The sequence below is a fragment of the Garra rufa genome, chromosome 21, assembly GCF_049309525.1.
Source record: "Garra rufa chromosome 21, GarRuf1.0, whole genome shotgun sequence".
Taxonomy (NCBI): Eukaryota; Metazoa; Chordata; class Actinopteri; order Cypriniformes; family Cyprinidae; genus Garra; species Garra rufa.
The window spans coordinates 31757514-31829213 of record NC_133381.1 but is presented as its reverse complement, the minus strand read 5'-3'; the positions used below and the strand labels follow the sequence as shown (position 1 = coordinate 31829213).

The 71700-nt window shown below is 36.2% G+C and overlaps 5 protein-coding genes across 6 annotated transcripts in view; 3 read left to right on the top strand and 2 right to left on the bottom strand.

Annotated features, from left to right (window-relative positions):
• Positions 1-62: 62 nt before the first annotated feature.
• Positions 63-7464, top strand: LOC141296172 (uncharacterized). Its single transcript, XM_073827451.1, has 6 exons — positions 63-133; positions 641-1167; positions 1302-1459; positions 2520-2661; positions 3405-3473; positions 5741-7464. Exons 2-6 carry the CDS (start codon positions 952-954, stop codon positions 5861-5863), a joined length of 708 nt encoding a protein of 235 aa, XP_073683552.1. The 5' UTR covers positions 63-133; positions 641-951; the 3' UTR covers positions 5864-7464.
• A 2468-nt stretch (positions 7465-9932) lies between these two features.
• Positions 9933-13145, bottom strand: gpr132a (G protein-coupled receptor 132a). The gene is made up of 2 exons (XM_073827590.1): positions 13009-13145; positions 9933-12115 (listed from the first exon to the last, which is right to left on the bottom strand). The coding sequence occupies exon 2, from the start codon at positions 12100-12102 to the stop codon at positions 11131-11133; it is 972 nt and encodes a 323-aa protein (XP_073683691.1). The 5' UTR covers positions 12103-12115; positions 13009-13145; the 3' UTR covers positions 9933-11130.
• Positions 13146-14482: 1337 nt separating this feature from the next.
• ubr1 (ubiquitin protein ligase E3 component n-recognin 1) lies at positions 14483-52885 on the top strand. Of its 2 annotated transcripts, none has more exons than XM_073826524.1 (47): positions 14483-14708; positions 17101-17366; positions 19305-19383; positions 19624-19734; positions 24420-24547; positions 24643-24781; positions 24862-24924; positions 25043-25166; positions 26153-26260; positions 26366-26454; positions 26572-26670; positions 26755-26909; positions 27006-27105; positions 27183-27311; positions 28179-28359; positions 30374-30435; positions 30527-30637; positions 31020-31085; positions 31173-31274; positions 31366-31429; positions 31613-31737; positions 31928-31980; positions 32107-32209; positions 32299-32347; positions 32734-32888; positions 33104-33203; positions 35234-35337; positions 35413-35493; positions 35574-35755; positions 38024-38226; positions 38389-38479; positions 38593-38745; positions 38833-38930; positions 39019-39115; positions 41127-41275; positions 41456-41511; positions 41590-41686; positions 41767-41834; positions 41917-42064; positions 42161-42248; positions 42336-42469; positions 42778-42886; positions 44860-44916; positions 45012-45089; positions 45178-45348; positions 46066-46167; positions 51545-52885. In XM_073826524.1, exons 1-47 carry the CDS (start codon positions 14673-14675, stop codon positions 51684-51686), a joined length of 5205 nt encoding a protein of 1734 aa, XP_073682625.1. In that variant the 5' UTR covers positions 14483-14672; the 3' UTR covers positions 51687-52885. The 2 variants fall into 2 exon arrangements, with proteins under 2 accessions (XP_073682625.1, XP_073682624.1); XM_073826523.1 differs by having other exon boundaries at positions 38386-38479.
• Positions 52886-55023: 2138 nt separating this feature from the next.
• Positions 55024-60580, bottom strand: prph2la (peripherin 2-like a). The gene is made up of 4 exons (XM_073827131.1): positions 60430-60580; positions 59061-60037; positions 58679-58925; positions 55024-56014 (listed from the first exon to the last, which is right to left on the bottom strand). The coding sequence occupies exons 2-4, from the start codon at positions 59639-59641 to the stop codon at positions 55748-55750; spliced, it is 1095 nt and encodes a 364-aa protein (XP_073683232.1). The 5' UTR covers positions 59642-60037; positions 60430-60580; the 3' UTR covers positions 55024-55747.
• An 11073-nt stretch (positions 60581-71653) lies between these two features.
• Positions 71654-71700, top strand: part of tmem179ab (transmembrane protein 179a, genome duplicate B) — a 7319-nt gene continuing 7272 nt past the window's right edge. The window contains exon 1 of the mRNA XM_073827027.1: positions 71654-71700. This exon is cut by the window's right edge and continues 301 nt beyond it. Coding sequence (XP_073683128.1) covers position 71700 — 1 coding nt within the window. The 5' untranslated portion in view covers positions 71654-71699.

Sequence of the window (71700 nt, the reverse complement as noted above, 5' to 3'; positions counted from 1 at the left end):
GTTGTCAAACGCACAGGTGCGTCGCCTGTTCTTGGGACGTCAGATTTTCTACAGAAAACTGCGGAAGCTATACGTGGAAAAACTATTTTAGGCTATCAGGGTTCAATACACCTGTTGTGGTTTGTTAATGACGGTAAGTGGGATATTGTCCTTACAATATTATTGACTTACAAGCCTGTTTAAACACGACGTTTTTTTGTGGTTCAGAGTATGAAGTAAAAAAAAGGTTTGTTTACATCCAGATTTGTGTTAATATGACCTCTACATCGTTGAAAAGCCAAAGCAACGTACATTTTATCAGATTAACGATACCTGAAAATATGTGTGATATAATATGTAAATTTATTTGTGTCTAGAGACGACGTTTTATAATGTATGATTTTTAGTGGTTCTCATCGTCAGATTTGCTGTACTTCATGTTGCATTTCATTCATCTATCTATCTATCTATCTATCTATCTATCTATCTATCTATCTATCTATCTATCTATCTATCTATCTATCTATCTATCCCTCCTCTGTAACTGCAAGGTACAAATACCTCGTGCCATTTTCTTAATAGGGCTTAATAAAGTCTAAATTAAATATATTGTTTATGTAAATATTTTACACCAGAGACTTTTGTTTCTTCCTCTCTTCAGATCCCTGTGTTCTCGAGGTAATCCAAGTAAAGCAGTTGAGGAAATGTCTTTGGAAGGAAGCATGTGTCATGTAACCTACCTCTGAAACACAATGGGAACTCCCTGCCTCCTGTGGGACACTAGAGAACAAACTGCTCACTGCCAAAAGTGTAGCTGCAAAGACAACGACGACAACAACAGAATTTAGGTCAATAGGGATAAAGGCATGGTAACCCTGCTGATCCCGCTATAGCTTGATAGAACAAATAGATGTACAGTAGACAGAACAACAGTAGACTCTCAGGTATAACTGGATTACGTTGCTGTGCGTAATGGGGGAGTGTATGTTGGACCATTATGGTGAAGATGGTTTTCAGATTTGTGAAGGCTTTGACGACTGGTCTACATTCAGCTCTGTGGACTGGACAGAACCCAAGCAAGATGGCGGTGGGTTTTCAGACTGGGGTGCATTCCAGGACAATACCAGGAAAGAGGAATTATCAAGCGTACCTGTGGCAGAAACAGGAACTTTTGAGTTTCCTGAAAACGTATGACATGAAGCATATTTTTTTTTTTTCTGTGGCTGCATTACTGAATTCATTTACTTTTCTAAAAGTGACCTACTTTCAAATGGTTATGTCTGTGCTAAAGTGTTATTGTGGTATTTAATGCTGTTTCACAGGCTGAAAATGGCGATGAGGGAAATCCCTGGTTCGTTTTTAGTGACTGCTTTCAAGTTGAGGGGGCAGAGAAAGATCCTGTTGTGATGGAAATCCCTACATTGTCTCTGCTGCAGCAGAGCACATTAGACAAGCCCTCTCAGTCTGCAGCAATATCAAGGTAGTATGGTTTTTACTACTGTTCATTATGAAATAATTATTTATTATTTACTTCTAGCAATAGCAATAGTAGGATTCATACAGATGTGTACATTCAAGGTGATTTTAAAGGGATAGTTCACCCAAAAATCAAAATTCTGCCATTAATTACTCACCCTGTGTTGTTCCAAACCCAGAAGACCTTTGTTCATCTTTGGCATACAAATTAAGATATTTTTGATGAAATCCGAGAGCTTTCAGACCCTGCATAGACAGCAACGCATTTTACACGATCAAGGCCTAGAAAGGTAGTAAGAACTTTAATAAAATGGTCCATTTGACATCAGTGGTTCAACTAAAATGTTATGAAGCTACGAGAATATTTTTTCTATGTCAGAATGCCAGCTCCTGCGTCTGGTGAATGGCTTGGTATTCTTGTGAACACGCATTGAAGACTGACACAAAAGAGAAGAAATTGTTGAATAAAGAAGTTGATTTTGTTTTCTTTGTGCACAAAAAGTATTCTTGTAGCTTTGAAAAATTACAGTTGAACCACTGATATCACATAAACTATTTAAATATGTCCTACTACTTTTCTGGGCCTTGAACATGGTGTTCTGAAGATGAATAAAGGTCGTAGGGGTTTGGGACGACATGAGGGTGAGTAATTAATGACAGAATGGTCATTTTTGGGTGAACTATCCTTTTAAGGTGTAGGAAAAATATTTGTTTTTAATAGATAGCAGGATTATTATCCAGCTAAAATCTAATTTTATTACATTAAGCTATGAAATTAAACAAACAATTCTAAGAACACTAGATTAGATGACTAGATTTACCCATTTCTTTTTCTTAGTCACTCTTATTTGTCCTTGAACTTCTAACTGAACAGGGTAAGAATCTCCAGAATGTGTACATTGTCAATATTTTTCCTGACTGCGATGTGCTCAAACAACTTTGCACAGTAAAATGTTGTGGTTTATCATTCAATCTCTGTGCACAAACCTGTTTTAATTGTTGGCGTGTCAATAGAGTGTCCACCATTGTCAAAAGTCTTTTCCTCTTTTCTTTTTTTCCATCAGGGAGGCTGCAAATTTCTGGTGTCATCTACAGTCTGGCTCCAAAATTCTCAGGCTGTCAGGTCCCAAACCCAAACTACACTCACATGAAGGACTGCACAAAACCCTCCAGCTCAGACCACCTGACCCAAGTGCTGACTCACAAGTGAGTACACACCGAGTGTTAAAATTTGGCACATTGGAACACCATTTGAACTACAGCAGGGGTGCTCAAACTTGGTCCTGGAGGGTCAGTGTCCTGCAGAGTTTAGCTCCAACTTGCCTCAACTCACCTGCCTGGAGGTTTCTAACATGCCTAGTAAGAGCTTGATTAGCTGGTTCAGGTGTGTGTAATTGGGATTGTAGCTAAACTCTGCAGGACACCAGCCCTCCTGGACCGAGTCTGGCCACCCCTGAGCTTATGCTGCGTTCCAGGCAGGTTTTTTAACTGGTAAATCACCACGTCAAACCACGACTTACGACTTTGTAGCGTTCCAGGCAAGTCACGCCAAATTGCCTGGGCACATTTATGAATTACTATTATTTTTATATTATTATTAATTTGATTGCAACATTATATTGTCCTAAGCTCTATTTTTCCACCGTGTGCCACTTGCATAAACACCACACGCATTAGGGCTGACTTTGTTGTTTCGCGGGCTATGTTACGTCAGAACTCGTAACTGGGAGTCCATCGATCTAGTACGAGTTCACGAGTGGGAAGTCACGGGTTTGACTGCCGTTTCAGTGCACTTTCACTGGTAGAAGGTCGGAAAAACACGAGTTACGGGTTGTCTGGAACGCGGCATTACCTCATGTGGCTTGTTGAGGAGAAATGTGTGCTGATACACATTCAGACTTGTGGTGCTATTAAAAAAAAAACTTTTTTTTTTCTTTCTTTTTTTTTAGACCACTAGTCTTTTTGATCTTGAGCTAGAAGATCTGGAAGACCCACCTGGAACACTTATTCAAACCAAGGTGAGTGTTATTATGTTTGTGTGTGTTTTCAAACTGTGGTCCATGTAGGATTCCAAGTCTGGCATAAACAAAACATTATATATACAGTTGTGGCCAAAATTATTAGAACACTAGCAATTTCACCAGCTAAAAAATGGGTTTAAGTCAGTTACTTCTATGTTTTGCTGTAGTGTGTCTATCAGTTTTCCAAATATTTGTTTTGCCATTAATTGTAGTCCAGTGAGAACAGCCAGTCCTCCACACAGAGATCTGATCTCATCATAATCCAGTCTGTGTTGAATGACATATAGAAACAGAACAAACTGAGAAAAACTAAATCTAGAAGAACTGTGGCAACGTCTCCAAGATGCTTCACGAAATCTACCGGGAAAGCTACCTGAAAACTATGCGCAAGTGCACCTAGGGCAAAAGCTTCTTTAAACAGAAAGGATGTTCACACCAAATGTTGGTTAACTAAGAAGGAAAATCTATTTATGACTTTATTTTTGACAGCATCCTCATTTTACAGCATTTTTACACAAGTACCTAAAACTGTACTGTACTGTAGCTTTGCAGGTAGGTTTCTTGGAGACGTTGCCACAGTTCTTCTGGATTTAGTCGGTCTCAGTTTCTTCATGTCATTCCAGACAGACTGGATGATGATGAGATCAGATCTCTGTGTGGAGCACTGGCTGTTGTCAGACTCCTTGTGCAAACAAAAATCTTACTGGATTGTAATGTAAACTGATATTTCCTTCTGGCACTTTGTTTCGGAACCTGACGCGTTTCCCCCCTTAGCTCGGTTAGTTTGGGCATATGTGGTAACATGGTAATCACGCTCGGTCCAAGACCGCCTGAACGAGGTGGTCTCGCCAATTGAAAACGATCTCTGGAGCGGTTCAGTTGTAGTGAGAAAGCAATCCGATCCAACGGACCAACGAACCAGGCTATATTACAATGTATATTGGGTAATTACAGTTCTGGGAAAAGAAGTAGCTTTGTTGTTTAGCTGATATCTATTAAAATGAACCTGTGAATATCTGTGTGGGGCACGTCTTTACTATTCAAAATCTAAGCGTGCCTTTTCATTTTAAAATGCCGTTTTATTGCTCTCTTTGTAGTAGGTGCATTTTCTAAAATGTTTTCCCTATGAATCCTGGACACCTGCTCAAAATAATTAATTAATATAACGCCAGCTACAAAAAAATGCAACAATAAAGCCACTTTTTAGAAACTTTGCCATGTGAAAGCGAGTCACACCCAGAATAAAATGCAACATTGTAATAATTTTAATCCCTGTTTCGGAACACAGAAATCGATCTGGGTGTGAAAGCACTCATAGAAATAACTGACTTTGAGTGTGTTCACACTTGTAGTTTGGTTTGTTTGGTTAATTTGGTCCAGACCAAAAAGGAAAATGATACATTTGGTCCTGGTCCGCTTAGTGTTCACACTGGCATTTTTGACAGCAAACCTAAAGATACCGAACCTAAAGGCGTAGTGATACGTTCACAACCTGATTGGTCGGGTTGAATGACGTATATTTCATGACGGAGCTTACCAAACACTCCAAACAAAAGGAAAACGTGTATTCGACTTAAAACGGTGCTGCGGGTGTATTGCATCAAAGTACCCATTCACCATTCATGCTTTATGTTGAATATGCCTAATGCTGTCTGCTGGATTAAGCACGCTCATTGTGTGTATATGATTTTATTTTTACCACCTGCAAACTCATAAAGAGCTCATAAAAGGCACTTTACCTCCTCGTTGCTCCACGTTTGCCTTCATGAAATCATGTCGCATAGCGTCGCATCTTGTCATTACTTACTGTTTTTGGTTCATTTAGAAGTAATTGGTCCATGTCGCGTTCATATTTCAATCGAACCGCACCACTAAAAAGATGGGTCTCGATCCTCTTCTAAATGAACTCTGGTGCGGTTCGATTGAAATATGAATGCGACACGGACCAAATACTTGTAAACGAACCAAAAACAGTAAGTAATGACAAGACGCGACGCTTGTTTGGTGCGCACCAGGGTTTGGATGGCAGCGTTCACACTTACTCAAATAAACCGCACTAACAGAGCAATTGCACCAGAGTTTATTTTAATCAAACCAAACATGACAAGTGTGAACATACCCTTAAAACCATTTGTTTTTTTGCTGGGGAAAAGTGTTCTAAAAAATTTGGCCCCCACTGTATATATCCATTTTTGTTTACTTATTACTACTTCTTTATTTATTCATGTAATCGACACTGACCTTTAAACCTTTTTTTCTCATAGCTGATGCCTTCATCGCAATGTCGGAATGCACCAGGATTCTTTTATCAGATCTCCCGCCAGTGGCTCAGCCAGTACAACATGAACCTGCTGCCCTACCAGAACAAGAAAGATCCTCTGAAATAATCAACATCACATGTACACGCACACACTCTTTAACAAAACTGAATATTTTCTCTTCATTTACTCAACTGGTTGTTCCAAACCCAATGTAAATGCATTGAAACAAGCTACTACTGCATTCTTCAAAATATCTCAGAAAATCATACAGGTTTGGAAATTATGATCAAATTTTCATTTTGCCTCAGTTTAAACACACTACTGCCTGCATTAATTTAATAAGCACAGGTAAGGTTTTCCAAGCACTTTCACATAAATCCAAGCCTGTTACAAAGTGTGCTTGACAAAGTACTCGTATGCACACTAGCTCAGGAAGGAATTCCTAACTTACTTGATGTACACTCGTTGCCACAGATCTAACATAAAATGAAGGCTTTAACATAAGCAATAGAAGAGAACTAATAAGTGCCTAAAAAGAACAAAATCACTGTAAACCTCAATTACAGCCATATACTTATTTATATATTCTACTGTTTGCTGCTGCTGCCTATGCTTATGGCTTACAGTTCTTAAAGCTCCATTATTTCTATTGTGAACTGACCTCTGAAATGTTTATGTATTTGGTATATTTATGTTGGAAATATTTAATATTTTAAACAAGAAAATATAAATATACAGTTCTAGTTTGTGTCCTGCACATTAAAGCAGTTTATCTTGGGGACAAAAAAATTAATAATAAAAAGAGAAGCTCTTCGACAGCATTTATGTATTTGTTTGTTTGTTTATCCCTTATGGCGTCTAGGGGTAAATGCATTTAAATTAAAAAAAATATATATATATACAAATTACTGGAAGATCAGAAATTATTTTTTACAAAAGTATAAAATGATTGTATAACTTCAAGCTAACTTCAGGTCTACACTCTTAAAAATAAATTTGCTTTAAAAGGTTCTTCACAGCGAAGAACCATTTTTGGTTCCACAAGTAATCATTCAGTCAAAGGTTTTTTTCAAGAACCATCTCTTTCTTACCTTTTCATAATCGAAAGAACCTTCCACCACAAAGAACCTTTTGTGAAACAGAAAGGTTCTTCAGATGTTAAAAGGTTCTTTATGGAACCATTTAGACAAAAAAGGTTCTTCTATGGCATAGTGAAGCACCTTTATATTTAAGTGTATTTTTATATCAAGACCATATAAATCCATAAACAATTTGTCACCAAATTAGTCAAGTATAATTTTTATCCATTTAAGCCATTTGCCTGATTTAGTTTGCAGTATGTTTGCAAAATTTAAGGTGGTTTTGACAAACTTCCTGTCATCCGGTGTGCTCATGTTCACACTAAAAACAGAACTGCTCTTCTTTTATTACCACCTAACAGATGGGAAGTTCACACAGTTAAAGGTCAAGGAAAGTACAAGCTACAAACACACATTGACCATCCGTTCTCATGCTCAAAGTCTTTACCACAACAACAAAACATTTCAAGCATCAAGACCTGATTATTCACACTTACCATCTTGTCATTTCCAAAAAAGAAATCTTCAGCATTAATAATGCACTGGGCTTGATCAGACTGTCCACAAGTGCTGATACAAAAAGTCCAGTAGACTTTTTTCTGACAAATAAACAGGGATATCTTGCAGGTTAGACATTGTAACAATACAAACCTGGTTGAAAATCTGTGAACTTCCCCTTTAAACTCTCCAAAAAAGGTTTTATTAAGCACACGTGCTTGATTGTGTAACTACACTCTTAAAAATAAAGCTGCTTTAAAAGGTTCTTCAAGCAGTGCCATAGAAGAACCATTTTTGGTTCCACAAAGAGCCATTCAGTCAAAGGTTCTTTAAAGAACCATTTCTTGCTTATCTTTTTATAATCTGAAGAACCGTATCTGCCACAAAGAACCTTTTGTAAAACAGAAAGGTTCTTCAGATGTTAAAAGCTCTTTATGGAACCATTTAGACAAAAAGGTTCTTCTATGGCATCGTGAAGCATTTTTTTTTTTTAAGAAAGTACGTGTCTTAATGCAGGCACACAGTTGTACATGTCTAGACTGTCACCTGCAAGAAGAAAGACATTCTCTTTTTTTGCACATCAGCACCTTTCTCTCTAACCTCTAACCATTTCCTTGTTACATGTCTGTGGCTTCATGCATTAATTTCCCACGAAACTCAAAAACATCTTCTGATTTCACAATTTGGCTTTGCAAAGATAGAATAGAAAATGGTAAATAGTACTGTTCTTTTAAAAATTAGGTAGATGTTTCATGTTTTCATGAAGTTCTCTTTTTGTTATGACAGTTTCATATGATTTAAATTTCCTGTCAAATGAATGTCTCTAAAAATGTTATGGTGTAACCAGTAAAAACCAATAACTTATTTTCCTTTTGCTGACTTGTGTACTTTCATTATCCCAAACGTTTCGAAGAATGTTTAAATCCAGAGAAATATAGGCAATTTTAACTAGTGTAACGGACCTTGCCATTGCGTCGCCATGCCAATGATGTCATGCATCCTCGAGTTTACAGTTTTATTTTGTAGAAAACATGGAAACCTCAAAGACACTTAAATATGTTATTAAAAAAATTAAATTTTTAACACACTTAAGTGTATCTAGTATGATAGAGCAGCGCAGCTTTTTCCTACATAAGCATGACCGGAAAAAATAGAAGCTCTGATTTCGATTTGTGTATCGTGCTCGCCCTTCATTAGCAATTGCTCCAGCGTTTCTCGTTTCTGGGACTTTCAGCCCCACCCTGCTTTATACTGTACTACAGTGGCGTTAATAAAACTTCACTATATTAGCTCATCCATGAACACGATGAATCCTTGCTGAGTCCCGTCAGATTGCATCGGCTATGGGGATGAAGAACTCCCATGATTCCACACTCAATCTCGGCATCATCAAACTAAGCCTTTGTTTCTTTATTTGTTTTGAATATGTGCCCTCTAGCGGCGAAAACTTACATATTGTGCCTTTAAGTCATAAATATTATGTTTACGTTGCACCACATGACAGTTTACACTTCAATAAAAAGGTCAAACTACCTTACATTTCAAGAGATATTAACACATCATGAGGGTTTTTTTTTTCTGTTATATAATTTCCTGCTTTATGTTAACCACACCACTTGACCTTGGCAGAAAAGAAAATCTCAAATAATAACTACTTAGTTAATTTTACTGTAGGTAGAGGTTCAGGCATTTACTGTTCTATGTATTTTTGCATGCAAATTCATTTAGTCATTTCAGAAGGAATCCATGCAATCTAGAGTTTTGCATGAGGGTGAAAAATTTCTAAATGCAGATTTCACACAGAACAACCAACAGAAAGCTGTGTGGTTTGAGGGTGACCTGGTTTGCACTGAGCTTCATACAGTACATCCACACTACTACTACTGACAACAGAAAATGGACATTATTTTGTAGGCCTGGGTAATATGACCAAAATCTTTTATCATGATACAAGTAATTTTATTTCAAGGTAACAATACACATAACAATATAATTATTTTTGCTTTAAAAAAGCAAACATGGTTTAGTTAAGAGCAGTGAGAGATTTTCTCTCTTTTGTTGTTTGAATGACAGACAGCAGAACTACTAGACTGCTGTCACTTTAAGAGCTGCCTGGTTGCAATCTACTGTTACAAATCATAAAGAAATTATGTTTTTTGAGGAAAACATTTCAGGAATTTTCTCCATAGAGTGGACTTCAACGGTGCCTGTGAGTTTGAACTTCCGAAATGCAGTTTAAATGCAACTTCAAAGGGTTCTAAATGATCCCAGCCAAGAAATAATGGTCTTATCTAGCTAAATAATCAGTCGTTTTCTTAGATAAATTAATATTTATACACATTTTAACCACAAATGCTCGTCTTGTCTAGCTCTTCTTGTCTTGTCTAGTGATGACCATACATACTTTGTGCGCTCCAGTTCAAGACAGTTCCCTGATAGCACACGTACATCTTGGAGACGTCTATTTGACGTCTGCATTTACATCTGCAAGACATCTGCAAGACATCTGAAAGACGTAGTTTGCTCATCTGCAATACATCTATTGGACGTTTCCTATCAGATGTCAAATAGACGTCTATTAGATAGCTTTAAGATGTTCTTGAATCAGAATGTAGGTAAAACTGACATCTTACAGACATCTGCCAGACGTTTGAACACAGCAGATGCTTTCCAGATCAAGAGATCTTTAACAGACATCTTGCAGATGTACGTGTGCTATCTGGGTTAGAGTATGTTGAAAAACTCCCATCTCATGTTCTCCAACTTCAAAATCATCCTACATTGCTGTTTTACCTTGTTTAGTAAAGGGCATTTGATCTTCTTTGCACATTAACTTTGTAAACACTTGGTCAGTACTTTTGCAGCGATGTAGGATGATTTTAAAGTTGGAGGAGAAAATGAGATGATAGTCTTTCAACATACACCGTCTTGAACCGGAGCACATAGAGTATGCATGTGCATCACATAGCTAGAACAAGATGATCATTTGTGGTTAAAAAGTGTAAAAAATATTAATTTATTTAAGAAAATGCAGATGGTTTCGCTAGATAAGACCCTTATTCCTTGGCTGGGAGGCTGGGATCGGTCAGAGCTGCATTTCGGAAGTTCAAACTCGCAGGCACCATTGATGTCCACTATATGGAGAAAATTCGTTAAATGTTTTCCTCAAAAAACATAGTATCTTTACAACTGAAGAAAGAAAGACATGAACATCTTGGATGATAAGAGGGTGAGTAAATGATCTGTAATTTTTAGTTCTGTAAGTGAACTAATCATTTTAATTCACTGTATGTTTGATATTGCAAATTGTTGTGTCCTGTCATATTATTTTAATGTATTATCGTAAATATGAACACACTGGTTTGTAGCAGCTTTACCATTTGCTGCACGTTGTTATTCTTCTCGTTATTACCTTAGCGGATAATGAACCAGAAGTCTCAGCCATAGGCCTACTTCCACGTTGAACAATAAATTGGATAGAAGTGCATTTTTAAATGCATTCTTGAATTAATTAATAGATCCGATTGTTGATTGAATGACGGTAGATCTGAATGTGAGCTTTGACTCAACTGTACGAAAGAGGAGGGATTTATGCAGATGGAATTATTAGAGAAATCCCCCTTATGTCACCGGAAGATTATGACACATGCACAGATGAATTGTCCACAATAAGGTTAATGACATGCATTTAGAAAATAGGGTTCCTGTAGTGCTCTCCAAATGTTTGGAAGATTCATTTTTAATGAACATGTATGGCAGAAACATTTAATATTTAAATTCAAAATGTTTAAATGTTCTACAGAAGTCCCAGAGAAATCATGCAAAAGAATTAGATCTTGAGCTGCTACGCAACCCTTGCAGGCCTCTGTGGATCTTCATATGAGCACTGTTGCTACTGAGCACATAGAAAACCGGGTTTATGGCACTGTTGATGGTAGACAGACCCAGAGAGATCGTATAGGGTGTGTAGACACTTCTTTCAAAGTCACATTTCCCATCGGAAAAGTGGAAATTGATGGCACGTATCAAAAGAATCACATGGTACGGCGTGAAGCAGACCAGAAAGAACAAGATGACGGCTAAGGCCAGGTTACGAATTTTGACTTTGGCCTGTGGCTTCAAACCCGTGCTAGCTCGAACTTTAGTAATGATGGCCAAGTTGGTAACTATTAAAATGCACAGAGGGATGAAAAAGCCAATGAAGAAGCGTGAATAGTTGAGTCCCGTCACTACGACGGAGGGTTCGCTTGGCTCGAAGCAGCGCTTCTCCTTCATTTTCTCAGAGTTGCCCTCATTCATGGTGAAAACCGGCACGTGTCCTAAAGCAACGACCACCACAATCACAATGGTGATGATCACGGCATGCCTCATCCTTCTCAGACCTCGAGACTCCATGGCGTAGACCACCGCGACAAAGCGGTCTGCTGAAACGCAGCACATCAAGAAGATACTGATGTACATGTTGTTGAAGAACACATAACCGGTGACCTTACAGGTCAGAGAGCCCCACTCCCAGCGATGGCCTCTGTTGATGTAAATGGCCCAGAGTGGAAGTGTACCTAAATACATCAAATCACACACTGACAGGCCGAAGAGGTAGATTCCTAGGACGTTCTTCTGACATACTTCGAGGAATGTGAGGACGACTGTGATCAGGTTAGCAGGCAGACCTAATGTAAGGACTGTGCTGTAGAGAACCACAAGTGGAAGTGGGTTTTCTTCATCGTAAGGTGGTTCACAGCTGTTTGTGAGGTTTAGGGGTCTGATTGTTGTACTGGTTATGTTCATTGTCACTGGAAAGCTGAGATTAGAATCCAAACATAATTCAGTTAATCTAGTGTTTCATTTGAAAAAAAAAAGCATGGGGTTGAAATGAAAATAAAAAAAAAAGCTAATGGCGACAGTAATGCTGGGGAAGAATGCTCAAGTGCTACTTTAAATACATTTATAGAAGTATATTGTTCTCATTTTTACTCAGAGTACTTCCCACAACGAAGTCAAATATTATAAAACACAATATGGGTCGATTCTACTATGTGGGCATTTTCATATCATCGTGTTGTCTTCCTATGTTGGATAAATTAACAGTTTTAATTGAAAATAAGTTTTTAGTGTATAATAACTGTAACACTTTACAGTAAGGTTCCATTTGTTAACATTAGTTAACATGAAAGTGAAAAACACTTCTAAAGCATTTACTAATCTTAATGGTAATTTGTTAGTTTTAAAATTTACGAATGCATTATTATATTTTATATATTTATATTTTTTAAGAGCGTTGTACAAAAGTATAGCTCATTGCAAGTTAATGTTAATGCATTAACTAACTTTACCTAATGAGACCTTATTGTAAAGTGTTACCATATCAGGACAATGTCATATTTTTCATAATTGTAATACTGACAAACCTACAAAACAATATTAGGCTACTACCGGTTTTCCCTTACGAAAATTAACCATTGTTTTACTACACTAAGCATAGTTTAACATGGCATTTGTAGTAAAACTGTGGTTTTACAAGGGGTAATCAATCTACCAAATAACGATGGATGCTAGTAGTATAGTACTATAGTAAAATCGTGTAAGGGTTTGTCTTTACAACTCAACATGTAGATGTATCGGTCGTTTCCCTTTAAGTGGTAAGTTTTGATTTTACCCCAATGCTGTACATCATAAAACGAATAAAACAGTTACCTCTTATTCCCATGTCATCAGTCTCCGTTCCTATTTGTCAAATCAGCCCAAACGGTATTTTTTCATCCCAGCGAATTTACTAAAACTGAACGTTCAGCTGCATACCTGAAGTGAAGGAAGTGATAATGACTAGCAAGTGTTCATACACGCGGTGTGAGATGCTGCCTCGCCTGCCACTGACTTTGATACATAATATTGCGCGTACTCCGAGTGTAACCTTTTATCATTTGCAAAGCGTTGGCAAATTAATTTCACATTTGGAGGACGTCATTTGTGGCCATTATTTTAATTTTTAAATACAGGGGTTGGATAAACATACTGTAAATACTGCTACGAGTGGCACTATTTATTTATTTGACATTGAATTCGGATTGAAACACGATCCTCACACTTGGCATAAAGTATTTCTGTGGCGTTTATTTGAAGAAGATGAAGAAGATATCCCCCCAAAACTTGCTCTTAATTGTTAATGAGGTTCCATTGGGAAACAAAAAAGTGATTTTCCTCCAGAGGGTGCTGTAGGGCTAAAAATTAGAAATACATATTTTACACAACGGCATCCATAAAACTCCAAATCCCAACATTGTCTAAAATTATACGATTATAAACAGCTGCCCTCGTCGTCACTGTTTTTACTCTTTACTCTTCACTGTAACTGTCATCATTTTAAAGTGTATTTACTATGTTTTTTTTTTTATTTATCATGTGGACCACAAAACCAGTCATAAGGGTCAGTTTTCGAAATTTAGATTTATATATCATCTGAAAGCTGAATAAATAAGCTTTCCATTGATGTATGGTGTTATGATGAGACAGCTATTTGAATATCTAAATACTGAGAAAACAAGTACTGCTCACTGCAGAGCCAAATGGCCTCCAGCTCCACCTCTCTTGATGTCCAGCTCCACCTCTGAGTGAACAAATGGGTGGAGTTAAGGTTAGGGATAGGGTAAGGGGTAGGGTTAGGGTGTGGTTAGGTGTCTATCTCCACCCATTACCTCCAGCTCCTCCCATATGGCGCTGCAGCGAGTGGGGCGCACCTTTAAAGTTGTCCAAGTTAAGTTCTTAGCAATGCATATTGCTAATCAAAATTACATTTGATATATTTACAGTAGGGAGTTTACAAAATATCTTTATGGATCTTAATATCCTAATTATTTTTGGCATAAAAGAAAAATGGATATTTGACCCATAGTGTATTTTCTGCTAAATATACCCGTGCTACGTGGTCCAGGGTCCCATTTAAAGTTGTAAAGCTCATCTCATTCGGTAATTATTGATTACTTAATAGGGAACTAACGTTATCTCAGTCCTCTCAGTGTTTAATCGTTAATCTTTCCGTATTAGTAGCTGAAGGGTTACTGTATTGCTACCGCATAGTTAACTATAGTTGACGGTATTTATTGGTTAAAATAATGAAATGACCTCGATTGAATAACGTAGACGCGTTTGGTTTATATAATAGTGTATAATGTCATTTTATGTTATTTTATTTTTTTTTGCTACGTAATGTATTTGTCTATTCACACACGCTTTTACATATTTTTCGATGTATTTTGAACTGCTTGTTGTAATGTTGAATTCAAGCCACCAAAAAGACTTTTAAACTGTTGCAAATCCGTCCTAGTTGTGTTGCTGTAGTGACGCTTTACGGCATTTGGATCATGGCGGAGTCGCTGGACGGTGTACAGTTGAGCACGGTAACTATTTGGATTTTAACCACCTCAGGCATACATTCAGTCGCATGTCATGCGTTTTGCAATAGATTATGATTTGAGCAGGGAAAGATATATGATTCATTTGCTTGGTGAACCTATAGATTCTTTGTTATCTGCGATTTAGTGATGAACATTGGTCAGATGCTAAATTTTGTTTACATGATTGTTGCTGATCATCCCGCATGTAAACACGAGCAGATTGAACACCCGCTTCGACTGCTCTTTACTCTACATTTTCGTGCTTTTTATAGAATTTAGTGCGTTGTTTTTTTTTTTGGTTTTTTTTTTATTTATTTTTTTTTTTATTCGTAACACGAGCTGTTATTATTTTGTGTTAAACAGTTTCTTGTAAGTTGCTGCAGATAAACCATGTGAAGGTGATTTTTCGAGCTGGTGATTTTGAAAGTTGACTGTTTACGAAACTACAAAATATTTAATATTTAATTTTCATGTAATTTGGGTTAAATAAGACCTTTTGAAAGACACCAGGTCATTGTGTGTTTGCTTTTTTATTCACCTTTTAATGTTCTTTTGCACACATTTTTTAATGTACAGAGTTTTGACTTTTTTTGTAATGTATTTTTATTTGCTACTACAGAATGTAGTCTTGCGCAATATAACTACATTTGACTAACTAACCTTTGAAACGCTAATATTAGTGTTAAATTTGCGTTTTCAGAGACCTAGCAGAGATTTAAAAATTATTCCTCATGTCAATCTTAAAATAGATCTGGATGTAGGCTAGATTTTCACATTTCTCTGAAGTGAGAACTGATAGTGATGTTGAAATGTGTCTCCTCCTGTTGATATTCTGAGACAGAACATGAATCTTCTTTTATAATGTATCATAATGCGGCCCTGGCATAGTTGCTTGTTTATTTCCAAATGTTTCATTGCATAACATAGCCTTATTTGTTAGTCATTTGACATAGGAAATTAACACGGCACTTTGAAAATAAGTGTCAGGAGGACTGACCCTTGGTCTTTCCCTGACAGATATTGCTGCAGAGATTGAGGTTAACTTAGTTGGACAGATGCAGAATTTATTTCAAACGCTCAGTTTTTTTGGCTTGAATAGGTATGCACCAAGGTTTCGATTTTGATGGCTGAGGGTCAAAGACCGTTTATGAGGCCATTTGTCTGTTTATTAAGAAGCTTGGAAACCTCTGGTCTGATTGATGCAAATCATTACATTGCTCTTAGTTTGCATTTACTTTGTGCATTGATAAGCATAAAAACTCTAATAGCTTCAGTATTAGGAGCCTGAAATATCTTTTAAACCCTGTATGCTGAGAAGATCATAAATGCTGACCAAACACAGCATGAAGCTTTCTTACATCAAAAAGGTGTCAAAATGTAAAAAACCTTAAAAGTGACTCTTCTAACTCTTGTATACCAGTGGTCTTTTTGGATTGAGGAGGAAGATTTGATATTTTTGAAGATGTTTTTGTTTAGTGGTAGTTGGTCATGAGACCCTTGTTTGTCTTGAACAGTTAAACTGCCCTCCGTTCTTCAGAAAAGTCCTTTAGATTCCACAGATTCTTTGGTGTTTTAGCATTTTTGTGTGTTTGAGCCCTTTTTAACAATGACTGTATGGTTTTGAGATCCATCTTTTCACACTGAGGACAACTGAGGGACTCATATGCAGCTATTACAGAAGGTTCAAACCACTCACTGATACTTCGGAAGGAAAAATAATGATTAAGAGCCAGGGGTGTAAACTTTTGAATGGAATGAGGATGTGTACAATTTTCTTATTTTGCCTAAATATTATATTTTTCATAATTTAGTACTGCCCTTCAGAAGCTACAGAAGACACTTACATGTTCCCCAGAAGACAAAATAAGTTCAATTTACCCTGATCTTCAAATTCAAAAAGTTGATGAGTCCCTCAGTTGTATTATATGTGAAAAGATGGATCTCAAAATAATACAGTCATAGCTGGAAAGGGTTCAAATGCACAAACATTTGTAAGACCTAAAGGATTTTTCTGAAGAACAGAGGGTAGTTTAGCTGTTGCGGACAAACAAGGAACTCATCACTATCACTTACAAAAAAAAAACAACAACTGTGGATTATTCAGGTAACAACACAGTATTAAGAATCAAGTGTATGTAAACTTTTGAACAGGTTCATTTTTTTATAAATTCAACTATTATTTACTCTTGGGGGCTATATGTAAATGTCTTTTATGTAAAATGTCTCATTTAGGTCAGTACTTAATAAAAAAACAAAAAAACATGCATTTTGTATGATCCCTCTTATTTTGGTAAAATAATTCCCAGTTTGCAGAAAAGTGTATGTAAACTTTTGACTTCAAATGTATTTGGTTAGTTTGTTATATAATCTGTGTGCTTTCTCTTTTTGCCACCAGAAATGGCAGGAGGCTTCAAACAGAGGGGCTGCCATACTCAGCTATTTGGGGGAGCAGGTCCCCCTTATTTTCTGCCTGGAGGCGGAGCCACAACAAGGGGAGGAGGAGCAAAAGGTTGAGGAACGCCTCCTGTACCCTCTGGAGTGCTTCCTTTTTGGGGAGGACCCCTGTGTCGGGCTGGAGAAGCTACAGCAATACAACAGCAGCTCGTCAGCTCAGCAATGTGGACGTGTCTTTAAAGAGGGCGAGACCGTCTACTCCTGCAGGTTAGACCGCAGCCCCTTTGATAATATATGCAGTCGCCATCAACTCATATAGATGTTTGTAAAGAGTACATCAGCAAGACTGATTGATGGGCCAGCATCTCATTGTGCATTGCTAATTAGATTTTAGTGTTTTAGCGAATAGTTTTAGTAATACTGTGTAAATAATTGTGACCCTGGACCACAAAACCAGTCATAAGGGTCAATCACCTGAAAGCTGAGTAAATAATGATAGGACAATATTTGGCAGAGATACAACTTTTGAAAATCTGAGTCTGAGGGTGCAAAAAAATCTAAATATTGAGAAAATCGCCTTTAAAGTTGTCCAAATGAAGTTCTTAGCAATGCATATTACTAATAAAAATTAAGTTTTGATATATTTCAAGTGAAAAAAATTAACAAAATATCTTCATGAAACATGATGTTTACTTAATATCCTAATGGTTTTTGCAAAAAATCGATCATTTTGACCCATACAATGTATTTGTTGGCTATTGCTATGTATATGTATATGTATATGTATATGTATATGTATATGTATATGTATATGTATACCTGTGCCACTAAGACTGGTTTTGTGTTCCAGGGTCACAAATGTTCAAATTTTAGACATTTTCTGTAAATCTTTGCTATCATATTATGTATTTACTAGGGGTGAAAAATTTGGCAAATCTTGAGTGAATGTAAGTTTGTCTAAAACTTGTTTAAAAGGTTTAGTAGATGTTGTTGGTTTTTTTTTTTTCTGATGAGTATACCACCAACATTAGGTAATAATATTAAAATAATAATTGATAATGTTATTCTATATTATATGGTCAAGCAACAAATAAATGGATGAATGAATAAATGAGTGAATTAATGAATATTATTAAACTTTTAGCTTTATATAATCAGATTTTTTAAAATTCTAAATAGTTTTATTATTAATATTTAGGGTTTATATCTATCTATCTATCTATCTTTCTATCTATCTATCTATCTATCTATCTACATACAGGAAAAAATGTAATATTGTGAAATTTTATTACATTTTAAAATAATGTTTTTTTTTTATTTTATTATATTTTAAAATGTAATTTATTTCTGTGATGCAAAGATATTGCTCAGGTCTTCATTGTCACAAAATCCTTCAGAAATCATTCTAATATGCTGATTTATTACTTTCATTATCAATAAACAATTGTGCGGCTTAATACTTTCTGTGATTCTTTTTCAGGATTCTTTAATGAATAAAAGTTAAAAAGAACAGCATTTATTCAAAATGGAAATCTTTTATAACAGTGTAAGTCTTTACAATCACATTTAATCAGTTTAACACATCCTTGCTGAATTAAAATATAAATTTCTTTCAAAAAAAGAAAGAAAACAAATTTACTGACCCCACATTTTTAAACTAGTTTTAGTTTGTTACATTATTAAAAGATTGCTATTTTAAATAAATGCTGTTCTTTTGAACTTTTTATTCATTAAAGAATCACAAAAGAAGATATCACAGATTTAAAAATAATAATAATAATTATTAAGCAGCCCAACTGTTTTCAACAAATAAATCAGCATATCAGAATGATTTCTGAAAGATCATGTGACACTGAAGACTGGAGTAATGATGCTGAAAATGCAGATTTTCACATGAATAAATAATATTTTAAAATATATTCACATAGGAAACTGTTATGTTACACTGAAATAATATTTTACAATTTTACTGTTTTTTTTTAATCAAATAAATGCAGCCTTGATGAGCATAAGAAACTTATTTTTTAAAAATCTAAAATCTTACTGATCCCAAACTTTTGAACGTCACCGTGTGTATACATAAGCCACAAGTTTTTGTTCCAACTTTGAGATGTGTAAGTATAAATGTATAGGTTGCCTTTGACACTATCAAGCTTGCCATTTATTGTTTTCCTTGTTTTGAAGCATCCTTGTATGTATTTCCAGGGATTGTGCAATAGATCCCACCTGCGTTCTCTGCATAGAATGCTTCCAGAAGAGTGTGCACAAAAGTCATCGCTACAAGGCATGTGCACTCTTACTAATACTTTTTGTTGTTGTTGTTGTTGTTTGTTTTTTATCAAACAAACTGATTGGTTTTGACGTACACTTTGATAATATATGCTGTCAATCATTTTTTGATTTCTAAAATCTCAATTTTGTTCTATCTAAGGAAAAAAAATGATTACAAATAACCTCAAATGTATTATTATTTTTATTACTGTATATCATTTATTTATTATTATTATGTACATTGCAACCGCAGATGCATGCCTCAGCAGGAGGAGGTTTCTGCGACTGTGGAGACTTGGAGGCTTGGAAGACCGGACCCTGCTGCTCCCAACACGACTCTGGCACTTCAGTTGCTACGGAAACGGTACAGTTTATTTTCTGGACTCTTATCGATGTTAAGATTTTTTCCATGAACGCTATTGTTGAGCTAACTTCCTGCCTTGAGGTCAGAGGAGCCGTTCCGTCCGTGCGTTGGCTAACCCCTCTGTGGGAAAACACAAAGTGTGTGGGAAAGTGACGCACAGCATGTTTGTGATGCAAAACCAGCTGGAAAAAAGCAGGGACTTTAGTGACAAAGTCTTTAGTGAGAGGGTTTATTGTACAAAGAAATTGTGTGAAATATTTTGAATAAATAGATTTGGGGTGTTAATGGGCATCATAATTAATTAAAATCCCAGTTTTTCATAAAGAGCGTGGATGATGTACTGATATTATCTGTATTCATGACTAATTTCTTGCTGTGTGCCTGGATTTTGGCCTGGAAAGCAGATGGTCTGCTTCAGTGTTCTGATAACTCAATAGATCCACCGTGATAAGATCAAGCTCCAGATCCACACTCACTCATGGCCACTCACCTTTGTCGGAAAACAGCAGGTGCCTTTTTGTGTGTTGAAACCCTCTGGCAAGATCTAAACATTCACATAATGAACATGACAGATGGACATTTACAGTAAACCAAATCAGCAAACATCTTATCCTGCTCTAAGGGCCTGTTGTGTTTTTATCTTTTTGCTGCTTGTACAGTCAAATTATCTAAGCTCTTTTTGTAACTGGTCACTATTTTTGGTGTGACTGGCTTTTAGGAGATCATCTGGTGGAGTTGAGGAAATTGGGGATATTTAAAAGGTTACTGCAGTAGAGCTTTGGGAGCTTGAGTTCCTGCCAAATAACAGACAAATATACATCAACAGCAAAACAAAGACATCTTGTGATGCTGTGTTTTTGTGATTATCTCAATGCAAGCCTGTTACCCCTAAAATAATAATAATAATAAAGCCATTTAAAGAATTTTAATTTGCAGGTATTATTATTTCTTTATAATCCTCACATAATTATTTGTTTTAGCCCCTTGTGACTTTTTTCATTTATGGAACACGAATGGAGATGTTAGTAGAAGAAGTTCACTTTCAGAACAAACATTTACAGATACCGCACTCACCCCCTTGTCATCCAAGATGTTCGTATCTTTCTTTCTTCAGTCGTAAAGAAATTGTTTTTTGAACAAATCATTTCAGGATTTCTCTCCATATAATGGACTTCTATGGTGCCCCCGAGTTTGAACATCCAAAATGCAGTTCAAATGCAGCTTTAAAGGGCTCTAAATGATCCCAGCTGAGAAAGAAGGGTCTTATCTAGCGAAATGATCGGTTATTTTCTAAAAACATTTACAATTTATATACTTTTTAATCTCTACACAAAGAACACAGAGCTAGACAAGAAAAGCATTTGAGGTTAAAAGTATATAAATTATATAAATTACTGATCATTTTGCTAGATAAGACCCGTCTTTCCTCGGCTGTGATCGTTTAGAGCCATTTGAAGCTGCATTTTGGAAGTTCAAACTTGGGGGCTCCATAGAAGTCAATTATATGGAGAGAAATCCTGAAATGTTTTCCTCAAAAAACATAATTTCTAATTGACTGAAGAAAGAAAGACACAAATATCTTAAATGAAAAGGGGGTGAATAAATTAGCTGTAAATTTTAGTTCTGCTCTTTTCCATATAGCGACTAGAGCTGTCCAGCTCCATAAACAAAATAAAGTTTTATTTCAAATCTACTATTATTTTGAATTTTTAATTGCCTTTTTTGTAATTATTTACTGAAAATCTGCTCATCTGCTGTAGCTTTTAAAATTTCATTTTCAATCACATAATATCGTTCATACTTGAATAATACTTTATTTGGCATTGGAAATCAAGGAAATACTAAATGTTAATGAAGGACATGTTTATGTTTTAAATACATTGCAAATTCTTGGAAACATTAAGAAGATTCAATTTCATTGGTCTTAAAATGTGAGAACCCTGGTCATTAGTTCCCGTATATTCATCACTGACGTCAAACCTAATGCAGTGTATCTTGATGATTTACTTGTGTCACTTTTATGGTGGTGTTGTTTTTTATTTATTTATTAGGGACCGAGCACAGAAGTTGCTTAGGCACCTATTGTATCCCTCAGTCCTCTTTCTCTTCCTCTGCCACCGGAGTATGTAGAAGTCCATAGAACCACTTGCAGGAAAGTTATGAAATATGGCACACAGATAGAGGACAGTCTCAGTATTATTGACCACACTAACGGCTGGAACTCCCCTCTTCTCCTTCTGTCCTTACTCGGAGGCAGAAGTAACCAAACTTTTCCTCTTCAGCCATCCGACGACATGTCCTTTAGATCCTATCCCCTCAAACCTTCTCCAAGCAATCTCTCCTACCATCCTACCGGCGCTCACACACATCATCAACACATCTCTTCTCACAGGCACTTTCCCCAGTACATTTAAGCAGGCCCGGGTAACTCCACTGCTCAAAAAACCTACACTTAACTCTTCACTCATTGACAACTACAGACCTGTCTCTCTCCTTCCATTCATAGCAAAAACATTGGAACGGGCTGTTTTCAACCAGCTATCCTTATTCCTCTCACAGAACAATCTACTGGATTCTAACCAATCAGGGTTCAGAAGTGGCCATTCAACTGAGACTGCACTACTGTCTGTCACTGAAGCCTTGCGGATGGCAAAAGCTGATTCCAAATCATCAGTACTCATTTTGCTCGACCTATCTGGAGCTTTTGACACTGTGAATCACCAGATCCTCCTGTCCACCCTCTCATCGCTGGGCATCACAGGGACTTCACTTCGCTGGTTCAAATCCCACCTCTCTGGTAGGTCTTTCAGAGTGACCTGGGGAGGGGAGGTATCCAAAACTCATCAACTGGTCACTGGGGTTCCTCAGGGATCAGTTCTTGGACCCCTCCTTTTCTCCATATACACTACATCTCTGGGCCCCATCATACAGGCACATGGCTTCTCCTACCATTGCTATGCTGATGACACACAACTCTATCTTTCATTCAAACCAGACGATCCATCGGTAGCTGCACGGATCTCAGGTTGCCTGGCGGATATCTCTGCGTGGATGAAGGAACACCATCTACAGCTCAATCTAGCAAAGACGGAACTCCTTATCTTTCCTGCCACTGCATCTTTACAACATGACTTCTCCATCCAGTTAGGTTCATCAACAATTACCCCATTGACTTCAGCCAGAAATCTGGGTGTAATCTTTGACGACCAATTGACTTTTAAAGACCACATAGCTAAATCTTGCAGGTTTGCATTGCACAACATCAGAAAGATCAGGCCCTTCCTAACAGAGCATGCTACACAACTCCTCGTCCAGGCCCTGGTCATTTCCAGGCTGGACTACTGCAATGCTCTTTTAGCCGGTCTTCCAGCATGTACAATCAAACCTCTACAAATGATTCAGAATGCAGCAGCACGACTGGTCTTCAATGAGCCCAAAAAGGCCCATGTCACACCCCTCTTCGTATCTCTGCACTGGCTACCGGTTACAGCACGCATCAAATTCAAGACACTGATGCTGGCATATAGGACAGCCACCGGCTCATCACCTGCCTACCTTCATTCACTACTACACATCTACACTCCCTCCAGAAGTCTGAGATCCTCTAGTGAAAGACGCCTCATTGTACCACCACAGAGAGGTATTAAATCACTGTCCAGAACATTCTCGTTCAACGTCCCTGCCTAGTAGAATGATCTTCCCACCCCTATCCGGAATGCAGACTCCTTAACAGCTTTCAAGCGACTGCTGAAAACCCATCTTTTTCAACACTATGTGACAAAAAATTGTTCTCTTCTCTTCTTGATCCTCCCTTTCTAGCCTGTTCTCCTCTCTTTCTTGATCTTCCCCTTCTAGCCTGCATATATATAAATATATATGTATATATGTATATATGTGTGTGTATATATATATATATATATATATATATATATATATCTCATGTCTCTCATTGTTGCATTCCCATGAACATTACACAAAACACTGGTCCAATCACAAATAATTAATTTTTGACTATACTACTCTGAGTGGATTTGCAATAGGATATAATTAGAATGAATGTACAAATGTTTGCCATAAATAATATTTTTATGGAACAATATAACGTCTGATTTATTATGTTTGTAAAAACGATAATTTTCTCCTCCATCTTTGTTAAAAAATTCAGCCTCCGCTCACTGATCACGTCACTACTAGAGCGAGCTCCTGATTGGTTACCGCCAGATAAAGTTCAGATTTTTCAACTCAATGCGCGCCGCTTCATTCGCGCTATTCGCCCGTTTCGCGCCGCCGGATGGCTATTCACGTCTTTGCATTGACTTAACATGTAAATCACTCACGCTTGCCGCTTCATTCGCGTCCGGTGTGAACGCACCATTAAGTTCCAACCCTGCTTCAACACAATTGTCTGTAATTAAGTCTGCAGGAAGGTAGCTCTCCAGGAGCAGGGTTGGAGAGCTATAATGAAACTATATATTTAATTAATATTAATTTCTGAGCTCAACAGCTCTAATCTCCTTTCACTTTCATTATATGGAAACAAGCAGCTTGGACATTTCACTAAATATCTACTTTTGGGTGACTTATTAAATAGATTTTGTGGGTACGCACAAATCAAGTAAAATCGTTCTGTGAATAAGTAAAAACTAAGTGACTCTCTGTGACAGCTGCTGTTATGTGTATCACAGGATGAGTGTGTGATGGATCCAGGCCTTCGAGAAAGGGCTCAGATGCTGTTCCACCTGCTGCTGCGGTACACGACAGACATGCTGGTTTGGGAAGAAACCAAGGAACTATCAGACGAGCTGAAGCCAAAGTGAGATATGCAGTTATTAAAGCCGCCAGCTGGAACGTCTAAAATGGACTCCACCTTAATTTAATAAGGTTAACATTATTTAATGTTGTTTTTAGAGTGAAGGAAGACACCTACTTTTGTGTGCTCTATAACGATGAACATCACTCATATGACCACGTCATCTACACACTTCAGCGAGCAATCGCCTGTGACCAGAATCAGGCTCAAATCTACACTGCACTCATTGACAAGGAAGTGAGTATTCTGAGCATTCGCTTTCCACATAGTCTTACAACATATGCATGTATAGATTCCTTGTGTTATTATGATTTCAGGGGCGGAGAGCAGTAAAGAGAGGTACTCTCAGAATCTGTCAACAAGCCAAGGAAAATATCAGGGTAAACATACTTGGCACACTCTTCAAACACACACATTTTGTATATGCTTGTAGGGCTTTTGTAGATTTAAATTTGACTAATTTATATTTCTTCACCCATCTTTGCATTTCCTCTGCAGCGTAACTCAGAGCACATTATCCAGAAACCTTTGCGGGTGGAGATCCTTCACACTGCTGTGATGGCTCATCAGACCTTCGTCCTCAGACTCGGCGCATGGTTCCAGAAGATCATTGGCTATTCAGGTAGACTCTTAGGCGCACTAAGAAAATGTGAACAGTTCATGAGACCTGCCCATCCAGTCCTGATGGTTAGTGGTAAACAAACTTGGCTTGCTGTCCTCAATGCAGGCTCAAACTCGAGGTACAATCTAGAGGGAGAATAAAAGAAATGGAGGAGGAGAAGGGGAGGTGGAGGGTTGCCAGCAGATTAGGCAGTGCAATGAGTGCAGGACTGAATGATTAAGCTCCTCCAGAACCGACGTTTGGAACTTAATTTAAATAAATTATCTATCACCTATCTGCCATTTGTTATATTGTTTGATCTCTATATATATATATATATATTATCTATTATTTATCATCTATCTGTTGTTCGTTCTATCTGTCGTTCGGTCTTTCTATCTATCATTCGTTCTATTGTTTGTTTATCTATCTATCCTTGATTCGTTCTATCTATCATTCTTTCGCTCTATCTATCTTTCGTTCGTTCTCTCCATTTGTCTATCTATCGTCTATTTATCATTCTGTCATTCTGTGTAGCTCTGTCTGTCGTTCTATTTGTCACTCTATCTGTCGCTCCTGTTTATTTATCTATCTGTCACTCTGTCAATCTATCATTCTGTGTATATATTGTTCTATCGCTCTAATCTATATATCTGTCACTCTATCTATCTATATGTCGTTCTGTCATTTGTTCTATTTTTTTTTTTTATTTGGAGTGCAAAAACATACAACATAGTAAACACAGAAAACAACAACAACAACAAAAAACAATACCAACTAGGGCTGGACAATATATCGAACGATATTGTGAGGCGCGTTTAGTCAATGAAGCCGGTGCTTTGATTAGTAGTAAATCTCCATCACGTGCGTTCCGCTCAGGTTCCGCTGGAGCGGCAATTAATACACAGAGACGTAAATCTCTGACAAGCTACGCCATATCGAGCTTAATATCGCATTCGAAACTATGTATGAATAAGTATGAAGTGTTGTCCTTGTTGGTTCTGTAGTTGGCCTCAGGGAGGTGTTCTGCCAGGTGGCTTTGGAGCCGGACTATGACAACAATAAACTCTGCCTGATCAGTCGACTCATGCTGCATGACGCCAAACTTTATAAAGGTCAATATTTCCATCTCTACCACACCAATGCTCTGCACACATTTGAAATCCAGTAAGATGTTCTTAGTGCTGTATCAGTACCTGATTTCCTGTAACTCTCCTCAGGAGCCCGCAAGGTCGTCCACGAGTTAATTTTCAGTAGTTTACTGATGGACACAGAGTACAAAAGGCAGTTTGCCATGAAATTCACAGAGGTATTATTTTACAGCTGCATATACATCATTTTAATGTTTGAGTAGTATTTTAAGTTGTTACATGCTAAGAGTAAAATCAGCTGAGATGAGCTCTAACAGGTGTATGCCATGTTTCAGCACTACAAGCAACTTCAAGAAGACTTTATCAGCGATGACCATCAAAGGAACATCTCAGTCACAGCCCTATCTGTGCAAATCTTTACTGTTCCCACTTTGGTACGACAAATCATGTTTCTGTAAAGTCTAGAATCTTTCTGTGTCCATTATAATCTCTAACTAAATACGCGTTGATATTCTCAGGCCAGGCAGTTGATTGAGGAAGGAAATGTCATCGAGGTCATTATAGATACTGTAATGGATATGATGAGGGAACATCTGGACGGCAACCACTTCCACTTCCAGGGCCACAATCCTGAGAAGTTCTTCCGGGTTCAAGTTATCTTTCATGACCTCAGGTCTACACTCAGCCATTAAGATATGAAAAATAAAAACAGCTGTTTATTTCTAATTAGTTGGCTCAATGTAGATTGTTTTCATTTTGGTGTTCTCAGGTACATTCTAATCAGTAAGCCCTCTGTGTGGACTGAGACATTGAGGGTGAAGTTCCTTGAAGGTTTATGCGTCTTTCTTCGCTTCCTTTGTTATATGCAGGTAATGCTTTCTCTTGTCAAAAGGACTTTAATTTGGTTTGATCTGTAGCCTAATTGAATCTGATTCTTTGGTGCCAGGGGATGGAGGAGGTGAAGAGGCAATTTGGTCAGCATGTTGAGGTGGAGCCCGAGTGGGAGGCAGGATTTACCCTCCAGATGCAGCTACGCCATATTCTCGCCATGTTTCAGGACTGGTGTACTTCTGACGTGAGTTACGGCTAGTCAGAAATACTGCTTTTTCTGTTTTCCTTTTCAGGGTTAAAATACATGAGAAATTGATGATTATGGATTATTAGTCTAATTATAATTCATGATATAATATGAATTATAATTAGACTATGCGATATGAATATACACAATGACTACTTTTGAAAAGTGAGTATGTTTTTTTTTTTTTTTTTTTTTAATTGTTTATCAAGGGTGGTTACCAAAAAATATACAAAACAAATAAATGTTTTATTTTTTTAAATACATGAATATATTTTACATTTTTGCTTTTTTTTCTGTAATGCCAAAGCTGAATTTTTAGCATCATTACTTCAGTCTTAAGTATCACATGTACATACAGAAATGATTCTAATATGCTATTTTTAACATTTCTTGTAATTATCACAGTTAAAAATGTTTGTGGTGCTTAATATTTTTGTAGATGATTTTTTTTTTTTTTTTTGACAAATAGCAAAAAAATAATATTTGAAAAACATTTTTGTACCAATCTAAACATCTTTACTGTCACTTTTGACCAATTACATGTATCCTTGCTGAATAATTTCATAATTATTTATTCTATTTCCCCCATTACTTATTTATACAAAAAGTTATCTGCTTTATTACCAGACATTGTTTTATAATCAGAAAATATTGTTCACAAAATCTAGTAAAAATCAGCTTCAGGTTACAGAATGTCTCGGTGTAATGCTGAGACAAAGCAGTTAAATTAACCACAGCCTACGTTTAAAGCCATTACTGTTGCTTGACTGATTAGCTTACAAATCTTGTTTATCCACTGGTTAATGAATGACCTGGAAAGTGACACTGTGTGCACATGTGTGTGTGTGTGTTATTTACCCACAGGAGAGGGTTCTGTTGTTGGCCTTTCAGGAGTGCCACAGAGCTCTAATGTCTTGCACCAACCAGCCCTTCCGCAGCGAGCCGACAGACAGCTACATGTGCAAGCAGATCCTCCATGCACGGCCGTATAAAGTCTCCCAGGAGCCTGTCTCCATCCATCTGCCAGTCTCCAGACTCCTGGCCGGTTAGCAGAATTGTCGAATTTCTGTTCATAAGTCAGACTTTTGAGGGTTTTTAACTGGTGATGTTTTAAAAATGATACAGGAAGTAATATCTGTGGTATCCTCTTAACCATGCAGGAAGAGCGGGGGGTGAAAACATTTGAGCAGAATGGAGATGTGTACATTTTTCTTATTTTGCCTAAATATCATATTTTTTCATTTACTACTGCCCTTTAGAGGCTACAGAACATAGTTACATGTTTCCCAGAAGACAAAATAAGTTAAATCCATAAAGTTTTCACCCTCCAGATCTTAATGCATGGTTTTTCCTTCTGGAGCATCAGTGAGCATTTGAACCTTCTGTAATAGTTGCATATGAGTCCCTCAGTTGTCCTCAGTTTGAAAAGATGGATCAATCAACTATTTGAACAACTATCATTAAACATGGTGAACAACTATCACTAAACAAAAACACAGCTGTAGATCATTTAGGTAAGAAAGCAGTAGTAAGAATCAAGGGGATGCAAACTTTTATAAATTCAGCTATTATTTTTTTTCTTGTGAACTACATGTTTACAAACATTTTTAATGTGAAACATCCTATTCAGATCAGTACTAAATAAACAACAACATGCATTTTGTATGATCACTTTTATTTTGGTAAAACAATTAACATTTTAGAGATTCTGAAAGGGGGATGTAAAATTTTGATCTTAACTGTATCTATTTAAAGGAACACTCCACTTTTTTTGGAAATGGGCTCATTCTCCAACTCCCCCCCGAGTTAATCAGTTGGGTTTTACCATTTTGAAATCCATTCAGCCATTCTCCTGTTCTGGCGATATCACTTTTAGCGTAGCTTAGCATAGATCATTGAATCCTATTTGACCAATAGCATCGCGTTCAAAAATGACCAACGAGTTTCCATATTTGTTGTATTTAAAACTTGACTCTTCTGTAGTTATATCGTGTACTAAGACCGGTGGAAATGCAAAGCTGCGAGTTTCTAGGCTGATAAGATTAGTAACTACACTTCCATTCCGGCGTAATAGTCAAGGAAGTTTGCTGCCGTAATATGGCCGAAGCAGGCGGAGTATTATCAGAAATGAGTTCCCAGCTAGTTTAGCAGTTGCACATGTGCTGCGTGGTATTACTGCTCCTGCTTCAGCCTTATTACGGCAGCAAACTTCCTTGACTATTACGCCGGAATGGAAGTGTAGTTCCTAATCTTATCAGCCTAGAAAATTGAAGCTTTGCATTTCCACCGGTCTTAGTACACGATATAACTACAGAAGAGTCAAGTTTTAAATAGGACAAATATCGAAACTCGTTGGTCATTATTGAACGTGATGCTATTGGTCTAATAGGATTCAATGATCTATGCTAAGCTATGCTAAAAGTGATATCGCCAGAACAGGAGAACGGCTGAATGGATTTCAAAACGGTAAAACCCAATTTATTAACTCGGGGGGAGTTGCAGAATGAGCCTATTTCCAAAAACAAGTGGAGTTTTCCTTTAATCATGATCCATTCACTGCAGATCTGAATGTTTCATTAGTTATTTTTAGCCCTCTGATAACCATGCTGAGATAATCAATTTCTGAATTACATGAGCCTTCAGAAATCATTCTACTATGCTGTTGTTAAAAAAATATTTTTAAAAAAATTTGAAAGCAGTTCTACTGCTTAGAATTATTTGATAAATAAAAAAATTAAAAAGAGCAGCATTTATTTGAAATATAAATATTTTAAGGCATTTTATCGTTACTTTTGATCAGTTTAATGTAGCCTTCAACAGAAGTATTAATTCATGAAAGTGTACCATTGATTGTTGTTGTTTAAAGCTTTTTTTTCCTTTGGTGAATGACATAAAGTCACAATTATGACATAAGACATCAAAAATGAAATATGAGATACTAAGTCAGGATGAGATAAAGATAAAAAGTCAGAATTACGACACTCAAAGTCATAATTATGAGATAAGGTCACCGCAGTACTCTGTTTCTGTTATTTAACATAGTCTGTATGTGCTCTCAGGTTTGTATGTGCTGCTGTGCCAGACTGGAGCAATCCAATACCTCCCTGACTTTGTGGATCCTGTGAGTATACCATTGTTTATTAAATAAAAGGAACCTGTAATGTGTGAATACCTGTGACTGTGGTTTACAGTTGTGTATTTGTATGTTTCAGGTGCAGCTGAACTTCACTGAGCTGGCAGAGCAACCTCTACGCTGTGTAGTGCTGGCAGCTCAGGTGTGTGCCGACATGTGGCGCAGAAACGGCCTGTCACTCGTCAGCCAGGTGAGAGCACCACCAATTCCACATTTTTTTAAAGTCTTCAGTCCTCAAATTTCACTAAAAAACATGAAAGTAGAGATTCTTGTATATACTGTAATTCATCATTCTCTGACAACTGATATCAATTGATATTTTAAATGCATTCTTTGTTTCTTTTTAACATCTTGTACATTTGTGTGGCATTAAATGTGCTTTAATGTTTATTGATGCTGTCTAAATTGTATTTCATCTGTGAAACTATATATGAACATATGTATTGTATATTGGAGGTTGAAAAGAAAAAAAGAAACAACTATGTAACAGTTTAATTAAACAAATTTAGATATCCATGTTGTGTTGAGTTATAAACGTATTGTAACTTTTGCTGATGTTTGCCTTTGTTTAGGTGTATTACTATCAGGATGTTAAGTGCAGGGATGAAATGTTTGATAAGGATGTTATCATGTTGCAGGTATGTATAATAATAGAAAATAAATAATATATTTAATAAATTAAAAATATGTTCATTCAGTTAATATCATTTTCTGACTAACTACAGATTGCTGCTTCCAAAATGGACCCCAATCATTTCCTCATGCTTGTTCTTTTGAGATTTGAACTTTTTGATATTTTTAATGGCAACTCCTCCAATAAAGATCAGGTGAGTAAGAGACAATTCATTGGAATGTATAATTTTTGTCATTGATTAAGGTTGATTTTGATTGTTTTCCATGTCTTTTTTTATCAAACAGGAAGTACTGAAACAGTGGAATAGGTTAACAGAGGAGATGCTCTATTTGATAATCATCATCATAGGCAAGTTCTCAGATATTGACAGTTTTTTCTACTTTTTTAGGGGGGGTGGCTGAATGTGGAAGCCTTGGTCAATGTTAGTTTGCTGCCTTTAGTTGATGTGTAGCAAGTTGTTTTATATAATTGACTTAAGACACTGCCCTTGTTTTGCCTTTAATATATATATTTTGCATGTTAAATATGCAGGTGAACGGTACGTACCTGGAATCAGTCATGTAACTAAGGAAGACATGACTATGAGGGAAGTCATCCATCTGCTTTGTATTGAACCCATGGCTCATAGCAGCCTGGTTAAAAGCCTGCCTGAAAATGTAAGACTAGTGGTGCTTATTTTATTTACTCATTAACTCATTTAGCTTTGTATTAAAATTGTGGCAGCCAGAGATTTACATACATTAACTGACCAATTTAATTACTTTATCTGAATGTGTGTAACTAAACTATAAACTGTAAAAAAATATGTTTTCTAACCTTTCGGAACCTTTTTTAATTGCATCAAAGGAAAGCCATGAAACAGGGCTTGAAACGGTCATTTCTAAGGTTGCTATTTTCAAGTAAGTGCATTTCACTAAATATTTAGTTGTTTATACCATTTATTACACAGTTATTACGCAGCTGTTACACTCACATCTCAATGCATTATGAAGTATCCTTCAAAATCTTTATTAAATGTTGTTTAGGAAACCAGGAGTATCAGGCCATGGCTTGTATGAGCTGAAAAAGGAATGTCTGAAAGAGTTTAACCCCTTCTTCTATCATTATTCCAGACCACAACATAGTAAGGTACATGGTGTTCCCATTATCTCACTTTTATTATTCTCCTTAATATATATGTTAGTCTTTAAACAAAAGGAAATATTTGTTCATATTAGGCAGAAGAGGCTCAGAAGAAGAGGAGGACCCAAGAGGGCAGTGATAAAGGTATGCCGATCCGTAATGATGTTAAATGCATTATATACAGTGCTTTGCCAAAAGTATTCATACCCCTTTGTTACGTCGCTGCTTATTTCAGTTTTTTTATTTTTAATAAGTGTATGAAGTTGTGACAATTCTGTTTTGTAAAAAAAAGTAATTTAAAACCATTTAACATGGGCATCAACATAACAACGTGGGAAAAAAAAATTAAGGGGTGTGAATACTTTCGCAAGGCACTGAAAGTCTCTTTTGAATGTGAATTGCTGCACAATTCAGATGATAAAAAATATATATACTCTATGTAAGATACATTGTTGCCGGTAAATGATAATAAATATGAAGAGGTCTGTTTCCTTATAGTTTTGTCAGTTTGTGATGTTCCTCTTTTTTAGCCCTCCGTCCCCCAGTGCCTCCTCCCTTCTGTCCAGCATTCTCAAACATAGTGTATCTGCTCTGCTGTGACGTCTTCATCCATATTCTGAGAAGAGTTTTCCAGAAAGCAGTGGAGGACCGCTCTAACCGATGGACTGAGCCTATGATCCAGAGGGTACGGCTCTTATTGGCCCACACCATTTCTATTAGTTCTTGCTCCATTTTAGTAACATAAATTTAGTTGTTTTTAAAACTTAAGTATTGCATTTGCTTTTCTGAGAATATATGTAAATTACATGCAATATCATTGGCTGTTGTGTTTTTCATGGTGAGTTTATTTGATGTGGGATTTGACAAATGTGATTTTTAACATTGTGTTTCTGACTTTAGGCACTGCACCTCGTAGGCCAGGCTCTGTTAGAGGAAAAAACACAGTTGGAAAGCAACACTGCTGAGGAAGTGACTTTTGATTTCAGTCTGAAAGCACAAAGTAAGATCTCACCCTTATTTTGACTTCTCATTAACACAAAAGCTAGTGTGAAACTTTTTGCAGCCATACATCGGCAGTCTTCTAAGGCAGCAGAAGAAATTCATTAGTGATTAATTTTGAATATTTCATAGGCAGTAACTTGTAGTATGTTTCTGAGCAATGCTGCGCAATATGCGAGTAAGCATAGTATTTGTTGGTATTGAATAAAATTTACATTATTAGGGTTGCAACAAGAAATCGATGCATTGCGATTCGTAGATTGAATCTGAAGTTTTCTGAATGCATCGCAATTCTCTCTGTAAACCATTCTGAGCTTAGTTTTTTAAAAGCAGATTGCACTGAAATCTAGTTTTTAACTGCACACTCAAGCTCATGAAGTAAAGCGCTGAAGAGCTTTTATCCTTAGGTTTAAGTGTCATTGCCCAGTGTCACCTAGTGGTCATGTGATATGAAAAATGGCTATTGTTGCTTATAACTTCTCAATGATTTGACCAAAAATCTCAAAACTGGTCTCTTTAGATTTGGTGCATCATGCCCATTACCTATACCCAATTTTCCCATGTCAGCCATTTTGAATTTTGTAGTAAAATGCTGTTTTACGAACGCATTAACGTATCATCACAAAACTTGGCTTCTGAAGGAGCCTGAGAAGTTTCGATCCAGCGCCACCTAGTGGTAAAATCAAATTCACATGCTTATAACTTTGGTATAGTCAACTTATTTTCACCGGAGTCACGAGAGTTTTTAGACTCCGGAATCCTTGCCGAGTCCAGCGATACCAAACATGCCAGGTTTTGCCTTATGGTTTGTGCAAAAAAACATTTGCCAATATCTTAGAAACCGTTACTCAAATTTTAGTTAATGTTAGTTGAATTAACTGGAAGTAAAGTGTTAGCAATTTGATTTTGCAGTGCGCCTATATCATATATTTATTGTTTAATTCCAGCTTTGGCACTAAGCCATATCGCAGTTTGTATTTTATTTAAATTAGGGGTGGGCATAGATTAATTTTTTTAATCTAGATTAATCTAGATTAAATTTTGGAATTAATCTAGATTAAAATGGCTAATTTGAATTCTGCTGAAGGCATTCAGAATATGTGTGCTACCCAAATAATGACTTAAAGTCTTTGAGAATGGATCATAAAGCTCATAAAGCTGTTCTATGATAATTTGTTGATGAAAATAAATTATGTTCAATTAGATGTACTTGTGTTTACTAACTAACTAACAATGAAATTATTTTTTCTACCTATTAGATTGTGTTTTTTTTTTACGTCAACACCTACCCAGCCCATTAGATGTTACACCGTACTTTTATTTTGACAGGTTGCCGTGAGGTTTCTGTGTCATACAGTATGATATGATGCTAGTTTTCTCAAATGAAACGGTAAAAGTGACACTCACAGCAGTTTGGGAGATTGAGTTTATCTGTTCATGTGAGATGAAAATGCCAAAAATTACCAGGAGTGTCACGTGTGTTTCAGTATGCGTGTAGTAAAAGCTCGTCTCCGCAATGCATACATACAGCTAGGCAAACGGAACATTTCGGATTCATATTAAAACGGTCTTTTTGCATTTCAGTTTTCACATACACTAGTCCATATCGCGATTTGAATTAAGTGACTGACCAACATTTGATTTATGAATCCAAAAAACGACAAATTTACGTGGCATTTCGCTATAGTAGATTCGGTTTTTATGAATGGAGGACGACGCGATCCCGTCTGTGTTTTGGCGGAGGAGACTTAAACGCGCGACCATATTCTATAGTCTTCGGTATACATCCGCGTTAAACTATCAAGGTGAAAGTCATCATAGTTTGCGTAGTTTAGACCCAGCTCCCAACCCAATTTTGAGAATAGATTAACGGCGATATTTTTTTTATCGCGCGATAAGAGTTTCACGTTAACGCAGCACGTTAACGCCGATAATGTCCCACCACTAATTTAAATATATCATGCAGCCCTGCTATTACTATTTTGCTGATTATGTAGTTGCTGATAAATACAGATGTGTTTGTATTTTCAGAAACCGGTTCAAACATGGGCAAATCTTTGTTCCACTTCCTGACTAAGATGAAGTCTTTACCCTCTCTGGAAGCTCAGAATGACATGATCACCTGGAACTTACAGGTATGAAGGTGCTGATTTGATGTGTATTTGATGTCATTGATTTGATATTTAAGATCTGTACATCTCTCTTCCAAGATGTTTGAGGTGGTGAAGTGTCTTCGGGAGAAATCTGGTCCTGTTGCTTCATTTTCTGTGGATCACAGCAAGTCGGAGGAGGTAATGAAATTTAAACAGAAAGTGTCAATCATAAATCCTTAATATGTTTGAGGTATTTACAGTGTGTGGTCTCTGCTCAGTGTGTTCAGGATAAGGAGAAAGCCGAGCGGAAGAGGAAGGCTGAAGCTGCTAAAGCCCACAGGCAGAAGATCATGGCTCAGATGTCGGCCATGCAGAAGAACTTCATAGAGTCCAATAAGATGCTTTATGACAATGTGCCGGAGAGCTCGAGTCAGAGCGACGCTGCCACATCTCTGGAGAGGTCACCACTTGTTTCTTTGCTTTTTGTGACTTTTTATTTAGTTTTTTGCTCTTACAGTCTTTTCTTTTCTGATAAGTTTCTTTCACTTTCTGTTATACTTTCACTTTTTCTTTCTTTTACTTTGCATTTGTTCATTGTTGCACTTTCACTTTTGGTTATTTTTTGGTATAATATCATTCTGTACTTTATTTTTACACTTTTTCTTTCTTTGCTCTTTCATTTTTCCATTTTGTTCCTTCATTTTATCACATCTACTTTTAAGTTTCTTTAAATGTATTGGTTTTCGAATTAAAGCGTTTTTCATTAGTGTGGTATTTCTTTCTGCATTTATGCATTCTCTTTTGCTCTTTAGTTTGTTTTACTTTTTCTTCTACTTTCATTCTTTTATTTTTTCATTCATTCATTCTTTCACTTTCACTTTTTTTGTTCCTTTCACTTTCTTTCACACTTGTTCTTCTTTTTCACAGTTTTTCTTTCTTTTGCTCTTTCACTTTCTCTTTGCACTTGTTCTTTGTTGCACTTTCACTTTTTTTGTTTTTTCATTATATTCTTTTATAATATCATTTTATTCCTTTTTATCACATTTGCTTTTTAGTTTCTTTCAGTTTATTGCTTTCTTTCACTTTAAGCCTTTTTCATTGATGTGGTCTTCACTCTTTACTTTGCTCTTTCTGCTTCTTACATTCACCTTTTATTTACCTTTCTTGCCCTTTAGTTTGTTTTACTTTCTCTTTGACTTTCTTTCACTTTTTTCTTTTCACTCTTTCACTTCCTTTTGGCCTTTTTATTGCACTTTCTCACTTCCAGTTCTTTTTAGCACTGCTTTCATTTCTCTGTGTCTTTCTTTTTTGATCCTTCCTTTAGTTTTTAACTCCTTTTATTTTTTTCATTCATTCTTTAACATTCACTTTTTTGTTTCTTTCTCTTTCTTTCATTTTCTTTACACTTTCACTTTCTTCTTTTTCACTGTTTTTCTTTCACTTTCTCTTTGCACTTGTTCCTTGTTGCACTTTCACTTTTGGTTATATTAATATTGTTATGTTCCTTCATTTTATCACATTTGCTGTTTAGTTTCTTTCAGTTTATTGCTTTCTTTCACTTTTAGCCTTTTTCATTGGTGTGGTCTTTGCTCTTTCTTTCTGCTTCTTACATTCACTCTTGTCTTTTATTTACTTTTTTCATTTTATTATAATATTATTTTATTTTTTATCACATTTGATTCACCCTTTCTTTCTTTATTTCTGCTTCTTACATTCACTCTTTTGCCTTTTTATTTACATTTTTAGTTTGTTTTACTTCCTCTTAGACTTTCTTTCACTTTTTTTTCTTTTCACTGTTAACTTCCTTTTGGCCTTTTTATTGCACTCACTTCCATTTGTTGTTTTTAGCGCTTTTCATTGAAAAGCACTTGTTTTTATTTTTTGATCCTTCCTTTAGTTTTTAACTCATTCTTTTATTTTTCATTGATTTTTTTGTTTTTGTTTTTGTTTTTTCACTTTCACTTTTTTGTTCCTTTCACTTTGTTTCACACTTGCTTTCATTTTCTTTACAATTTCACTTTCTTTTCTTAGTCCTTTTAGTTCTTTCTTTCTTTTACTCTTTTACTTTCTCTTTGCATTTGTTCCTCGTTGCACTTTCACTTTTGGTTATTCTTTTTCATTATACTCTATTATATCAATTTGTTCTTTCATTTTATCACATTTGCTTTTTAGTTTCTTTCAGTTCATTGCTTTCTTTCACGTTTAGCCTTTTTTATTGTTGTGGTCTTTGCTCTTTCTTTCTTTTGGTCTTTCTTTCTTTCTGCTTATATTCACTCTTTCTTTCTGCTTTCATTTTCTTTACACTTTTACTTTCTTTTCTTAGTTCTCTTTTTAACTTTTTTTTATTCATACTTTTATAAACCTTTGCACTTCACTGTTGCTTTTTAATTCTTTCTTTGCTGTTTTCTTTTGCCCTTCCATTCTTATTCCTTGTTATTTCTCTGAGTTCTTTTTTTCTTCTTTCTTGTTAATTTTGCACTTTTTTATTCTCTCACCAGTTTTTTGGGGGGCCTTTCAAGTTTTTCAATCTTTCTGGTTTGCTCTTTAGTTCCTCTCCGATTTCTTTGTTTTGCTTTTTAACTTTATACACTAACATTTTATTGCCTTTTTTCTTTTTATTATTACCAGTTTTCCATGTTTCTTGCTATTCCATCAGTCATTTAATATTTCTGCAAACACCTTTGAAAATTCTGTATGTCTAAGTGAAGTCCCCTGTGTATGTGTGCAGCTTCAGGATGGATGTGGATGAGAGCAGGGTGGCCGTGGGGCCTCAGCAGGGTGTTTGTTGTGCAGACTGGGAGGCTCAGATCTGCATCCTGTGTCAGGAGGAGCAGGAGGTTCAGGCTCAGGCACCAGCCATGGTCCTCACAGCATGTGTGCAGAGATCTACTGTTCTTACCCAGAACCGTGGAAAGACAGTCTCCCCTAAAGGTAAATACACTTACACCTTTATTGTGATAAGCAGTAAGAGTCTACACTAATCATATATAAATTCCTTGCAGATGTTATGATGATTTATGCATTACTGGAAGAAATTATGCTCATGTGATTATGAATCTGACTGTTTCCTCTTCTTTTTTTGTGGAAAAGTAGGCAGCTATCCCCTGTTCATGCCCCCTGATCTGGCTGTGGGAACACATACTGGCAGCTGTGGACATGTGATGCACGCCACCTGCTGGCAAAAGTCAGTTAGTGCTTAAATAGTTATATTGTAAAAACATTGTAAAATCACTATTTGGCGAGTTTGGCTAAGTTCAGTCAGCTTTTAAATCTTCATGTCTTTTTAACTGTTTGTAGGTATTTTGAAGCGGTGCAGAACACCACTCGAAATCGGCTGCATGCAGATCTGATCATAGACCTGGAGAACGGCGAGTACATGTGTCCACTCTGCAAGTCCCTCTGTAACACGGTCATCCCACTGATCCCTGTGGAGCCCAGCAAGCTCAACTAGTATGGCACTATTAACTAACTTATAATATTCAGTTTCAGGTGTGTACACTGGGATAAGTCAGGTCTATTGTTTTGTATCTCTTTCAGTGAGAGTGCCGAGTTAGTTGGTCAGCATCTCACTCTTGAGCGCTGGATTCAGATTATGTCTTCTCGGATCAAAGGGCTGAGAGGTACATGGGAAACAGGTGAGAGTCAAAACTGATTTGTGCCTCCTGAAACTTTTCAGTGTCACAATACTCTTTAATTCGGTTTGATTTGTGTGTGTGATTACAGACAATAACAGTGAGGAAGCGGTGGAGGAAGCAACAGCACTTTTTGATGAGAGTCAAGCTGATTTCAGATCCATTCTCAGTTTTGGAGTTCAAGAGCCGTGAGTCTCTAAACAGACAAGTCTTTATTGAAGACTTTCAGTTGAATTGGTGGTTCAAGCACATTGCGCTGCAACCTTGAATCCTTGGCCCATGCCAGAAAAAATGGCGCAAGTGTTGCATTATTATTTAAAAAAACTACTTTTGCAAAGTAGTCCTAGGTTTTTCGCCTGATCGAAATCAAACCAATGCAGAATGATTCTCTGGAGAGTGAATATCAATAATTATCAAAAAAAGTTAAAACTTTCGACTAACCGTCGCAAAGGGACGCCGAAACATTCGAAAAGGGCATGGCCACTTTTAGTAAAATGCCTGTAATTCCTCAATGGAATGAGATGTATTTGCTAAACTCAAACACATATGTAAGAGAATAATCTGAGGTCAAAGGAAATAAACGAGCTTGACCACTTGGTGATGCTATAAGAGGGAAAAAACATTAAAATGGCTGTAACTGTGCAACTCGTTATCATTATCATGTCCTATCAACACGATAATTGGTGTGCATGGTCTTGGTCCAAAGTGCCACAAGTGTCTATAAGGACATTTTCATATCTCAAAAAACATGGCTGCCATTGGCCGACAAATTTTGAGCATCTGTTAGACAAGGTTAACAGAGGCGAATCATAACGAAACTCTGTGGGCCTGTTTTACTCACAGCCCCAAAAGAAATCAGCCTCTGGTGGATGATACTGCATTTTTCAAGGTTGTGAACGATTGTATGTCACACGGTTTTTCACACATTTGCACAATATTCGTATCATACAATAGAACTCCTAATTCTGGACAACTTTGCCTCTAGAACCACTGCTGTCAATCAAATCGTTTGTTACATGATTGAGAATATGAAAAAAAAACTCTTTTTGTGAACTACAATTCTCTGGACTCTCTAGGCCAATAATTATCAAAAAAAAAAAAAAAAAATTGAAATTTACCCTTTGTGAAGCCATAACAGGGTCATTTAGAAAAGGGGCCGGTCCAAAATCCTAAAGGAAAACTCAAAACTTCACGAAACCTGCTGGGCACATGCAACAAGTGATTCTAAACAAGCATGCACATTTTTAAGGGGTTAAAAACATCACATTTCTATGATAGGGTGACAAGGCGTGCCACTTCTTGGGGACACGTTGAACACAGGATTTCTAAATTGCCTACAATGGCCAGGTGTTGGCCGTTTGCGCTGTGCCAATGGATAATTGTATGACATTAAAGAACCACTAGAGCTGTTTGTGTGACACACGCTTTAATTGCATGCACAGATGTGCCCGGCATATCCTGTAGTTTGTATCATTTCATATTAAAGAGCGAATTAAACCACAAGCATGCGTTTCAGATCCACATCACATTCAGCAGCAGCTCTTAGAGTAATAGCAGCCGAATAACCTAATAACCCAGCTTCTATGATGTCTGTTAATCACAAAAGAAAAAATAGGAAAGTAATAACATTTGTAGCATTAAGGATTCATCTATATTTAATGTAGTGTTTACTGTTTGATAACTTCAAACTGTTTCTGTTCAAATTCAGTTTCTGTATATTTCCTACTTACTACACTCACAGGTAAATAACGGGTTTATGTGAGGATTGTTTTAAGTTCACTTAAATTAGTTGTTATTTTTTTGAAGTCTTAACATGTTAAAATTGATAGCTTTTAATTATACTGTAATGTTGAATGGCAATAGTCTGTTAAATATTAGGGCAAAAAGAATAAATTCCTAGATATCAGTATTATTGATATAAGTAAAAACAATATTTAACAAATATTAAAAATATACTGTTTTATGTTGTTAATTTGAAGATTGAATGTGAAATTATTGCAATATAAAAGTATTTCAAACTTTAATGTTAGGTGCGATTTTAAATTGTTTTTTTTTTTCATATTTAAAACATATGCTTCTGGTCCTATAGTGCACAATGTATCAGATGATAGAATAATAGTCAAAATGCTTTATAGACGCCTTGTATCATTGGTTTTCTATAATATTTTGGTTTATATGTTTGTATATATTTGTGATCAGGCCGAAGTTCTCTCGCAGTATCACAGAGATGTTGGGTGTCTGTGCGACCACAGTGCACAGGGTGGGATTGCAGACGGCTCCCAATGACCTGTGCCCGTACGTGCCTGTCATGTCCTGGAACACGTGTGCCTACACCATCCAGGCCATCGGTAATGCTCTCCTCCTTTGACTTACTCACTTCAGGCATTTGTCAGGCACTGTTTTCTGTTCACACAGTCAGTGTTGGGCATCATCAACCAAATTTAATCTCAAATTGTCCTACGTAGCATAATTCACGTGAACAGCACTGACAGCTGGATTTCATCTGATTTCTTTCTCTCTCTCTGTAGAGAACATGTTACAGGAAGAAGGGAAGGCTCTTTTTGGATCCCTCCAGAACAGACAGGTCTGGTTTGACTCTACTTGTTCATACTGTGTGCACCATTTAATGTGGGATTGATTTTTAAAATGATTTCTTCTTCAGCTCTCTGGACTCAAAGCGTTAGTGCAGTTTTCAGCTGCTCAGAAGCTGAAGAGCAGTCAAGCTGTCATACAGAAGCATTTTGCTGATATGTTAGCAGGTATGTCACGTTTAGGAGAGGATGGATACAGTATGTTTGTTGCTTTTGTTCACTGAGCAATTCTCTGTCTCTCTTTCTAGCCCTGGTACCTGTTCCTAATGTAGAAAACACACCATCTATATTAGAAGTGGATTTCTTTCATCTACTGGTGAGTCTTCAAATGTGGTTTAATGCACATAGACTTGTCTAATCAGTTTCTGAACAGTCTGTATGTGTGATGTCTGGCTCAGGTGGGGCTAGTTCTGTCCATCCCTGCATTGTATCAAGAAGAAGCTGTAGACCTGCAGCCTTCAGCAGTCAGCACAGCATACAATCAACTCTACCTGCTGCGCCTGATCACTATGGGACACATGCTGCAGGTCCTGCTGGCCTCACACGGTAAACACAACCACTGTCATATTCAGATATCGCAAACTTGACACTAATGTATAACATTTTATGCACAGCTCTTATTTTCAATATCTCTGTGTGTAGATTGTGCTGTGATTGGAGGGCCACAGGAGGGTGATGAGGCCCAGGCTGCAGCCGAACTCTTCTCTATTGTGTCTCAACACACGGACAGGTGAGTTTTATGTGTCATATAGGAAAAGACTCCTGTTTTTTTTTTTTTTTTTTTGTTGCTGTCTCTCATGATCTTTCTTTTTCTCAGGTTGAAGGCTGGTGTGTCTGGTTTCAGTGTAGAGGGTGTAAAGAGAGGTGTGCTTCCCTTCCTGCGCTGTGCTGCACTCTTCTTTAATTGCCTTACAGGAGTGGCCCCTCCAGAGGAGCTGTCCGGTACTGCAGGTCACTACACTTCACATGTTGTATTTAAACATGCCACACTGCTGTTACATGTAAACGCTTGGATAACCAAATAGGTGTAGGTTCAGATAACTAATCATGATAATTTTGTAAGTACTTTATCATCTAGGTTATTTTTTCATGATATATGGTATAGTGCCAAATATGCAAGTATGAACGAATCGGGAAGTTTGAAATATTGTTAACAATGTGCATTTAAGTTTCTGTTATTGTGCAAACAGCAACATCCTGCACAATACTGTATGCATATAAATCTAACAGTTGTCAACCATAATTTTTCTTCTGTTCAGAATCACCTGAAAGTCAGCTGCCTCTGCTGTGTAGTTACCTCTCCTTGCCCTCCAACCTGTTTCAACTGTTTCAGGATCACAGGGATGTTGTAACCACCTTAATAGCGAGGTACAAATCAGATGATGCAAGCTCACTATTCTTATAACATTTCTTATATTAATGCATCATGCTTAATATCTACAGTATCACCTACAATTGCACTAATGAGCTTTATTACTTGGTCTACTACTACTGCTACTACTACTACTACTAATATTAATAATAGATATTATTATAAACAAAACAGTAACAATATTGTTGTTGGTGATTAATTGTTCTTGTTCAGTTGTTACTACTACTACTACTGATAATTATAATATTTATTATAATGTTTTTTCTTGTTCAGTTTTGTATATTATACTTTTTGATATAAATGTATTATTTACAGCTATTGTAATAATATTATTTTATATATTATAAAAACTGTTGGTTTTAAGTTTTTAGATTTTAAGATTGCATAATATTTATACATAATTCACACATCAACAAAAAAAGTGTAAACTAAAGACATAGCTTATTTTGCCAAGAAGAAATCAATAAAAAGCGTCAATTATTAGTAGTGCCATATTTATTAGTATTAAATATTGAAGTATTAAATTTGTACAGTTGAGGTCAAAAGTTTACATACACTTTGCAGAATCTACAAAATGTTAATTATTTGACCAAAATAAGAGGAATTATACAAAATGCCTGGTGTTTTTTTATTTAGTACTGACCTGAATAAGATATTTTTACATAAAATACATTTACATATAGTCCACAAGAGAAAATAATAGTTGAATTTATAAAAATGACCCTGTTCAAAAGTTTACATACACTGTACACTTGATTCTCAATTCTGTGTTGTTACCTGAATGATCCACAGCTGTGTGTGTGTGTGTGTGTGTGTGTGTGTGTGTGTGTGTGTGTGTGTGTGTGTGTGTGTGTGTGTGTGTGTGTGTGTGTGTGTGTGTGTGTGTGTGTGTGTGTGTGTGTGTGTGTGTGTGTGTGTGTGTGTGTGTGTGTGTGTGTGTGTGTGTGTGTGTGTGTGTGTTATAATTGTTCATGTGTCCCTTGTTTGTCCTGAACAGTTAAACTGCCTGCTATTCTTCAGAATAGAAAAATGTTTGAGGTCCCACAAATTCTTTGGTTTTTCAGCATTTTTGTGTATTTAAACCCAAATGACAATGACTGTATGACTTTGAGATCCATCTATTCAAAGTGAGGACAACTGAGGGACTCATATGCAACTATTACAGAAGGTTCAAACGCTCACTGATGCTTTAGAAGGAAACACAATGCATTAAGAGACGGGGGGTGAAAACTTTTTGAATTTGAAGATAAGGGTAAATTTAACTTATTTTGTCTGGGAAACATTAAAGTATCTTCTGTAGCTTCTGAAGGCCAGTAGTAAATGGGGGGGGGGAAATATATTTATGCAAAATAAGAAAAATGTACACATCTTCATTCTGTTCAAAGGTTTACACCCCTGGCTCTTAGTGCATCGTTTTTCCTTCTGGAGCATCAGTGAGCGTTTGAACCTTCTGTAATAGTTGCATATGAGTCCCTCAGTGTGAAAAGATGGATCTCAAAATACAGTCATTGTTGGAAAGGGTTCAAATACACAAATGCTAAAAAGAAAATAGTTGTGGGCCTGAAGGATTTTTCTGAAGAACAGCAGGCAGCTTAACTGTTCAGGACAAACAAAGGACTCACGAACAGCAATCACAAACATAATTCCAGTAACAACACAATATTAAAAACCAAGGGTATGTAAACTTTTGAACAGGGCAATTTTTATAAATTCAACTATTATTTTCTCTATTTTTTTTTAGGTCAGTATTAAATAATAAAATAAAAAAACATGCATTTCGTATGATTCCTCTTATTTTGGTAAAATAATTAACATTTTGCAGAGATGCGGATGTATAAAAACTTTTGAAATCAACTGTATGTCTCAAAGCGAATTGTTTTCTTTAAGACAGATATTACTAAATTCCTCATATCACACAGTGTATTTATCTCTCCTTTTACTTTGATTATAATGTGTTTTTGTGTGTCAGGTGGTGTGAAAATACAGCCATATCCAAAGCCCTCAAAGGTGAAATGCAAATCATCAGGTTAGACACCACTTAAATTCTCTTATGTTTGATAGCAAGTTCACTTCCTCTTTACTTCAACAGCAAGTTAACATAATTTCCCATCTGTTGTTCAGGTATCCTCGTAAGAGAAACAGGCTAATAGATCTTCCAGAGGACTATAGTGTGTTGCTCAACCAAGCTAGTCATTTTAAGTAAGTATTTTTAATAAAAGATTGCTTATGTCAATTGAGTCAGTAGATTAATCGGATGTTACCTGTGACTTTCTCTCTTCACCCGTAGATGCCCAAACTCTTCAGATGACGAGCGGAAGCACCCGACTCTTTGTTTGCTATGCGGGGTCATGCTGTGTGCGCAGAGCCCCTGCTGTCAGGAGCAGGTGAACGGGGAGGAAGTGGGCGCCTGCACAGCTCACGCCGCCGTTTGTGGGGCTGGAGTGGGAATGTTTCTCAGGTGAGAGAAAGAAGAGATAAAACCAGCTGGCATTTGCTGTGGCTGCATCTGAAATCACATGCTTCCTTGCTATATATGTGACCCTGGATTACAAAGTAGTCTTAAGTGGCACGGGTATATTTGTAGCAATAGCCAAAAATACATTGTATGGGTCAAAATTATTGTTATTTCTTTAAAGCCAAAATGTTCCATGAAGATATTTAGTAAATTTCCTACCGTAAATATATCAGAACTTAATTTTTGATTAGTATAATGCATTGCTAACAACTTAATTTGGACAACTTTTTTTTGCACCCTCAGATTCCAGATTTTCAAATAGTTGTATCTCGGCCAAATATTGTCCTATACAATATATCCTAACAAATCATACATCTGAAAGCTGAGCAACTAAGCTTTCCATTGATGATGGATAAATCTTAATTTAAAAAATTGACCCTTATGACAGTATTCATAAGACAGTAGGCAAAAAGTAGCCAGATCTACTGTTTCTAGCGAGATTTTGAAATGCCATCCCACGGCCACAGGAGAGGATTTGTGAATAGCAGTGGATAGCATTCATACTATATAGATTAGAGAATTGATTCAAAAAGTAATTATTCAAAAGAAGTGCCTACTCAGAGAGTATGTGACAAAAGATATGTCTATTAAGGTAGAGTGATGTAAATAAATACAAAAAGCGGTTGATAATGACAATCTTGTTTTTGTCTTTCTGAACAGGGTTCGAGAGTGTGAAATCATCTTGATGGCCAGTAAGACACGAGGCAGTCCCTATCCAGCACCTTACCTTGATGACTATGGAGAAACAGACCCTCAGCTTGGGTAAAGTTCATTGTTCATACATTTTTACACCAGCTCCTTGTGATGCATATTGGTTCAAAACAGCGGTTCAGTGATTTTGTTTGTCATCACTGAAAGAATATATATATATATATATATATATATATAGAGAGAGAGAGAGAGAGAGAGAGAGAGAGAGAGAGAGAGAGTCATTGTGGTAGAAATTGTTCTACACACCGGACTTAAAGGATTAGTTCATTTCCAGAATAAAAATGTTCATGACTGACTTTTTTCAGTCGAAAAGAAATTAATTTTGGTTTTTTGAGGAAAAACCATCCAGGATTTTTCTCCATATAGTGGATTTAAATAAAGATCAGCAGGTTGAAGTTCCAAATTGCAGTTTCAATGCAGCTTCAATGGGCTCTACATGATCCCAGCCAAGGAATAAGGGTCTTATGTAGGGATGCACGATCGGATGTTACCTGTGACACGATATTTATCGGACAGATAAATTATCGACCGATATGGGTAAAAATGACGCCATTTTTATTGCTCCGATAAATAAATGAAACCCGATCTGATAAAGTACTCTTGCTGGTAAATCAATCAATCAGTCTGGTTTATCTGAGATTCATCTGCTTTCCGAGTGCAAGTGACTGCAGCTGTAAACTGCAGTGACTCTCTGCCTTTGTCGCGTTTAATACGTCATCGTCTGTGTCGTCATCATCGCCTTCGCAGGTCTGGATGTTTTTCACGGTGACAGAGGAGGACAATGCTACTGCTATTTGCAACACGTTTAGCAAGGATTCCGAGAGGAGGTAAAAAGCCGTTAAGTTTTAACAATCTTATATCTCACTTCAGCGGTCGGCATCGCGGTGAATCTGTTTTAGGGGCCGTTCACATGTCGCGCCTAAAAACACGTGGAAAATGCTGAAGCGCCGCCTTCTCTTTCTTTCCAAACCCAAAGTCTCTGCCAAACCGCTCTGTAGTTTGAGCTCCAGTGGCGTCTGCCGTTGCTAAGCAGCCATGACATGCGCTCTCCATAAAGACGCGGTAGTTTCAGCAAAGAATAAATAGATTAAAAAAGCATTAAAAATCACTTGCAGTAGCTCTGTTTTCAAATTTATTTAAAAATGTTTATTCCTGTACAGCTTTGATAAGCTGTTTCTCCACCTTGACAGTGCTTTCAGTGTTATTAAGGGAAAGGATAAAGCTGAGTGGTTGGTTCATGTCACATGACCTGCGTTGCGCTTGCAGAATTCTGAAGAGTTGAGATGTTTTTATCTCGATTCTGATGTTTTATTCCCCGCCTTGTACGATTTGACTGCTGCACACATTCATAATATGATCAATAGGAATGGACTGCATGTAAGCTTTACCACAGACATTTGGACATCTGACTTTACTCCATGATGCACTTTTCATTTTTTCCAGGTTGACAAAATGTCAAAGCACTTTATTTTATTTAGAATTGTGGTGCCTTTCACAAAAAAATAAAAACATTTTTGAAGAGTCAGGACTGTTTGCTATGATTGTTAGATCCAGATATATAATATAAATTTCATTAGTTTATCTTAGATTTTGTATTCTCCTGTGTGCACAAAATTATCATATAAAAATATGATAATATGAAATATCGGTATCGGCATCGGCATCGGCCAAAAGAAGGACTTAATTATCGGTTATTGGTATCGGTTAGAATTTTTCATATCGTGCATCCCTAGTCTTATGTAGTGAAACGATTGGCAATTTAACATTTATATCATTTAAAATGTATGTATATAAATGTATACAATTTGGATGTTCAACCTGCTAATCCCCACTGAAATCCACTATATGGAGAAAAAAATCCTGGAATGTTTTTCTCAAAAACCTTAATTTCTTTTCGACTGGAGAAAGAAAGACATGAACATCTTGGATGACATGGGGGTGAGCAAATTGTCAGGACATCTTTATTCTGGAAGTTTACCTGGGCGGGTCTAACAGATCTCCACACAATACCTTTGAATATGCTTAAATCACGGCTGGGTGGACCTCAAACCATGGCAATGATGACATGATCGATTACATAATTTTTCTGTAATGTTATTGGTTCTTTATATGTGAACCACAAAACTAGTTATAAGGCTTTTTTTTAAATGAGATTTACACATCATCTGAAAGGTGAATAAATAAGCTTTCCATTGATGCATGGTTTGTTTGGACAATATTTGGCTGAGATAGAACTATTTGAAAATCTGAAATCTGAGTTGGGCAAACAAATCTAAATACTGAGAAAATCACCTTTAAAGTTGACCAAATGAAGTTCTTTGCAATGCATATTACTAATCCAAAATAAATTTTTGATATATTTACGGTAGGAAATTTACAAAATATCCTCGTGGAACATGATCTTTGCTTTAATATACTAATGATTTTTGGCATAAAAAAAAACCCGATAATTTTCACCCGTATAATGTATTTTTGGCTATTGCTACAAATATGTGCCACTTTTTTGGTTTTGGTTCTGTGGTCCAGGGTCACATAGGTGAAATTCGGCAAACCTCCTCACTAGGCGCGTTTTCATTGCAAATTTGGCAAAACTTTGGCACGGCTGGTATAAACATTGATTAGAGTGGCCGCGATCAGCTCCTGTGGCCATCTCGGAGCTGTAAATGCGGGGGGAAAAAAAGTTTCCATTGCAGCTTTGTGAAATAGTCCTTTTTTGAATTGCCTGAAAAACCACTTCATGCAAACTTAAAAACCTTTTTGCGTTATGTGCAAGTTTTTGCAAAATTGACGCGTTTCCATTAGGTATATTTTCAGTTTGCACAATTTGAAGGGTAATGAAAACACAGCTTCTGTTACTGGAAAGCAAATTTGGTTTTTGATTACTTCAACTTGTTACTCAAGTTGGGTTGTTAAGGTTATTTTTATATTCAGACAGACATCTAGCCGTCTTGTCCATATGGATCTGTAATTGCAATACATCAACTAAAGTCTTGGTACATTTTCTTCTCAAAAGCATACAAATGTCAAGCCTGCAAAGGAGAGGAATGTTAATTATGATTAATTTAAAATGTTACTTTTAAAGTTTTCTTTACAGCATACAAATATACACTACTGTTCATTGTTCAAGTTTTTTTTAAGGATTCTCATCTCTTATGCACATCAAGACTGCATTCATTTGATCAAAATACAGTAAAACAGTCATATTGTGAAATATTATTACAATTTAACTGTTTTCTATCTGAAAGTCATATGGGTTTTCAAAAAATATCTCTTTTGCAGTTTGTAATGTAGCTATCTTTCAATGTAAACCGTCTGCAAAGTTGTTAATCAAAAAGTGCGTTATACATAAGGATATTGCCTCTCAAAAGAAAGAGTCGACTCCGAATCGCATTAACGAGTCTTTAGATTTTTAATTAATTTAAATTTTTAATCGCGTTCCAGGGGGGTCCCCCATTAAAAATTGTGTAGCGGGGTGTAAAATATGTGCTTTTTGTCAGGTTCCCCTGGTAAATTTGCATTCCAGGGGCTAAATATGATGTTATTGGGGTCGCTTCAACCCGCAACATCAAAAACAAGCACAGACTAGGCAACTTGCTAAAGTACTCCTTTCTGTGCCAATCACAACAGGCTTGGCCAGATGACCAAGCAACATTTCATATTTTTATTAACATTGAAAACTGTTGCGCAGATTAATATTTTTTTTTTTTTTTTTTTTTTTTTTAGTATTCTTTGATTAATAGAAAGTTCATTATAATATTTGATTTATATTTTGTATTATATTAAATATTATAATATGTGACCCTGGACCACAAAACCAGTCTTAAGTAGCACGGGGATATTTGTAGCAATAGCCAAAAATACATTGTATGGGTCAAAATTATCGATTTTTCTTTTATGCCGAAAATCATTAGCATATTAAGTAAAGATCATGTTCCATGAAGATATTTTGTAAATTTTCTACCATAAATATATAAAAACTTGATTTTTGATTAGTAATATGCATTGCTAAGAACTTTTGGAGACATTTTAAGGCAATTTTCTCAATATTTAGTTTTGCAATAGTTTTGCACCCTCAGATTCCAGGTTTTCAAATAGTTGTATCTCAGACAAACTTTATCCTATTTTAACAAACAATATATCAATGGAAAGCTTATTTACTCAGACAAATTTACACAAGACTGGTTTTGTGGTCCAGGGTCACATATTTGATTTAGTGAGAAGTATGTGGGAACAAGTGTTATTTTAGTGTCACTATTATAGTGTTTATTTATATTTTGAATTTATAGTTTATAGAATTGTAGTTTTTATTTTTCAATTTTTAATTTTAGCTAAAGCAGTAATTTTGTTGTGTTTTAGTCATTTTAGCAGTTTTTAGTTTTAATAAATATGTATATGTAGTTTTATTCATTTTTATTTCTTTGTTATTTTTGTTTTAGTTATTTTAGTTCATGCATCATAAGTACATCATGGAAGGTTGTCTTGACAACTAGCTGAAGTAAAAAAAAAAAAAAAAAAAAAGTATTTTTTTTGTTCATTTTATTTTAGTTAACGTTTGTTTCAAGTAACAAATGTTTTCTTATTGCTTTTGTTTTAAATATAGTAACACTGTGTAAAACAATAATAGATTTTACACTAAATTTACTTTTATTACTGAATTTTCTTAAAACATATGGGCCCGGTTTCGTAGACAGGGTTTAGCCTAAGCTAGGATTAGACCATAGTTTAATTAGGACGTTAAAGTCGTTTTTATAAACGTGCCTTAAAGAAACGTACCTTTACTGTTGTGAATCTTGAGACAAAACAAAGGCACTGAGATATTTTAAGATCACTCAGTGCAGGTTTCTTTCAGTTGAAACAGCTCAGACTTACATTTTAGTCTAGGACTAGGCTTAAGCCTTGTCTGTGAAACTGGGGGATGTTGTTCAAACCCGTAAGACCTTTGATCTTAGAAACACAAATTAAGATATTTTTGATGAAATCCGAGAGCTTTCAGACCCTGCATAGACGGCAACACAACACATTCAAGGCCCAGAAAGGTAGTAAGGACGTCATTAAAATAGTCCATGTGGCATCAGTGGTTCAACCGTAATGTTATAGAGCTGCGAGAATACTTTTGGTGCACAAAGAAAATGGACTGTTGTGGACTATTTCATCAATGTCCTTACTACCTTTCTGGGCCTTGAACGTGGTAGTTACATTGCTGTCTATGCAGGGTCAGAAAGCGCTCAGATTTCATCAAAAATATCTTAATTTGTGTTTCAAAGATGAACAAAGGTCTTATAGGCTTGGAACAACACGATGAGGGTGAGTAATTAATCGCAGAATTTTCATTTTTGAACGAACCGTCTCTTTAAGCATGTACTTTCACAATGCATTCTTAATGAGAAGCATCAGAAATGCTAAGCTGCGTTTGTTTGTGCTTTCCTAGGCGTGGAAACCCGCTGCACTTGTGTCCAGAGCGCTACCGCAAGTTGCTTAATATGTGGCAGCAGCACTGCGTCCTGGAGGAAATCGCCCGCAGTTTGGAGGTCCTCAACGTTATGTTCCCCTTTGAGTGGCAGATGCTTTGAGCTCCAAAGCAAGTACATGACTCGAGAAACAAGACACGCTGCATTTGGTTAGCCTGCGCCTGACTGCAAGGAGTAAGTGCTGGCAGTGTTTTCCAGTAGCCAGTGCATTATGGGTAATCACAATAAACAGGCCCGTAAAAGATATTAAAGAAGTGAATGTGTTCTCTCGGCTCTTTATTTATTAGCTTGGGTTGCTGATCTACATTCAGTTTAGCGCTGCAGCTTTTCTTTTTGTTCATTGTGGTGTTTTTGCATTTGTTTTCAGGGTGTAAAGATTTATTGAGGAGCATGTGTCTCTACGAAATGCAGTTTTTTTTTTGTTTTGTTTTTCTGTGAAATGCTAGTCCTCTCACCCTGCTATAGCCCTTTTTGCTATTTTTTTCCATCTGTGTCAAAAATGTATTCATGTGAATATAATATACATGTACTACTTTATGCAAAGCTGCCCTCGATGTAAAAAAAAAAAGAAAAAAAGTATATTTGGTGTTTCTGAAAGAGAAGCTGTTTTGTGAATTATGTTCTCAGGTGAATCTCACAAAAACATGTCTGGGTCACATGCTACCCCATAAAAATACTTAACATTTTTCGTAAAAATACTGACATTTTATGTTTTCTTTTTAATTTCTCATTATTATCAACACAGTAAAATTACTAGACTTTTTTATGAAATCAGCATAAGCCAAAAATCAACTAAGAATAACAATAAAAAAAAATGTAATTAAGTGATGACAATGAGAATTGTTACAGTAATGAATTTGTGGGAAATGATTAAATGGGGTAAAAAAAAAAAAAAAAAAAATATGCATCATTTAATTTAAGCACATTTTGTGGTATATATGACCCAGGTATATTCTTGACAGGTTTCATGAGATTCACTCATGCTATGAATTTCACATGAACATGTATATAAACAATAATGTATAATTAGATGCTATTTTACTATAAGAATGCAGCTGTGGTTTAAATTAAGAAACAAAAAAGGCAATCACATAATCACACGCGACAATGTAAATCCAAGTAAATTCCATGTGTCAATATGTATTAAATCAAACATAAGTGCTTTCCTTGAGTGTCAGTCCCAACTCATGATCTGGTTCAAGATGTAAGAGCTTTTCATTTGCACTTGGCTTCAATCTTCTTCTGTACATGAAATAAACTACTGCGTGACATCGCTATTCTGATGGATCTCTTTCACTTCACTTTCTGTAGTCCTGTTAAATCACTCTGTTCATCACCTGATTATTTATTCAGGTTTAACTAACTATGATTAATGAGTGTTTCTGTCAGATATTAAAAATAGAAACAAGAAATGCTTTTCTCATGAAGGTTTTGATTACATAGAATGCCTTGCGAAAGTATTCGCACCCCTAATTTCTGCTTTAAATAACTTTTTTGTCCCCCTACGTCAATCTACACTCCATACACCATGTAAAGCAAAAACAAGTTTGTAACAACATTGCAAATCCATTAGAAAATAGAAATAAAACACTTAAATGATTCATTTGCATAAGTATCCATACCCTTATCTGGGACAGTTGAAATTTAGCTCAGGAGCATCCGTATCACTTGATGTTACTACACTTTGACTGGAGTTAACCTGTGGTCAATTCAATTGAATGGATATGATTTAGAAAGGCAAATGCATCTTAATAAAAGGTCTAACAGCTGAAAATGTATACGAGTCCTGAGGTAAAAAGAAATGCCTGTAAAGCTCAGAAACAGGATTGTGTCAAGCCACACATCTGAGGAAGATTTCCGAAAAAAATCAGCTGCAATGAAGGTTCATAGAAGCATGTAGCCTCCATTATCCATAATGGTAGAGGTATGGAACATATGAACATGAATATATTTGCAGATGGGAGAAACTTACAGAAGGACAAACATCACTGCAACTCTCCACCAATCCAGTTTTTATGGCAATGTGGCTAAATTCAATCCTCTCCTCAGTGAAAATCCACTTTGTATTTGAAATAAAGCACCTAAAGAACTCTCAGATTGTAAGAAACAAGATTTTCTGGTCTGATGAACCCCCAATTCCAAGCATCATGTTTGGAGGAAAGCACCTCACCTGGAAAAGCTTATCATCTGCACAATAGCATCCCAGGAGGTTTTTGTTTTTCAGCAAAAACCTAGTCCAGAGACTGTCCTCAGGGTAGAACGTTCACCTTCCAACAGGACAATGACCCTAAGCACACAGCAAGAGTGACTTCTAGACAACCCAGAGCCTAGGCCTGAACCCAATCAAACATTTCTGGAGAAACCTGAAAATGTCTGCCAGCCTCCATCCAAGCTGACAGAGCTTGAAAGGTGAAGTGAGGAGAAGAATGGCAGATAATTGCTAAAAAAAAAAGACTTGTAAAGGTGCTTCAACTAAGTACAGCGTTAAGGGTGTGAATACTTTTGCAATGTACTTATTTCAGTGATTTTTATTTGTAAAAAAAAAAATATATATATATGCTTACTTTTTTTTTGCTTCATCATTATGGTGTATGGAGTGTAGACTAATGTGGAAAAAAAGTTTAAGGTAGTTTAACATAAGGCTGCAACATAACTAAATGTGGCCCTGGACCACAAAACCAGTCATAAGGTTAAATTTTACAAAATTGAGATGTATATATAATATGAAAGCTCAGTAAATAAGCTTTCTATTGATGAATGGTTTGTTAGGATAGGACAATAGTTGGCCGAGATACATCTATTTGAAAATCTAGAATCTGAGGGTGCAAAAAATCAAAATACTGAGAAAACCACCTTTAAAGTTGTCCAAATTAGGTTCTTAACAATGCATATTACTAATCAAAAATTACATTTTGATACATTTACAGTAGGAATTTTACAAAAAATCTTCATGGAACATGATCTTTACTTAATTTCCTAATGATTTTTGGCATAAAAGAAAAAACAATAATTTTGACCCATACAATGTATTTTTGGCTATTGCTACAAACATACCCCAGCGACTTAAGACTGGTTTTGTGGTCCAGGGTCACAAATGTGAAAAAAATTAAGGGGTATGAATACTTTCGCAAGGCACTGTATAATGCATGTGTATAAAAACACTCTATAAAATAAATAAATAAAGTTTCTGTATTGGCATATGGTTCCATGAAGAACCTTTGACATCCAAAGAACCCTTCCATGATTTTTTTATTATGTAAAAGGTTCTTCAGATTATTAAAATGTTCTTCACGCTATGAAATAATTGGTTATTTTAAGAACTGTTCCCTGAAATGTTCTTTGAGAAATATAAAATTACTGTAAAAAACTCCTTTAGATCATTTTAAGTTTTTTTAAGAGAAGGAGCATATAAATGCAAGCGATTCAATGAACTGCAACCAAAACTTAAAGCTCTTTATTAATGTATTAATTAACTTTACATGTTGCATTTATTGTCATTACATACTCGTTAGGATTTTAGGCATGGATGTGCTTTGTAAAAATATGTTTATAAAATACACATCTTTGAAAAATGTGTTTTAGAGGCTGTTGGTATCATGTTTTCACCAGTGATTACAATATCTGGCTTTAGGCACGAAACCAAGGAGGCATGAAATAATTTTTGGTGGAATTCCTGTTTTTGTAAAAGTAATGGGTAAGCTGTCAGACTAATTTCATAGAAATATTGAGAGTGAGAAAGCAACTGTATGTATTTTGCGATTTTGAAGCCCTCTACTGTTCGCTTTCGTAAATATATCATATATGTCCTAACAGTAAATAGCTGTACAGGTTGCTCAATAAACTTGCAAACTACCAAACAAATGTTTAAGAAGCTCGTAGAAAAGAAACAGAAGCTATTTGCCTTTCTAGAAGAATAACTTTAAACCTGAAAAAAAAACTTTACATACAGTTGCTTTAATTACTAATTAAAAACCTACAGTGAACAGTTTAGCTCTAAGGAAATCCATGAAACTCTCCAGTAATTACACTATTCACACGAGAATCTCTAAAACACAAAAGAATTTCAAACGGCTGTATTCTTAACGAGAGGCAATTTTTCACCCAATCATTTTTATAATTTTTAAGTCATATCAGAGTCCAGTCCTCTGTGGCTTATGTAAGGCCTAACTGGCCGCTGGAAGAGGCTTTGGAGGCACATTGTCTGGACCGTAGTGTGCTGTAGATGGTTTGTCAATGTTCGGATCTCCATTGTTGGTTATGTTGATCTGATTGAACTTGCCCAGGTGTTTGATAATGTTGAGATTAGAGCGAGCCGTCTCCACAAAGCTGTTCTCCAGGAGCCACCCATCAGACTCGCACTCAGGGTCTCCCTGTCGCAGCACGTTCTCCAGAGATGTTTGGAGGTAACGAACCCCGGTTAACACAGAGAGCTGTCAAAGAACAAAAAGATTCATGGGGTAGTTTTGAATGATAACAGTTGGCACTCTAAAAAAACTTTCAGGTCAACTTAAAACTATACAGTTCGCAGTGAAGCTTTAAGTCATCCTTTGTAAAACAGTCATGTGCTTTACAGGACGCTGAGGGATTGGAGTGACTGGTGCATAGAGCAGATTATAAAGTGAGTGCACAATTCCAGGATGGGATTACGTCAGGCAACCAGAGCAGATTTTTATAAAGACAATGTGTTGCCCCTTGCTTTTTATTACACTCTAAAGATGCTGGGTTTTTCTGTAACTCAACTGTTGGGCCATTTTTACTGTCAATACAAATGATAAACCCCCTCACATCCCTACCCAGTTTAGTGTTACCTAATGTTTGAAGGAACCATGTAGCCTAAGTTTCACCTCCTGCCAAACGAATGTGTGACACAATGCGACTTATTTATTATATGTAACTAACAAAGTTAACGTGCTCCACTGACTACAATAGTAGCATGAATATAGTTCACGTATTGTTATGTCGCAGCCTTATGTTAAACTGATTTAAATTACTTTTTTTTTCCACATCAGTCTACAGTACATTCACCATTAGGCTATGACAAAGCAAAAAACGAATTGTCACAAGTTCTTAAATAAGTACATTGCATAAGTATTCATACCCTTAACGCTGTACTTAGCTGAAGCAGCTTTGCAGCCTCAAGTCTTTTTGGGTATGATATGACAAGCTGTGCACATCAGCATTTGCACAAGCTCTGTCAGGTTTGTTTGATTGGGTTCAAGCCTCTGGCTGGGCCACTCAAGGACATTTACAGAGTTCTTAGGGTCATTGTCTTGTTGGAACGTGAACCTTCTGACCAGTTTGAGGTTCTGAATGCTCTGGACTGGGTTTTCATTAAGGCTATTTCTATATTTTGTTGTGGTGAGTTTTTCTTCTACTCTGACAAGTCCCTCAGTCCCTGTCACTGAAAACAGCCCCACAGCATAAGGCTGCTACATACTCATTTACTGTGGGATGGTAAATTCCAAGTGTGTTTTCATGTGTCCTGTGTCCTCTGATATGCATTTTCAGCTGTTAAACCTTTTTATTAAGATGTTTCTCTTTCCAGATCATACCCATTCAGTTGAATTTGCCACAGGTTTACTCCACTTGAAGTGTAGTGACATCTACAAGCAATATGAATGCTCCTGAGCTAAATTTCAACTGTCTCAGATAAGGCTATGAATACAGTCGTGGCCAAAAGTTTTGAGAATTACATAAATATTGGAAATTGGAAAAGTTGCTACTTAAGTTTTTATAATAGCAATTTGCATATACTCCAGAATGTTATGAAGAGTGATCAGATGAATTGCATAGTCCTTTGCCATGAAAATTAACTTAATCCCGAAAAAAACTTTCCACTGCATAGTTAAGAAGGCTTCAGGACGTCCAAGAAAGTCCAGCAAACACCAGGATCGTCTCCTAAAGAGGATTCAGCTGCGGGATAGGAGTGCCACCAGTGCAGAGCTTGCTCAGGAATGGCAGCAGGCAGGTGTGAGCGCATCTGCACGCACAGTGAGGCCAAGACTTTTGGAAGATGGCCTGGTGTCAAGAAGGGCAGCAAAGAAGCCACTTCTCTCCCAAAAACAAACATCAGGGACAGATTGATCTTCTGCAAAAAGTATGGCGAATGGACTGCTGAGGACTGGGGCAAAGTCATATTCTCCGATGAAGCCTCTTTCCGATTGTTTGGGGCATCTGGAAAAAGGCTTGTCCGGAGAAGAAAAGGTGAGCGCTACCATCAGTCCTGTGTCATGCCAACAGTAAAGCATCCTGAGACCATTCATGTGTGGGGTTGCTTCTCATCCAAGGGAGTGGGCTCACTCACAATTTTGCCCAAAAACACAGCCATGAATAAAGAATGGTACCAAAACACCCTCCAACAGCAACTTCTTCCAACAATCCAACAACAGTTTGGTGAAGAACAATGCATTTTCCAGCACGATGGAGCACCGTGCCATAAGGCAAAAGTGATAACTAAGTGGCTCGGGGACCAAAACGTTGAAATTTTGGGTCCATGGCCTGGAAACTCCCCAGATCTTAAAACTTGTGGTCAATCCTCAAGAGGCGGGTGGACAAACAAAAACCCACTAATTCTGACAAACTCCAAGAAGTGATTATGAAAGAATGGGTTGCTATCAGTCAGGATTTGGCCCAGAAGTTGATTGAGAGCATGCCCAGTCGAATTGCAGAGGTCCTGAAAAAGAAGGGCCAACACTGCAAATACTGACTCTTTGCATAAATGTCATGTAATTGTCGATAAAAGCCTTTGAAACGTATGAAGTGATTGTAATTATATTTCAGTACATCACAGAAACAACTGAAACAAAGATCTAAAAGCAATTTAGCAGCAAACTTTGTGAAAACTAATATTTTTCATTCTCAAAACTTTTGGCCACGACTGTACATATGCAGTGGAATCATTTCAGTTTTTTTTATTTTTAATCAATTTGCAAAGATGTTAAAATCTTTTTTTTTTTTTTTTTTTTGCTTTGCCATTATGGGTTGCCAAATAACCCAGAAACGGTTGTTTGTAACCCAGCATTTTTTTTTTATATAGTGTAGAGTTTTTATTCCATACTTCCTTACATATTGCCAAAACAATAGACACAACTAACCTCAAAGAGCCAGATGATCAGAACCGTGAGGCCAACAGAATGCATGATGTTGGTGTAATAATCTAGCAGAGCCTGACGACATCCTCTCATCCACAGGTTGAGCTCCTCTGTTTGGAAGTCATAATTAAAGTGGGCAGAGTTATTGGTGACTTGGTACTGAATGCACGGCCGAGGAGAATTGACATTGCAGCAGCTGAAGGGAACTCCGTCCATTAAGTATTTTCCCTCAACGTTGCTCCGTAGACGGCTAGTAAGAGAATAAAAAACGGAATTGTAAAATTTTGTAAATTCCATTGTTATCAACGCAACTTTGTCTACATTTATTAACTATTTAACTAATATGAACTGCTTAAATAACCTTTTTTTTCCAGGCCCAACTTACTCTACCACTTCCCGTTGAGACATATCCAAATATCGATTGCTGACCCACTGGATCTGGAACCAGTCTCTGAAGCCCTCGTTCCCACAACATTGAAACTGGATCTGCAGCAGGTCCACTGTGCGCTTCAGGAAGCAGCGGCCTGGTGTGTCCGTGTCCTTATAGTAACGTATAGCGTCACGTAGCCCCAACATTAGCGCTTCCTCCAGCTGTCCGTGCATGCTGTAGCACATCAAGGCGCCCACGAGCACGCTCAAAGTGAAGAAAAACGTGCAAATGATGTACGGGAGCATCACCAACTTCCAGCGTAAGAACTTGTTGGTGTCCACACAGTCATAGCAGATCTTTCCTCCCAAAAAGTTAATCATGCAGGCTATAACTCCAACAGCAATTAGCATGTTTGGCACAGATTGAAGCAGGTGCTCAGCCATTAGATCCTCCCGCTTGTTAATTTCAACTTTTAGAAAGATGCCCAAGCTAAAGAGGATGATACCTGTTAGAACGGATATCCAGTTTAGTACCCACAAAACCTGGGCCAGCTTGTCTCTCTTGGTTTTAGTGAATTTTATTGGCAACACAGCCATTTTACCAAAGTTTCAGAGAACCCTTTATATAATTGATCTTGTGGAAGACTCCTGGAGCACAAAAATCAAATAAATTAGATGTGATTGTAGATGCTAGTCAATGAGGTGAACAATGTTCCTACAGAAGATGACATGAATGGACTAATGCTTCTTACCAATTAGCTTCTTAAGCTAACTTAGTGAGTGTCAATCAATGGAAAGACCTTGAACCACAATCTCTACAAAGTATTGATGGAGCTCATTATCCATGTGAGAAGAACTGGATATCAATAAAAAAGGGAATTATTAAAAAAAAGAGTTATGAGGGCAAATTGGCAAGGCGTTTTGTGTTTTCTTGGCTTCTCAGATTGTCAAACTGATTGGAGATGCCATGTTTCCATTTTTGCAAGTGCACACCTAAGAAGCAAAAGTAGAGAGAAAATCCTTAGCAACAGCCGAGACAATGGGTGGCTATTGAGAAAAACATGATTGCATAACTTTATAAGTCTTTATAAAAAATAAAAAATACAGATTCAGGAATATTCAGATATTTTTAGATTAAATGAATCCAGTTAATTTAGTTCTCATGGTACAGTTCTGGGTTAGCTTTTTTATTGTTTTTATATCATGCAAATATGTTTAGCCATGTAAAGCTATGAATACTCCTTGCCTGAGCGCTGAAAGCTCAAAATAGCAGACGAAACTACATAAGTTCATCTGAACAGACAGGCACAGGGCTTGTCTTTAACCAGACGTGGTGAGTGAGATGATCCCGACATAAGGGTAGTAATAAACAGCTTATTACTCACCTATCCATATCTATCCATCACTCAACGGCATCCCGCCCTATTCCAAGTGATTTTTCCTTTCTTTGCATTACATGTCCTCGTTTTCTGTGAAACAATCTTGCATTGTTTGCTGATGAAAACTGATGTGTGTGGGTGTGTGTTTGTTAGTGTCTGTCGCAGACTCAACTGTGACCTCTCCCATAATTCCTTCTAATCAGTAATCAGCCCAGTTGGATTTGGAAGAGTACCTTCTGCCACCAGCACAAATCTCACTGACTGGGATGTGTGTGTGTGTGTGTGTGTGTGTGTGTGTGTGTGTGTGTGTGTGTGTGTGTGTGTGTGTGTGTGTGTGTGTGTGTGTGTGTGTGTGTGTGTGTGTGTGTGTACCTGGTATTCATCACGTTGTGGGGACCAAATGTCCCCACAAGGATAGGAATACCAGTAGATTTTGACCTTGTGGGGACATTTCTCAGGTCCCCATGAGGAAACAGGCTTATAAATCATGCACAATGAGTTTTTTTGAGGAAGTAAAAGTGTGCACAATCTCCTGTGAGGGCTAGGTTTAGGTGTAGGGTAGGTGTAGGGTGATAGAAAGTACGGTTTGTACAGTGTAAAAACCATTACGCCTATGGAATGTCCCCATAAAACATGTAAACCCAACGTGTGTGTGTGTTTGTGTGTGTGTGTGTGTGTGTGTGTGTGTGTGTGTGTGTGTGTGTTCGTGTGTGAGAAAGAGAGAGAGTTAAAGAATGAAGTAAGGGAAATAGATATTAAAAGTCACGTAGTTTGTTATATCATTATTGTGTTAAATTACACATTCTTTTCATTTATAATTATTTCATCTTATTTACATACAAATATTAAATATTTTATTTAGTAGCTTAGCTACATAATATACTTAGTAATTTATTTTAATATTAGAGTCCCATTTTAAACCAATCAATCAGTCAATTTAGATGATTGGGATTAAATTGGTCTCTTCTACCAAAACAGAGGTAATATTTATGTGTACCACAACCATGTGTCCTATATCCAACATAATCTAATACCTCACAGTTTGCACAAGACCACTATTTCGTCTTCTAAAATCAAATAAAAAATATGGCAAAGTAGTTAAAATAAACAAATAAATAATTAAACTTAACATTTATCAACAGTGTAAAACATACAAATAAATAAAACCCAATAATCAAACAAACAAACACTATAGCAAAACAAACAATAAAACAATAAACAAACAAAACACCAAAAAACAAAGGCAAAAGAGAGCAAAACAAACAAAGCCCAATAATCAAACAAAACACAAAAAACAAAGGCAGAACAGAACAAAAACAAAACCCAATAAACAAACACAAAAAAACTAAAACTATTTAAACAAACTAAAAACAAAGGCAAAACAGGACAAAACAAACAAAACCCAATAATCAAACACATAATACACAAAAACAAGGGCATAACAGAACAAAACAAATAAAAAACTATAAAACAAACAAAACACAATAATCAAACAAACAAAACAAAAAAACCAAGGGCAAAACTAAACAAACAAAAAACAAAGGCAAAATAGGACAAAACTAAACAAACAAAAAACTATAAAACAAACAAAACACAATAAACAAAGGCAAAACAAAACCCCAATAATAAAACAAACAAAACAAAAAACAAAGGCAAAACAAAACAAAAAGAACAAACAAAAGACAACAATAAAACAAATGAAACACAATAAACAAAGGCAAAACAGAACAAAACCCCAATAATCAAACAAACAAAACACATAACAAGGGCAAAACTAAACAAAAAGAACAAACAAACAAAAGAAAAGAATAAAACAAACGAAACAATAAACAAAGGCAAAACAGAACAAAACCCTAATAATCAAACAAACAAAACAAAAAAACAAGGGCAAAACTAAAAAAACAAAAAACAAAGGCAAAACAGGACAAAACAAACAAAACCCAATATCGAACAAACAAAACACAAAAACAAGGGCAAAACAGAACAAAACTAAACAAACAAAAAACTATAAAACAAACAAAACACAATAAACAAAGGCAAAACAAAACCCCAATAATCAAACAAACAAAACAAAAAACAAAGGCAAAACAAAACAAAAAGAACAAACAAAAGACAACAATAAAACAAATGAAACACAAACAAAGGCAAAACAGAACAAAACCCCAATAATCAAACAAACAAAACACAGATAACAAGGGCAAAACTAAACAAACAAAAAACTATAAAACAAACAAAACACAATGAACAAAGGCAAAACAAAACCCCAATAATCAAGCAAACAAAACACAAAGGCAAAACAGAACAAAAAGAACAAACAAAAGACAACAATAAAACAAATGAAACACAAACAAAGGCAAAACAGAACAAAACCCCAATAATCAAACAAACAAAACACAGATAACAAGGGCAAAACTAAACAAACAAAAAACTATAAAACAAACAAAACACAATGAACAAAGGCAAAACAAAACCCCAATAATCAAGCAAACAAAACACAAAGGCAAAACAGAACAAAACCCCAATAATCAAACAAACAAAACAAAGGCACAAACAAATAAACAAAAACAAAAAACAATAATCAAACCAACAAAAAAAATAATAATGCAAAACAAAACAAACAAAACCAAATAATTAAACAAACAAAACATAAAACACCAGAGGCAAAACAGAACAAAACAATAATGAAGCAAACAAAACGAAAAAACAAGGGCAAAACAAAACTAAATAAAAGCCAAATAATCATACAAAATACACACACACACACACACACACACACACACACACACACACATGTTGGGTTTACATGTTTTATGGGGACATTCCATAGGCGTAATGGGTTTTATACTGTGCAAACCGTATTTTCTATCGCCCTAACCCTACCCTACACCTAAACCTAGCCCTCACAGGAGATTGTGCACACTTTTACTTCCTCAAAAAAACTCATTGTGCATGATTTATAAGCCTGTTTCCTCATGGGGACCTGAGAAATGTCCCCACAAGGTCAACATTTACTGGTATTCCTATCCTTGTGGGGACATTTGGTCCCCACAACGTGATGAATACCAGGTACACACACACACACACACACACACACACACACACACACAAAACAAAAGCAAAATAAAACAAAACAAAAAAACCCTGAGGCAAAACAAAACAAACAAACAAAAACAATAATCAAACAAAGATAAAAAAAAAAACAGAACAAAGCATAGTAAAGTAAAACTAAATGAAATGAAACAAAACACAAAACCAAAAAGTACTGAGTACAGATTCTTTTTGGTCTTAAATATATTATTTTATAAATTAAACTCTTATTTAGAAGTAAACCGTCTCCTGACTCTGTGGCTGTTTGATTTCATGTATACCATGGCCTTTCTTTATATGAAGGACTCCTGTTTTAATATGCATTTTTCATGTAAAACCACATGCACTGACAGCCAATGAAATTCAAAGGATTATTCAGGCCTAAAGGGGATTGAGTCAGGGAAAGGCACATACAAACAAGTCAGCAGATCTGAATGCCGGACACCCATATCGGACCACAGGTTACTGGATGAAAGATGCTTTGTCTGGTGGGTACTGGTTACCACAATCGTTATGAGTATTGACCAAACCTTGGACAATTTATCACTTACTGTATAGATAAATTAATGTTACAAGCTTTTATACTAACTATTGAGCATTTAAATACATTTTCACAATTTAAACCAGCAAAAATTAGTTTTTCTCCTTTCTTTGAAAATGTTTCCAGCAAGGTCTTACTTTTAAAGCTATAGATTTCTGTTATTGGGTATTGATATCTTTAAGGATTCTTGGAAAGTTCCTTATGGATTATCACAGACAACAATATCAAAGGCCTAATTGGCTGCTTACAAGGCTTCTATGTTGAAGGTAAGTGTTCAATGTCTTATATTGTACCTGTGCGTACTCATGATCATGTGACACATATTGTTTGAAGTGCTGTTTCTCTATAGGTGAAGGAGATACGAGTGAATGTGTGGCCAGTTTTAACTGTTACCTTCAGAGATCAGCAGAACTGGCCAAGAAGGAGCTGTTAATGGTCTGTGAGTAGCTGAAATCTTATTAAACACTGAGGTTTACCTTTTTTGTTTGGGTTGTTCAGATAAAGCTCACCTGGCTCTTCTCTGATTCTTTATTTTTTTTTCCTTAAAATTCAGATTTTACGTCTCATAATTATGATTTTGAGTTTATATCACGCAATTATTTTTCATCTAAATTCTTAGTTTATATTACACAATTTGTATGTGTTTCTCTAAATTCTAACTTTACATTTTGCAATTCTGATTTTTTTCCACTAAATTCTCATTTAGCATTTTGCAATTCTGAATTTATGCCTCACAATCCTTAATTTTTTTTCTTGCAGTTGAGTTACCCTATTCTGAGTTTACTTTATGCAAAGTCTTATTTTTGTCTCTATAAATTCTGAGTTTACATCATGCAGTTTTGAGTTTACATTATGCCAGTCAGTTTTTTTCCCTCTCCTTTGTGATTCCGAGCTTACGTCTTAAGTTTATATCAAGCAATTCATACTTTTATTTCTAAATTATTAATTTGCATCTCACAATTCTGACTTTTTTCTTGCAATTTACATCTAACAATTCTGACTTCTTTTTTTCTCCAAAATCTGAATTGACACCTTGCAATCCTCCATTTTTTTTATTTTATTCTAAGTTTAGATCTTTACATCTCAATTCATTTTTTTTTTGTTTAATTTCTGCCACAAAAAAAAAAAGTTTAAACTTTTGCCTTCTTTTCTCTTGTGATTGCACATTTATATCTCACAATTCCAACTTTCCAACTTAGAATTTAATTTATGCAATATCTTTTAGACGCGAGTTAACATTTTGCAATTTTGAAGTTATATCTTGCAAGACAGAGAAAAAGACAGAACGCTAAGTTTATATCTTGGAATTCTGAATTTTTTCTCAGAATTGTGATTACCTTTTTTTTTTGTATCTATTTTTATCAAACAAACAGACTTTACAGAACCTTAACAGATGTGTTAATATACAAATATGAACATTAACTTTAATAAAATGCTCGTCACTGATAAAATGTGGCACATGAATATAAAAACACTTCATTTTACATTACAATTAAAATGGTCAAATAATCATGATAGACATTAATTTTTCATTCTGTTATGTTGGGATGATTCCATGATACTAGAATTGTCATTCAGATCATTTGAGATGATTGTCAGTTGGCTTTGTTTTGAACATTCTGTTTTGTCATTTTCAGTATAGTCAGGTTGAAGGGTTTGCAAATGTTACTGTAAAGTGGCTCCACATTGATGTTGATGTGTTATTTTGCTGTTTTAGGCTCTTGAGCACACTTAACCTGCACCCTAACTGCTACAGTAATGAGGACAATCAGTCAGTGCGCTCAATTCCCGAGATCCCAGCAGAGAGTCATAACTTTTTATCACCCAATCATGGTGAGTCAATAACATTTATGACTGGTAGTTTTCTAATCAGTTGAGTTTTTCCTCATAATTTAGAATCTAGTTAAACAGCAAGACTCGTCCCATGGGACAGCTTAATCACAGAAAGGATTACATCTCAATGATCTCTCCTTTGACAGCGGTGAGATTAAACTGAGTGCAAATGGAGACTTTTGTTTAGATTTTCAGAATCTGAGATTTTTCTACAGTGAGAAAAGTCCTCCAAATGATGTCACACACTCAGATGAGGAATTAAAGAGATAGTTCACCCAAAAATGACAATTTGATGTTTATCTGCTTACCCCCAGGGCATCCAAGATGTAGGTGACTTTGTTTCTTCAGTAGAACACAAAGATTTTTAACTCAAACCGTCACAGTCTGTCAGACATATAATGGCAGTCAATGGTTACCAAACCTTTAAGAGTAAAAAAAACATACACCGAAAAAAAAAACTAATTAAACCATGCGGCTTGCGATGATACATTGAGGTCTTGAGACACAAAGCGATCGCACTGTGCAAAAAACTGAATAGTATTTATATCATTATTTACCTCTGATCCACCGGAACGTTCATCAGTATGGAGTGCGTTCACAGCCAGAAATCCTCACTTTGTGTGCCCTCACGGATACCATACACAACCTCCATGGCTCCAGCATGCTGACCTCTTAGAAGATGATCGAGAGCCCTACCAGGCCTGTTTCTTAAGTGGCCTTAAAAGCTCCATCATGGAAATGGACCTCAGCCTCATCTTCATCTCTCCCAACAATCCCATCAGCTCCAAAACCCTATTGGCTCCCACTCCAATCCTGTCCACACCCAGCATGTCAGTCTCTCTCAGCAGTCCAGAAACCACTCTTCTAGTGATTCCAGGGGCACCAGCAAAAAAGCAGCACAATGTTTTAGGACCACCTCAGACCGGGTGGGTCGCTGTAAGCAGGGCAGATGGTGGAAAGAGGCACTGGAATCTTGACGGGCTTCAACTGGCCTGCTTTCTGCTTTAGAGCAGGTTTCTCCTGTCATACAAGGTATAATATGTACTGTGGCCTAAAGAGTATCAAACCTTCTAATATTTAAAGAATATGGAAGCCTGTTCTCACCACTACATAAAAAATAACAAAGGTTATTGCAACTTTTTGTTCTGACTTTTCTCAGAATTGCGTGATACAAACCCCCAATTCTGATTTTTTTTCTTAGAATAGTGTGATATGAACTCACAATTGCGAGAAATAAAGTCAGAATTAAGAAATAAACTCACAATTATTTTTTTTCCTCGCAATTCAATTTAATTCATTTCAATTTTGAGGGAGAAAAATACTGATATGTTTTTTGAAATTGTGAGTTTATATCACACAATTCTGACTTTATAACTTGTACTGTAATTGTGAGTTTATATAACACAATTCTGAGAAAAAAGTCGGAATTGCAAGTTTATATCTTGCAATTCTGACTTTTCAACTCACAACTGCAAGTTTATTTCATGCAATTCTGACTTCATTTCTCAGAATTGAGAGTTTATATCTCACATTGCGCGAAAAAAGGTCAGAATTGCGAGTTTGTATAAGGCAATTCTGAGAAGTCAGAATTTAGAAAAAACAGTCACAACTTTAAGATAAAAAGATCAGTGGTGCAAACCATAAAAAAATAGCTCACAAGCAAAAAATAAAATAAATAAATAAATAAATAACATCAAACAAATAAGGTAATAACAAATAAAAACATCTAGCAAAACATTTTACAAAACGTTAGTTTGGTTTTAAATAGTGTAAGATTACATACACTTTTGAAAAAGTTTGGCAAAAATATTTACTTTTACATTTAACTACATTTTTAATCATGGATTACATAAAACGTTTTACATTTTTTTTTATTTGTCAGTTTGAACGTTTACTTTTTTATGCATTTGGCAGACACTTTTATCCAAAGTGAAGAACAAAAATTAATTAAAAAGTGATTAAATCTGCTCATTAATGGTTACAGTTTAAAACATTTTGAAATAATAATACCGCTTTAAATGTATTTTGACAGATATTGAAAAGTACTTTATTTGTTTACACTTTTTAATGTAAAAATGTATTTAATTGACAGTTAAACCCTCATTTTACTTTTTAAATGGTACTCAACCCACTGATTTAATAACTTTCCTCTACAGAAAAAGTGGACATCCCCTGTCCCACAAGGTTCCCAACCTCATGGGCTTGTAAGCTTCTTAGCTCTTCCATCCAGTCCAAGTAGAAAAACGAGAAGTCAAACAGGTATGAAATGCTCATTTACATCTGATTTGTATAACATGCATTTCAGAGGACAGAGTTTACAAAATACAGCCTAGACATCTGACCACACAGTGGCAGTAAAACATCAATATAGAGAGCTGATTTTTGCATTGCAGGTGTGCATTGCATAACCGTTTCAGCATCATCAACTGATTTCTAAAAGCCACCCCTTGGAATTACGACTTCTAAAAATGGACACATAGAGGCTGTTCACATAAACTTGTTCTAAATGGTTTACAAACCGTGAAAGTTGGCGATAGTTTTACTAATCAGTTTCACAATCTTATCTTATAAATATAGCCTAACTGGTGATAATGCATTATTAATATACCATGCTCTGATGCAGCTTCCAACATACTCTTGCGTTGATCATGGCATAATATTTACTTTGTAAGTAAATGTTAAGTGGTTGATCACAATTTCACAATAAATTAATGTACAAAACTGATTATGAGAAAATATGTTTAATGATGAATCTGCTATTTAGTGTTTTTTATGCTCAAGGTATATTTGAAAACTAAAGAAGGCCAAGATGTTGCTATTGTTATTTATAAGACACTATATAATATGATCTCTTCTTGTCCTGTCTAAGTGATCTAACAGAATATCGGTTATGTTATGATGCACCTGCTGTACAGGTCATGACTGTGGCTGCTTTACAGAAGGCTTCTTTTATAACCAGCCGTTTCAAATTTGCACTCATTGCTTCAATGGACTTTCTGGCACTGGTTGTTACTCAAAGGTAAATGGACCCACATACTGTAATTTCCACTGCTTGTTGCCGTTCCGCAAGAATGGTTTCTTGGCTGCTCTGTGCCTCACAAAACCACTTCGTAGAAAATAGCTGAGGCATGTACAGTATGTAGTGTCGAATGACTCCTAAATGCTGAGCAAGCAGCTCAATGGATTTCCTTCTGCAGTTTAGAAAACTTTATGTACAGTGTGTACTGCTATGCAGCACATTTTTATGTCTTGGATAAAATATTAAACTTTTTTCTACTCTTCAAGCTGCTTTTTTATGACAATATAATTAAATTAACATTCATTTAATTAATTTTCAAAAGTGACTTACTCTCATGCTATCCAGGTTGTAAATGAGGTGTTTGTTTTCATCACTACATCACTTGCTTACCAATGGATCCTCTGCAGTGAATGGGTGCTGTCAGAAAGAGAGTCCAAACATCACAACAATCCATCGTTAAGACGTTTTTAACCTCAACCCGTTGCTTTTGGCTAAAGTACTCAAATCAAAATATTATACTTCCTCCAGTGAAAAGGTCATCTGGTCTAAATCAGAGGAAAAATATCCACAGATCAAGCACTGTTTATAAGCTAAAACAGCTTCTACCGTCTACCGACAAACCTAATATAACTGGCAGCATTCCTCCAATTTTCACTGAGATTGCAAGATGGCAGGCTGCTCTAAGGTGACTGAAACCCTGCGACAGGAAGTTTGTCCAGATGAAGGCCAAAGGGGTGACCTGCAGTGACTAAGCCTATCACCAGCAGAAAGAATCCAAGGGCTAAACTCACCTTTGCTGAGGAGCATGTTGTGTGGAGAGAGGAGAACTGGTCCCGTTTTGTTCAACGTCAAACTGAGGAAAGACTGAATCCTAAGTGCATAAAGAATTCAGTGAAAGGTGTAGGAGGAAGTGTCATGGTTTGGGGGATGTTTTCTGCAGCAGAAGTTGGGCCTCTTAAGCAAGCATCTCCCAATCATGCAAGGCTATGCTCGTCACACTGCAAAAAAGGTAAAACATTTCTTTGAAGCTAAGAACATTGAAATAATGAAATGGCCAGGCCAGGGTCCTGATCTAAACCCAATTGAAATATCTGAGCCTCCACACTTTCTACTAATTTCTGACAGGTGTAACCCTCCAAAATTTTAGCTGTAATCTTCTTTCGTGCTACATACAATGGTCTCTAAATTTGATCATTGTTTTTTTTTTTTTTTTTTTCACAAACTATAGGTTTTTGTTAAGGAGCAGGTCATATGGTATTTTAAAGTGTCCTGATATTATGTTGGAGTAGGATATCAGAAAACATTGTAATTTTCTCAGAATATACATTTAATATTAAATCATTTTAAGGTCTGTAAGCCCCTCTCTTCCATAAGCCTTCACTGCTATGATTGGTCAGTTGGCCAAGTCTGTTGTGATTGGTCTTTCCTTATACAATACAAGCAAACCATGCCTACAGCTAAAGTTTAGCTGCTAAACTGTAAACACTTCACAAAATAATAATGATATGATAGCCGAGTGCTAACGTGACTGATGGAACAATACAGTTTGTAAACCAAAATATGTCTATAATATTAGTAAACGAAGGACCAGCATAAACCAGCAAAGGACCACAAATTATCGAGACTATTTCAGTAGGACAGTAATATAGGCTAGTGGTTAACCTGGAAAACTAATGCTCTACTATAGGTATACATCACATATTAACACAAAAACATGATATTTTTAAGCACTCAGTTGAAAATGGACACATAACGTATTAATCATACTCACAGGTTGTGGTTTGGAGATGCTTGCTGGCCCAATTAAACAAGGTACGGACTTATCTTTAATGGACAAGCGTTTAGCGAATCCCGTGTTGAACTCGTCAAGATAAGGACAAAAGGTTCGAATTTTATTACTGTGGTATCCTGGAAAAAAATGAATTGTAACCACTGATTCGTCACATAATCATCTTTCGGCAATGAAAACAAAACAAACATGGTTTTACAGCGATGTAAACACACTAGCGGAAGTGTTTGTGGGCAGGTCAGAGTGTTAAGTATTTCGCGGGCAGGTGGGGATTATGCTAATGTTCCCAGTGAAGACTTGTTAAGGCAGAGTCGACTTTTTCTTTTTGAGAGACAATATCTTTATCTATCATGCACTTTTTTGATTAATTTGATTACTTATATATATATTTCGAAAACCCACCTGCTCTTTAAAATGTTTTGCCCTCACAAAAATCAACCATGGTTTTATAGTAAAAGTGTAGTAACCATGTTTTTTTTTTTTTTATTTGGCGTGTTGATTACTATTTGTAAAACCACTGTAGTTTTACTACAAACACCATGGTTTGTAGTATTCTAACTTTGGTTAGAATACCAAAACCATGGTTAATTTGTAGTTAGAATGGTTTATAAACCAAATTTCGAGGGATGACTAACAATGATTCAGAAAAAATATAATAATGTATTTTGGTGTATATTTTAATATAGCCTATAGGCTATAATACAAATGTAGGACTATACATATAAAATAAAATACGTATAAAAAAGGACGACTAAATATTCTCCCCTATCATAGCCTATCCGATTTTTCATACTGAACTGTATTAAAAGTGTTACCAGCTTTTGAACATTTGTATGGATTAGCCTTCCATAAAACTACAACTAATTAGTGTTGTGTGTTTCTGAAGCCTTTTTCAAGCTCGAATAAATGCCTTGAGCTGTATTTCACTGCTCTGCTGTGCTGCAGAGTCCGACTGCGCAGCTGCAGCGCGACAGCTCGAGCCGCAGCGACAGCACATCTCAGACAAAA

Bases quoted from the DNA above. Each gene is read 5' to 3' on its own strand.
- LOC141296172 (XM_073827451.1), top strand. From the start codon at position 952: ATGGGGGAGTGTATGTTGGACCATTATGGTGAAGATGGTTTTCAGATT. The intron at 1,168-1,301 runs GTATGACATGAA...GCTGTTTCACAG, and splicing joins CTTTTGAGTTTCCTGAAAAC to GCTGAAAATGGCGATGAGGG. The intron at 2,662-3,404 runs GTGAGTACACAC...CTTTTTTTTTAG, and splicing joins ACCCAAGTGCTGACTCACAA to ACCACTAGTCTTTTTGATCT.
- gpr132a (XM_073827590.1), bottom strand. From the start codon at position 12,102: ATGAACATAACCAGTACAACAATCAGACCCCTAAACCTCACAAACAGC.
- ubr1 (XM_073826523.1), top strand. From the start codon at position 14,673: ATGGCGGAGTCGCTGGACGGTGTACAGTTGAGCACG. The intron at 31,738-31,927 runs GTAAGACTAGTG...ATTGCATCAAAG, and splicing joins TTAAAAGCCTGCCTGAAAAT to GAAAGCCATGAAACAGGGCT. The intron at 42,887-44,859 runs GTACAAATCAGA...TTTGTGTGTCAG, and splicing joins GTAACCACCTTAATAGCGAG to GTGGTGTGAAAATACAGCCA.
- prph2la (XM_073827131.1), bottom strand. From the start codon at position 59,641: ATGGCTGTGTTGCCAATAAAATTCACTAAAACCAAGAGAGACAAGCTG. The intron at 58,926-59,060 runs GTAAGTTGGGCC...TTCTCTTACTAG, and splicing joins TCTCAACGGGAAGTGGTAGA to CCGTCTACGGAGCAACGTTG. The intron at 56,015-58,678 runs GTTAGTTGTGTC...GTTCTTTGACAG, and splicing joins TGATCATCTGGCTCTTTGAG to CTCTCTGTGTTAACCGGGGT.